The sequence below is a fragment of the Chenopodium album genome, chromosome 26, assembly GCF_948465745.1.
Source record: "Chenopodium album chromosome 26, dcCheAlbu1.1, whole genome shotgun sequence".
Classification (NCBI taxonomy): domain Eukaryota; kingdom Viridiplantae; phylum Streptophyta; class Magnoliopsida; order Caryophyllales; family Amaranthaceae; genus Chenopodium; species Chenopodium album.
Window position 1 is genome coordinate 29039722 of NC_137859.1, and position 62675 is coordinate 29102396.

General features: G+C 36.4%; 4 protein-coding genes across 4 annotated transcripts; 1 reads left to right on the forward strand and 3 right to left on the reverse strand.

The window, feature by feature from the left end:
• Positions 1-16391: 16391 nt before the first annotated feature.
• On the reverse strand, positions 16392-17921 carry LOC145616987 (uncharacterized). The gene has a single exon (XM_081671696.1). It carries the CDS (start codon positions 17919-17921, stop codon positions 16392-16394), a length of 1530 nt encoding a protein of 509 aa, XP_081527822.1.
• A 23419-nt stretch (positions 17922-41340) lies between these two features.
• On the forward strand, positions 41341-43525 carry LOC145618483 (uncharacterized). Its single transcript, XM_081673253.1, has one exon. It carries the CDS (start codon positions 41545-41547, stop codon positions 43372-43374), a length of 1830 nt encoding a protein of 609 aa, XP_081529379.1. The 5' UTR covers positions 41341-41544; the 3' UTR covers positions 43375-43525.
• Positions 43526-44116: 591 nt separating this feature from the next.
• LOC145616632 (RNA polymerase sigma factor sigF, chloroplastic-like) lies at positions 44117-52246 on the reverse strand. The gene is made up of 9 exons (XM_081671389.1): positions 52018-52246; positions 50882-51030; positions 50588-50715; positions 50282-50464; positions 49794-50052; positions 49446-49676; positions 48670-48810; positions 46977-47177; positions 44117-44605 (listed from the first exon to the last, which is right to left on the reverse strand). The coding sequence occupies exons 1-9, from the start codon at positions 52103-52105 to the stop codon at positions 44312-44314; spliced, it is 1674 nt and encodes a 557-aa protein (XP_081527515.1). The 5' UTR covers positions 52106-52246; the 3' UTR covers positions 44117-44311.
• Positions 52247-58541: 6295 nt separating this feature from the next.
• LOC145618146 (transcription factor TCP11-like) lies at positions 58542-59609 on the reverse strand. Its single transcript, XM_081672937.1, has one exon. It carries the CDS (start codon positions 59507-59509, stop codon positions 58865-58867), a length of 645 nt encoding a protein of 214 aa, XP_081529063.1. The 5' UTR covers positions 59510-59609; the 3' UTR covers positions 58542-58864.
• Between the last annotated feature and the right edge of the window lie 3066 nt (positions 59610-62675).

Below are 62675 nucleotides of genomic sequence, written 5' to 3' on the forward strand. Positions count from 1 at the left end.
AAGTTTAATCATCAAAATACAATTTGATACTAATTAAATTAATTTCAAACAATAAAATCAAAACCAATAATCAATAATTATAATTACACAAATTAATAAAACAAAAGAGAAAGAAAATAAGACTAACCGCCTTTTGTGTGGGGAAATTTTGGGGATGTATGGGGTATTTATAGGAGAGAGAGTGGTGTAGGGTTAGTTTTAAGATTGGGCCTCATAAAATTAATGGGCCAATTAAGAAAGGAAAGTGGGTTTGGTTTGTTTGTTGGACATAAATTATTGAAGAAAGGTTCATAAAAAGTTCTTTGTAATAAAATCGTTCATCAAACCCAAAAATAATTTGAATTTTTTAATTAAATTCGAAAACATACAAATAAATATTATGAATAAAATATAATTTCATTAATAATATATTTAAAAATACGAGGGATTACAGTAAATTAAAACTTCCTATTCGTGATTATGCAAAACCATATATATAAAGTGAATAGGCTTGATGACTCAAAGGGTTTTCAAATTAAGAAGCAAGCACTAGTGAATTTCTCCATAGGAAATTACCAAGATGATTTATGGTGTGATGGGATTCCAATGAATGCCTGTCACTTACTTTTGGGAAGACCATGGCAATTTGATCGAAAAGTTAAACATGAGGGCAAAACCAATGTGTATTCCCTGAAGGTTGGGAACAAACAGTTTAGTCTACATCCTTTGTCTCAAAAAGAACATGGTAAGAGCTCAAATACTATTCAAAGTTCAAGTTTGTTTCTAAGGGAAGAAGTGTTCAAGAAGAGATCGATAAAGGACCTATGGCATGTGTTCTTATGAATGAAGAACACTTATGATGATGGTGAGTATAAGAAAGACTTTTCTGTTGATAGTGGTAATGAAGATTCTATATATAACATTGCAAACCTCTTTACTTGTTTTGATGATGTGAATTTGAGGGCAAATTCTTTTGAAGAAGGGGAAAATGATGTGAATTTAGAGGCTAATTCTTTTGAAGGGCCCAAGACACTTTTAGAAGGTCCAAATAGCTTCGTTAAAGGCTTCCCAAACAATGAAATAAACAAGGAAAAGTCCACTAGATCAATAGAGAAAGAAGAAAGCTTGAATTGATCGCCAAGGAAGGAGGTGTGCAGCTGTTCGATTCCGGCGAGGTTGACGGAGGCCACGCGCCGAGATGGGGCCCACGCGCCACCTTCTCGGAACCACCTTGACCCATCTAAAAGCAGAGCCGGCACGTGAGGCAAGAGGCGGCACGTGTGGTGGCAGAACGGCGGCGACATGAAGTGAATAAAATTCTATACTTAGTTTTTTTAGAGTTTTGCTTGCAAGTTTTTACCTTTTAGTTGAAAGGGTTTTTTCTTGGTTTAAGCACTTAGGATTAAGTTTATTTTCTGTTATTTAGTTGCTATAAACTTTCTAAGTATATTAGGAAAGTTTTTAGTTTGTATAGGATTAGTTATCCTATTCTAATTAGAAGTAGTTTCCTAATCCTATTAGGATTGGTTTTCTATTCTAGTTAGGATACTTGGGGGGGGGGGGGCAAGGTTAGGAATTTGTCCTAATCCTTGTAGGGATGGAATTAGCTTATTTTTAGTCAATAAATAAAGGATTTTTGTGGCCTTTAGAGTCATTGAAAATTAGATTAATTCAACACAATTGTTTAGCTTTGTTTAAACACTTTCTTTGCTAGTTTTCAATTCAAGGAGTTGTTTTGATAATTAGAATGTGCAATTCTTAGTTCTAGGAGTAGTCTAAGATTTGTTCATCAAAGTATCTAGTTCTAGGAGTGGTCGTTTTCTTGGTCATATCCGGTTACTTGCATTCGTTTTTGGTTCGAATTTCTTATCAAGAACGAAGCTTTATTCTAATTGTTTGATTTTAGGTCTTTTATTAGGTTAAAGGGCTTTAATCCACATCATATGGTTTTTAGGTTGGCTAATATATTCCTTTTGTTGGCTGATATGTTTTTATTTTTTCTTTTGTTGGCTGATATCAGACATGTTTAGTTGGCTGATATATTTATTTTGTTAGCCGATATGTATTTTCTAATTGTTGGCTTATATGTTTTATTTTGTTAGCTGATATGTTTATTTGGCTTACTTGTTGCTTTTGTTGGTTGATACGCTTCATTTGTTGGCTGATAAACTTTATTTGTTGACTGATACGCTTCATTTGTTGACTGATACGCTTCATTTGTTGGTTGATATGCTTCATTTGTTGGCTTATATGTATCTTTTGTTGGCTGATATACTCCTCTTGTTGGCTTATATGTATCTTTTGTTGGCTAATACACTCCTCTAGTTGGCTTATTGTAGGGAATATTTCAAGCATTATGATAACCCCAAACTTGAACCCCACTGTGATCATACACTTAAGTACAGTGGCGTTCCAAAGGGAAAGACAAAGAGCAAAAAGAGTCGCCAACAAGTTTTAGGAACTTGTAAACCCAAAAGACAATCCAAAAGGACCATCAACTACTCCATAAGGTCTTGAACCAAATAGGGTCCGGGGAAGAGGGTACGAATCCAATCTACAAAAGAAAGGACCCGCCCTATAAAATAGGCCTCTACTTTGTTCTGCTCGTATTCATGCACGCTTTTCGAATAACATACAAACATTATATTGATCCTACCCTGTTTATCTATGTTGGTTGAAATTAATGCACAAATAAGACTATCATTGGCGATCACTTGAGTTAAAATCACATTAGCCTAAACCAAATTATTAATTATCTTATTAAGCGTGATTTCAAGTACAAATTCCCTTTAACAATCATAAAAGGTGTGATCAAGCAATAACAATAATAAATAAATATCAAGCAACATAAATAAACCAAAATAACAATAACGATGATAACAACATGATAAGGCATAATAAAGCTTAAATATAATAGCAAGATCCTAGGCATGATACTAACAAGATTAATAACAAATCCTAGCATGTCACTAAACAATAAAGATCAAAACTTTAAACCTAACATGGTACTAACATGATAACATGATATTAGAAAAGAGCAAGGGCATCCTAAACATGATACTAGAAAGCATAAAATAACATCCTAACATGATACTAGAAAGCATTAAAAGCATCCTAACATGATACTAGGAATATAAAACAATAATAAGCATGCAATCTACATTGTGAAAGAAATAGGAAGTAAGCTAATCTACTTACTTTGAAGCCTCGTACCTCTTTCTAATAACAAAATACACAAGTTAGTAAACTTCAATGAAAATAAATAACAATTAAAGAATCAAATTGAAATTAAAGTAAACAAAGTTTTGACTAGTTTTGGACCAAACCCTTAGAAAATATCAAACCTTTCACGTCTAGGGCGAAGGCAACTTCGAACTTGGCTAAGAGATTCAAGATCTTGTGAATGCGGAATATTGTGTGTAAAAAGCTAGTTTTAGAAAAAGAGGGAGAAAGAAAAAGCTATATCGCTTAGAGGGAGAATAGAGAGAATTAAGGAAGAATTGATGATTCTGAAAACAAGGATTCGGACCCTATTTATAATGAAAATAACCCGGAAAAACATAGAATTTGATAAAGAATAAAACTACACGCTGTTGCCAGGAACCGACTCTGTCACGACGCGACAGGGTCTGTCGGGAGGCGACAGGGTCTGTCGCGCGGCGACAGACTTGTCATTTGGCGACAACCTGTATAAGCGCGTTTTCTTCACGCGGAATCCGATCTTTATTCAACTTGATCTACGGAATCCGTACAGAAGATAAAATACGTATTTTTAAGATAATAAAATAATATTTTACTCCGAATAAAAGTCTATTTTAAAATAATTAATTATTAAATCTAATAATATTAGAATTAAAAAGAATCTTCTAGAAACTTCTAGGAAATTATAATTAATCCTAATGATTTTAGGAATAATAACTAACATTGGGCCCTCCTCTAGATCATTGGGCCGTATGTAAATAATTAACCGGGCCCAATTTAGTATTTTGGCCATAACTTCCTCAATATTCATCGGAATTGGGCTTATAATATATCGTTGGAAAGGTCTTTTCGAGCCCTATCCAACTACACTATTATTGGACCTTAATTATGGACCAAACTAAACGGGTTTGGCTATTTTCAAATAAATAGAGTTATTTTCAAAAACAGAGAGAGGAGATTTTAAATAAAAACTAAACCGCAACACTTGACTTTCAACCACTTTCACCTAATTCGATAATGGTTTGACGTGAAAGACATTCATCACTGGGTTTGGTTTTGGGGAGTCACAAATGGGTGTCTACAGAAGCCCCCACTTTGACTGAGTTTGAAGAAACTTAGGTTTTGAAAAACGAGAGTCAAAGTATCGATAGGGACGGAGAATGATTCAAAATGTTCTGCAATTCCAAATCATTCTTATAACGCCGATACCTGTAAAACAATCATTAGTTAAACAGATAAAAGAGTTAAGAAACGCGTATCTTGCACCGTCGAGCACACGTCTCTGAGCGTAACCGTTTTGCTGTTGCTTTTGTCGTTGTGACAATCTCCACAGTGCCTCGTGAACGCCATCTTTGAAGATAACAGTATGTCGTCGTCCTCAATATTCTTGGTGACAATCCTCCACAGTATTTCGGGAACATCGTCGAAAATAACTGTATGTCGTCATCTTCAGGGTTGTGGTCGTACGTCGCCACGGCAGTGCATCGCCGCTGTAGACAATCTCTTCTTTACCTTGAGGGACTGTCGAAGTTGACCTTGCTTCGCCATCTCCAAAATTTGTGACACTACCTCGCCACGGGCGTGCTTCGCCACTAGACAACTCCTCTCTATGTTGGGACATTGCCAAAGAATCATTCTGCTTATTGACCCTTAATATATTTTATTATTATTTCTATGTTTGTGCCAATACTTTGGTGCTTTTGCCTTTGTAAACCATTATTTCGGTGCATCTATTGAACCAATATTTCGGTGCCTTATTATGAGCCAATACTTAGGCGCTTTAAGCTAAGTGAGAAGATCTTTCACCAAGTCGATCACTTAATGCATCTGCAATCAAGCTGATTAAATCATGTCAATTTTCTTAAAGGGGCTAACTGGCGTACCAAGGAACCCAAATTACTAAAACAGGCTCACAAAGTCATAAGGAGGGGCCCAGTATTCTATCACCGCTCCAGCGCCGGCCAGAGACACCTGTCGCGAAGATTTGTATTTGTCGCCTCGCGACAGAGTCTGTCGTTTGGCGACAGAATCGGGGTTTTAAACCCGTCTTCTTCTTCTTTCTCATTTTGCTGCTCTGCTTCTCATATTTCGCAAAAAACTTCATTTCACTCGTTCTTGCTCGTTTTTCAACCAAATTCGCTCAAACTTGTTGCAAATCGAAGCTTTTCCCATCTATTTTCCCGATCTATGTAAGTTTTTCTCAAACTCTACTCGGTTTTTGATGAATTATGCGTTCTTGTTCGCGAATTTTCGAAAAATTCGAAACTCACTTTGCTTAATTTGCTTTGTTCGTTGAATTTTATGCCTTGAATTTGTTTAATTATGCTTGTATATTACCTTGGGAGTATTTTGAGACTTGTTTGACTCAATTTGGCGAAGAAATGAACGATTCACCATTGTTGGACCTCTTAAGGTCGTGAAGAACAATGTGGGTCGTTTTTTGCATTTTTACTGCTTTTACTTGTACAATTTGTCACAATATTCATCATATGTTTGCAAGAAATTGTTTATTTGCTTAAAAAATGCTTCCATGCTTGATTGTATTTTTTGCTCTGTTTTAGTACTACGTACTCTGTCTTGCGAACATAGTATCCTGCGGCCTAGGCGAACCTTAGATATTGTAGAGCCTTAAATTTAATTACTTTTATATACTTTAGCATGGCTAGACGACGTGGTTCTGGTTCTCGGTCGAGAGACACGCGTCGAGAGGACGAGCCCACCAGTGAGGGCGAGGACGTGCCTTCTACTTCCAGGCTGGGTCTCATGCCGGATTAGGACGAGTGCACCCTGTTTCACGCGCCGGTTCATCATCTGTCGGAGCGAATCCGACGAGGTCTTGCGAGTGGGAGGACCCGTAGCCACGGCTCGGGTAACTCCACCATCATTTCTTTGTACGACAACTTCATCAGCCGCGATGAGGGGCTTCGTCGTCTTCGGGAGTCATGTGGGTTGACTCCGCTTCTGCAGGCCACCCGGGCCATGTTTTCATACGATGGGGGTAACCTCGTCGTTCGAGCTTTGGTGGAGTTCTTTTGGGACACCACCAACACCTTTCACTTTCCCTGGGGTGAGATGACAGTCACTCCAGCTGACTTCAGCCTCATTACGGGGCTAGAGTTCCAGTCTACTCCTCTGCCTTTTGACGCCGGTGTCACCGTCTACTCGCCGGAGGTTCAGGAGTTGTTGGGGCCGGTCGTTGTTTGGGCCCAGGCTGAGGCTCAGTCGGGACAGCTGAGTTCCCGATGTATCTGTCGCTGCACGCTGGCTGTAGCTTTTGAGGATGATGCTACCACCCGAGAGCAGCGGGTGCGCATCTTCGTGCTGATTCTGCTATCAGGGACATTTTCCCCTGATCGAGGTAGTAGGGTACTTCTTTACTACCTGTCCGCTGTTCGCGACCTTCACTTGGTCGGGACATATGACTGGGCCAGTATGGCCTACGCGGACTTTCTACTGGGCTTGCGGCGTTCCTGTCGTCACAAGGCCTTGTTTGGGGAGGTAGCCCTTTCCAGCTTTTGGAGGGTCGTAGAGGTACATCCCCTTTCCTTTTTTGAGGTTTTGACTCTAGATTTAGAAGCATAATCTTTACTGATTTTTGTCTTTTCATATAGATTTGGTTCTACGAGTATTTTCCCTCTCTTGCGCCTGCGAGGCCTTCTCCTCGCGTGCTCCCCATTGCTGCCAGTTGGGGAGGCCGCAGAAGTCCGCCGAAGGTGCTGCGCCTTCGAGAGATGATCCTCTCGGTAGGTTTCTACAACTTATACTTCTTCTTTTATCATCTTTTGGTGTTAGTGCCTTATTTAGTGATTTTTGCAGGAGCCTAGCCCGGTCTATCGACCTTGGGCTACTTTTCCTATCTTTGCGCTGGCGGCGCAGTACACAGCTGAGCGTCGTTACTTTCTGGGGACGTACGACGCAGTGGTCTACCTAGGGGAGAGGGTAGCCATCCAACACTCCTCAGATACCTTTGTCGTTCCTGCTCCTCCACCTCGGCATATGTTCCACGATGCCTTGCAACGGGATCGTGCTGGCGGACCTACTCGGGGTACTCCTTGGAGGTCCTATGTTCTCCTCGAGCAGAGGTATGAGGAGGACCTGCTACCGTTGCTAGCGCCGGCTCCTGTCCTTTCGGAGGAGGCTGCGGTATGCTTTCATTCATTTGGTTTATCTTTCTTTAGGTAGCCCCCAAGTATTTTTCTAACTTTTTATTCTTAGCAGGCTGGCCCTAGGGAGTTCATTCCTTCGAGGATGTCCATACGCTACCAGGGCATGTATGGGCCGATCGAGGAGCTTATTCCGCCAGCTCCAGAGGGGGAGCAGTTTGTGGAGCGGTCTATTCCTCGTCACCAGACTCGAGTAAGTAACTTCTCACATATTATCTTCATATTTGCTTTGTAATTGTTACTGACTTAGTTACTTTGACAGTTTTCTCGCGAGGTGGTGACGGCTATGGCTAGGTGCATAGACGCCTGTTGCAGCCAGCTTGTGAGGCTGCGAAACCGTGCTACCTGTCGTAGCAACGATGCTGAGGAGGTATTACCTTTGCTTTTATCATTTTTGACTTTATTTTTTCATTTGCATTTGCTAACTTTGATTTACTTTTGCAGGGGCAGCCTATTCCTTCTCCACGCACTCGGTCGAGACCTGAGCCTAGGAGGGAGACTACTAGGTCCGACTCGAGGCGTCGCCGGACTACTTCCGGTGGTCGAGGTGGTCGTTCTGAGGCCGCCGCTGTAGAGGACTCGGCGTCATCACCTGAGGATGTTCCTACCGGGCCGACCGTTCGAGGTGGGATGGATGGTGGGACGTACGAGTTTGGCTCGTCGTCGCAGCAGCCTTTGCAGCCCCAGCCTCTTTCTGTCGGGCTTTAGGGTGAGGTTAGGTGGCCTGGCCCTGAGTTGCAGTTTGCGCCGCCTGGTGGTTCAGGGGACGATGATGGACATACTCCACGGAGTAGGACATTTTTTGATACATTTGGCATCCTTCGCGACTTGCGGCCTCCGGCGCCATAGTTGTACCTGTGTTTATTTATTTTGACTTTTGTAGGACTTTGTCTATCTTATTCATATGACTTATGTACTATACACTTGTATATATATACACTTATTATTTATTAACCTTTTATTTACATGACTTATTATTTATTAGTTTTTTATTGTGCATGTGGGTGTGTAAGAAAGTGTAATTTTTGCGCAAAATTTCCGTCATTTTTAATATTAGTGGAGGGTACCGACTCTCTCCCCCAAAAAAAGAAATGAAAAAATGAAGGAAACAAGTATAATTACCAAAAATAAGCCTAAAATTAATTAAGCTTAATAAAATATAATAATAATAATAAAAATAATAATAAGGTGTATGGATAGGAAAGGAAAATAATAAGTCAAGTCAAAGTCGAATTCGAGCAAGTAAAGACACGGATTCCTACGCGTAATAGGTGTCGCTGCGAAGAAATATACTGGCGCCACGTAATTAAACCTGTCGCCACGCGACAGTTTTGTCGCTTGGCGACAGACTCACTTTCCTATTTCCTACAGAAATTGAAATCTGTCGTGAAAAAAAACTTATAAATAGCCCCCGAATCCTCCGTTTACTGCATAATTTAACCAGTTTATTAATTAATTAATTAACTAGTAATCATGCCTTTAGCTAAAAGAACTTGTGGATACATGAATGAGTGGTGTCGTCTTTTAACTGCTAAAGAGAAAAAAGCATTAGATACTTTTCGCATGGGGGGTATGTTTGGAATAAAGGGGGTGAGTCTTGACATGGATTTTATTTACTCTGCCATAGACTATTAGGACATTAATATTCACTGTTTTAGATTTTTCCACGATGAAATATGCCCTTTACCGGAAGAATTTGGAGCCATTATAGGCTATTATTCCACAGATCTTGCGGTAATCCCTAGAGTTAGTGAATATTATTATAAAGATTTTGAATGCTTTTTTGATCTAAGGGGTATGGCCTTAAAAAATATAGTGCATGGTAATGTAGTTGATTTGACAGAATTTGCACATTATTTTTATGACAATTCTTATCTTGATTTTCGCATCCATAAGAGAAGAGCTTTCCTCTTTTGCATGTTTAACCAATTACTTTTAGTTAGTGGTAAGGATAATGAAGGCCAAACAATGATTATATCTGTTATAGAACAAGTTGAATCCGGTAGAAACCCAATGCCGCTAATTGTTGGAGAGACCATGCTATGGTTGGATGCATTAAGAAAGAATCCAAGAGCACCTTTTCGAGGTTCTCCAATTTTATTACAGGTATAAAATAATACTATTCTTAATTTACAAAGAACTAAAAAAATATTTTTACACTGTAATACTAATCAAATGCATATTTTACAGATATGGCTCATGGAGAGGTTGAAATTTATTAATCCTCCTGACGATATACACACATATGTTCCAAATTGCATAGTCCGGCGAAAGAAACGATTTTTGAAGATAGGTCGCCGTGAATGGGGCAAGGTGTTTGCTGCCGGTGATTTTACCATAAGCTGGATTGTCCCTTGGTGGAAGATTGAGGCGATGGTTGGTTGTAATAACCAAGCATACTGTCGTCTCCCGAGCTTGTCAAGATTAACCTTCTATTTTCCTTGTAGAGTTATGAGACAATATGGTCTCGCACAAACCATTCCTACAGGAGATCTCCGCCGTCCTTATGAATTTCCTATGTCACAAGAGGTTGAGCGCTTTGACAAATATTGGAGTGGTAGGCCCTTATGGGAGGTGATTACCCACAAGGATCCACCTTGTTTGTCAAACAAAGTGAAACAATGGCTTGATGGAAGATTCCAGAAATCCCAGGTCAAGATTGAGAAGACCAATGCGAAGAATCGTCTAGGTGACAAAAAGGTCCCTGCTAAGGAACGCCTGAAGAAAGGAGCGAATTCAAAACTCCTATTATGCCAAGGAAGAAAAGTTCTAATAAAGATAAAGGAAAAAGAAAGGTTGACTCTACGAAAAAGGAAGTTTGGTAGAGAAGAAACATGGGGTTTTAGCGGAGGGGGAAACTATATATACTAAAATAGAGTGTAGGTCTTCTAATGGTTGTCTCCTAGCAAAGGTTATGGATCAAGAGGAAGAGAATGGAGACAAAAATTGGAAGAGGATCAAGAAAGAGAAAAAAGAATAGAGCATTGCTTTTCCTTTGATTTATTAGACAAAGTTAATTTGTTTTAGTTAATTTTTCAGCTTTTATTTCATCAATAATGTAATTTCTTTATTAATTAATAAAATTTCAGCTTTTATTTCAATTAACTTTTCAATTAAAGCAATGAAAACAATTACAATATTTATTTTCGGAGAATTAATTCGAGTACGGAAGTTAAATAAATTTCCAGAATATACGAAACTTGCCCAGACACTCGCAGAAACCTGGCGCTGTTATCCAATTTACTGTCGCTGTCAATTTGGCTCTGTCGCCTGGCGAAAAAATTGTCGTCTGGCGACAGAGGCTATCTTCTGGCGCCAGTCTTGAAATTTTGCAGACATGTGCTTTTTACCTCGGGGATACAGAATTTGAAAAAATTAAAGTGGTCGCACCCTGTTTGGGTTGCCTACGTATCCTTGTTTAAGGAATCAGGCCAAACGTAGCTCTCTTGAGTATTTTACTCAAGTACTTATGGGTAGTATTTCTTAAGTTGGTCAAGGTTTGTCATGTTCGAAAATTCATTACCATCCATGTCAGTTAACTTAGCCGCGCCTCCTGACAGGATTGTTTTGACAATATATGGTCCGGACCAATTAGGCCTAAATTTGCCTCTTGGGTCCAAAATATTTTTTCTTAATGCTTTCAATACCAGGTCCCCAACCTTGATATTTCTAGTCTTGACTTTCTTATTGAAATGTCTAGCCATGCGGGTTTGATAACATTGGGTGTGATGTAGAGCCTCTAGTCGTTTTTCATCGAGTAGAATTAGCTCTTCATACCGTGCTCTAGTCCATTCGACTTCATCAAGTTTTTTTTCTAACGCAATGCGTAGCGAAGGTATTTCTAATTCTACAGGTTGTACGACATCCATTCCATATACTAAGTTGAATGGCGTATTTCCTGTTGATGTTCGGATTGACGTGCGATAACCCCACAGTGCGAAGTGAAGTTTGTCAGGCCAATCCTTATAATTTTCAGTCATTTTCTCAATGATTGTTTTTAAATTTTTATTAGCGGCCTCAACTGCTCCATTTGCTTGAGGTCTATAAGGGGAAGAATGGTGATGTTGAATACCATACTTTTGTAGCAATTCTTCACATTCGGCTTGAAAGTGAGTTCCATCACTACTAGAATACCCTATCCTTTTCTACACATTTTCCGTGTTTTCTCAACGCTTCAAAGCGTCGGTAAAGTAACTACCGACACTTTGTAAAGTATCGGAATTTCGCATGTCGGAAATTCCCGACACTTTGTTGTGTCATTAATATCGACGTTTTAAAGCATCTATACTTCACATTCTGACACTTTAAAGTGTCATTATTTTTGAGAGGAATAAATTTATTTTTTTTCCCGCATTACATTTTTGACATTCTAAAGTGTCGGAAATACCTGTTTTTTAGAAAAAGCGGGAAATATTTAGACACTAAAAAGCGTCGAGATTAATTTTAGTGATTTATTACAGGAATTAATGGACACATCAAGGTGTCGAGATTTTCTCATATCTTATATCTATTTCAACTTTTTCAAGCGTCGCCTTATATGAAATAATTTATAGGACCATATGTATCCTACTAGTTGTCAAAAATAAATTCTATTTGCACTCACATAATATGATAAATAAGTAACAGTTAAACAATAAGAAAAGTAGTACTACATATCTCATTCTATAAATAACAAAACCACAATCTCCGAAAATCCATACATAAACTTAAAATTCGTTCATCATCAAAATAACATAATCATAATTACCGACAATGCTAAAAGTCTAAACAAGAAATTAAGTTCACTGTCGATCTCCATAATGTATGTTGTATTGTTTCCCATATTCAATGAGCAAAATATATGTGCTATTTTTCCATGCCCAATCAAGTAGAAAGATCCAAGTCATCTTCATCCTCGTCTTCATCTTCATCATCATCTGCATTTGATTCTTCTATATTCTGTGAAAATTTTTTTGACATCAATTAATATGTTGTGCAATTTATATGAGCCATATAATACAAAAAGTAAATATGAGATTCCTATTCCATAACAAAAAAACCTACAGTTTATTATTTTAAAGGTGCATTTTAATCCATGTACACCTTATCACTGTATATATATAATTTATAAACAAAAAAATGTTACATTTTTTTTCAAAAAGGGATGCTGACCTGAGCATGTATGGAGCGTAATGCTGTTGAAGTAGCATCTAACATTTCATTAGAGACATTACCGCTTCGCACTGCATCCAACATGTTAGTCATCTGTGTTGTCAGTCTCAATAAGAGGTCTGTGGTATGCCTCTTATACCTTGCAAAATCAGCTTTCATAATCTAGTCATTGCTACTGTTATAAGAAGTGCCCCTTTTTTCGCAATAATGCATGAACTCCAAACACGTCATTATGATTCACCTTAAATCCATAACCCAATGGTCTTTGGTTTTTTTTTATCCTTATCATACATCAAATCATTGAAGACTTCGTTCTCTATCACTTCTTGAGGCTTCGGAGTTGATGAATTTGCAGCACTTGAATCAATCCTTTTTTTTGCCATGTCCTGCATGGAAGTATATAGTCACACACATGTAAAGTGTATAATTACAAGGTTGGCAGGTAATTAAAATGAAATATGAAATAAGTTAGGAAATAATACAATGAATTCTCCAGTATTTGTGTTGTTAGGATAGCATCCATTCTTTGGTTGATGAGTTTTATCAAAAAACTCATAAGCACCGGGCTCTCTTCCATGCTCAATCTCCTTCATAAGAGAATTCATCATTCAATTAATATATTTTAAAATCACAAAAACAGATAAATATTTATCAATATAGTGTCAGCAAATGCATCGGTCATACAAATTCGTCTCTTAAATTGGCAAAGCTCGTAGCACCATTAGTATGTAGATGTCCCAAAGAAGCACGTGCTTCTCTTCCGATTTCAGAATAATTCTAGCATTATCATAAAAAAGTACATTTCATTAAATCAACTACCATTCCATTAAATTAACAAAATGACTTTAAATCGGAAAGAAAAATGTAAAACAGAGATTATAACAGAGTACCTTGCTCTTATTTGAAAACCAATATTCGACCAACGGAAGCCAATTCTCACGAACAATTCCTCCTGGCCTATCATTTTCAATTTGTGTTCTGGTTCGTACCGTGGGATTGAAATATTTAGCTTTGAGCTCAAACTTCCACTGCCTACGATGCTTACCCACGTGCTTAAGCATTACATCATCATAGACTTTACCATCTGGAATGATGAATTTTTCCTACAAAAATTCATATATTTTTTGGATATAATGATATTATAAAATATATGTATACGACAAGGAATCAACTAAATGAAAAATATAATTAAAACCACTTACATGAATCAAATTAACAATATCACCTAGTATTGTTTTGTTCACATTTCGCCAATTTACATCTCTTATAGGACAAATATCATCTTTCTTTGCGATACTTGAAATGAATTTCACAAGAATTGATCCACCCTTTCTAATTGGTTGGCAAAATCCGTTGAATGTAACTTCAAATCTGACTCCTTTTTCAAGAAACCACACATCATGTGGCTGTATAGAACCACTCCATAACTGCACATTTCCTTCAGAATCTACAACTCAAGCATATAAGAATAAAACATATATAAATAAGTTGTTTGAATAAAGTATTTATAAACTACTATAATAAAGTTGGTCTTAATGCCATGGTTGTTAGCTTAACTCATATTTCAGCCAAATATACAACACAAACACCACCACAGTTCAGAATAGAGAACTACATGTTACACATACAGAGCAAAGATATCACATACGGTCATTTCCAGAACTAAATTGAATAAGAAATTAAAAGGGGAGAAGTACATGTATTTTTTTTTTTTAAAAAAAAAATCATGCTATGTCTGAAAACAAAGACTCGTGTAAAGTATCTTACCAATAGCACGAACATCCTCTCTTTCATCAAAGTTAACATCATCACTCCAATCATGGGCTTCGTTAGTAGAAGAGTTCCCATTTACAGGAATGGAGCGCTTCTTTCTTTTGGCATTCCTTCTTGAACCTCCACCATTTCTACACGCTTCATTCCCATTGTCATTGGAAGAATTTTCACCAAAATTCATTTGAGATGCATTAGAATTATTAAGCCCATCAGAAGTGACAGTATAAGCAGCACTTGTTCCCTGACCTGTTCCTTGATTTGTTCCCTGTCCTTTTCCTTGACTTGTTCCCTGACCTGTTCTCTGACCTGTTCCCTGGCCTGCTCCTTGACCTGTTCTCTGACCTGCTCTCTGACCTTGATCATTACCATAATTGCTCCTGATTCTTTTGCTACGAAACATATTCAGCTGCTACACATAAACTTGTTAATTTTCATGAAAAAAAAAGTTTCAAGCTACACAAAGCAAATAAACTTGTCTAACAATAAACAAAACTCAAAATAAAATGGTAAATTAAATCTGAAATTTCAGTTCATGCATGTAATACCAACATTCAAAATGGAAACAGAAGTTACACATCAATTATTCATCACCCATTTCAAAAAACTCCCTAGGCTTAGATTCTATAACATGTAACCACCCTTTTTCTATCTCATCTTCAACATAAAAAACCTGTTTCGCTTGAGATGAAAAAATAAAAGGATCATCTTTCATTAATCGTCCACTATGCATCAACTTTGAAAAGTTGATAGAAATACCCCCATTCTTATATTTCTTCAATCCCTTACTAATGTGTGCCCAATCACACCGAAACACCACAACCTTATAAGTCCCATAATAACTTAATTCATATATTTTCCTGACTTTTCCATAGTAAAACTGGCCATCTGCCTCAACCATAACTCCTGAATTTTGTGTCCTGCGGTAGCGTTCATGGTCTACAGTTAGAAACTTGTAGCCATTGATTACAAAGCCTTTATACTCTGTAGTACGATCATATAAACCACTTGCTAAAGCTTTCCTTTGCTTCCCTTGCTCATTACTGCTATCCATGTTATGTACCTGAAATGATAAAATAACTAATAAAGTGAGAAAAAAAATTATTGAATAATGTCTCATTTTAACAGAAGTCTATATATAACAACCTGGGCTCTAAGCCAATCAGAGAAATCTTTTATAATCCAATCATACTCTATTATTGTGTCACTTCGTACTCCTCTAAATCGATTCTCACGTCGCTTCTGGCGTAAGAACTCACTGTAAAATATCATAACACTTGAATTATAGAAACAACAACCATACAAATAAAAGACAGAAAAATATATTAAGAAACTTAACTTAATACTTACTCACGAAATCAGCCATCTCATCAGAATGAAGTAAAACGTAGCGATGTGCTTGCTCTAGACTTTTAGCATCTAAACGAGCAATTTTCTATGCCCCAATGAATCGACCACCAGAATTAAATAAGCACTTGTATCCAGAATATGATTGTCATTTCTCTTCAGCCTAGAAAATAAGGTCTCAATTTCTTCTAAGTATCTTGAACAAAAGTTAATCGTCTCTTCTAAATGGTATCCTTCTGCAATTGACCCTTCTGGTTGCGCTTTGTTACTCACAAATGATTTTAAATGGGCCAAGTACCTACCAAATACAGTTTAAAGAAAAGAAATATAAATATTTAATACATCAAAATATTCAATAGAATAAATATTTAATTTTAAATGCTAACCTTTCAATAGGATACATCCACCTATAATGGACTGGTCCACCAAGTTTGGCTTCCTCCACTAAATGAATGACTAAATGAACCATGATTGTAAAAAATGTCGGTACAAACTCTATCTCCATCTTACAAAGAGTTAAAACAATTTTGGTTTGTATCTCATCCAACATTTTCACATCAAGGGTGGTAGAGCACACGATTTTGAAAAAGGATGACAACTCTGACACCAAATCCACAATTTCTGTAGTTCTTGAAGCTTGTAGAGCTACAGGCAAAAGGTCTTTCATAATGACATGGTTGTCATGGCTCTTAAGATTCTGAAATTTTTTTTGTTTCATATTCACGCATCTTGAGAGGTTAGAACAATATCCATCCGGAACCCTTAATTTCTGAAATACCCTTAAGAATCATGTTTTTCCTCTTTTGACATAGAATATGAAGCAGGAGGCATAATTGATTGCCCATTTGGACTAGTATTAATCCAAAGATGTGGCTTTATTCCTTTTTCTTTCATTGCCTTTCTAACTTTTTCATTATCCCTGGATTTCTTATCTACATCTAGTAAAGTGACTAAGAAATTGTCACACACATTTTTTTCAATGTGCATAACATCTAAATTATGACGAAGAGGATTATGCTCCCAATAAGGCAAATCAAAAAATTTGCTCTTTTTAGTCCACAAAACATCAGAATCATCATTTTCTTCGTCATCATCATCATCATCTTGTCTTGCTCTCTTTTTTATGGAAGGTTTTTTCCCTGTTCCATATGTATATGCAACCCCTTCTTGTTGAGTTTGAACATCAGTCCCTGATTGACGGCTTGGAGCAAGACCATACTCTTGTGTCCCATCAAACAAATGGGCTTGCGATCGATACGGGTGATCAATGGGCAGCCACTTTCGAAACCCTTTGTAACACATTTTACCTGCCAACTTTACAGCAGGATTTTCATGGGCACAAGAAGGGCATGCATGATAGCCTTTCGTACTCCACCCTGATAACATTGCATAAGCTGGAAAATCGTTGATTGTCCACATTAGAGCAGCACATAGTTTAAAATATTGTTTTTTGTAAGCATCAAATGCATCTACTCCCTCCCATAATAACTTCAACTCATCCACTAAAGGTTCCAAATAGATATCAATGTCAATTCCGGGACTTGATTTTCCAGGAATTATAGAGGAAAGAATAAATGAAGAACGTTTCATACATAACCATGGTGGGAGATTATAAATCATTAACACCACTGGCCATGTACTATGCGTGGTATTCATTAAGCGATAAGGATTAAAACCATCACTAGCAAGCCCTAGTCTCACACTTCGGGGATCAGAAGAAAAATCACGATATTTATCATCAAAATCTTTCCATGCTGAAGCATCTGCAGGATGCCTCAATATACCTTCCTGTTTATCGCGATCCTTCTCATGCCATATCATATCTTCTGCTGTCTTAGAAGACATAAAAAGTCTTTTTAACCTTGGGATCAAAGGGAAATATCGAAATACCTTGGCAGGTTCATCTTTCTTTACATCTTTATTTTCCCCACTTGTACTACCGTCTTTAGACTTAGTTGTTTTCCATCTCGAAGCATGGCATACATCACATTCATCCTTGTCCGAATGTTCACCTTGATAGAGAATGCAATTATTAGGGCAAGCATCAATTTTTTCATACCCAAGACCCAAGGTATTAATCATTCTCTTGGACTCATAGTATGAAGATGGGAAATCCATAATTTGAGGAAATGCTTCAAGTAGAAGTTCAAGAATCATTGTAAAGGATTCAGCAGATAAGTGATGCATACACTTTATGTGAAACATTCGAACAAGAAATGAAAGTTTAGAGAATGTCTTACATCCATCATATAATTCCTTATTTGAAGCTTCTAATAGTCTCTCAAAGTTAGCTTTTTCTTTTTCATTCATCACTTGCGTTGCGGATGGAGTAGGCTCATCAATCGAGGAATGGTCAAAAAAGTTGGGCTCACTTTGATCACTAGATCCAGCATGATGTGGATCTACAGGTTCAGGCTAATTCACAGTGGACATATTAACACCAAAAGCATCTCCTAATAAGCCTCTCATATCATCTCGACCTATAACCCCATGTTGAGCCCCTTCACTAGTTCTTCCAGCAACATCCCCAATTGAACCATGCTGATCACTAAACATGCGCTCAAGAACTGGTCCTCTGCCATGAAAAATCCATTTCTTGTATCGCTTGTCAAAACCTTGAAACAAAATATGCTCCTCTATTTCTGGTATTGTCAACCACTCATCCACCCTACATTTCTTACAAGGGCAGAGAGCTTTTCCATCTACAAGCCCTTCTTTAGCCAACTTAATGAATTTGATAGTTCCACTACGACAAGTTGGATGGTTATTGGGTAGTTCAATCCAACTTGTATCGATATCCATGCTTTTCAAATAAGATTATCCTTACAAACAAATTTAAGAAAATAAAAAAAAGCAAGCTTTGAAGTATACTATGAAAAAAATAAGACTCAAAGTCACAATGAAAGGCATCTAACTTTAATTTTATTTATAACAGTATAACCTAACAAGGTCATATAGAAGCAATATGGATATAAATCTCATAGATACTCTAAGCTCTTATAATGGTAAAAAGAAATAAGATGTTATTTCACTATTAACTAAATCTAAATATATTATTAAGGTATATACTATGTTAAGGTATACGACTATGGTGATATACAATAATAGTCTAAGAATTATAATTAGGAACATCCTTAACTCAAATTTGTAATGTTATGACAAAGCCTTTTTTATTTTTTTGTCTTTTTCATTCTTTATGTCAATTAGTATATATGCAGTCATGTATACTAATTGACTCTTTAATTAACTAAATAGTGTAGACCAAGAAGACTATGCTTTTGTCATAAATAAAACTTATAGGAGCAGACCTTCTACGTAATTTAGGGATTAAACTAAGCTAAGACAACTAGTTGATTTGTGTATATTAGAAAATTCCATTAAAATGCGAGCCGTAACTATCCTTTGCTAATCACAATCATATATTGACTGTTATACTTCACACAGTACAACACTAATAACATAGAAGTAATAATTAATACCTAAAAACTCATATTTGAAGTTGCATGTGTAAATATTAAAACTATATTACAGCACTAGTGGGTCATAATCTCAATTCACTATTATAATCAACATAGTATCAAAGTTTCAAATTTTAATCAAAGGAAATTCTAATCTTAGACAGAAAATAAATATCAATAGATTGTTTTTACTTTTATCTAAGTAGGATGATGAAGATATAAGAAAGTTCCGAACAAAAACCCAGAAAATCTTGAAATTCCTAACAAAAACTCGAACAGAAGGAAAGCCCCAATTACATTAGAGAAAATCCCACAAAAAAAATAAGAATACAAAGTTATTGTAGCAATTGTAGTCAAGAAAAACACATGAATTGCAGGTAAAAAATACAAAGAAAAATCAAAATCACATCAAACAACGAACGATTTCAAAAGGATTAAAACAAATTGGAGCCCAGAAAAATCATCAATTATTAAGACGAAAACAAAAGAAATTAGAGTTCTTACCTCTTAATTTACAATTGATTCTTGAGTTTCTGCCAAAGAAATCACCAATAAACCATGAATCAATCTTCAATAGTTAGGTATTTGAGAATTTTAAGTGTGCAAGAATTTTGAAAATTTTTGTTTCAATGGCTTACTGTTTAGACTTTAGAATAGAACCCTATAACTTCCACGCTGCTGTAGCTTAGGTTGATTTGCTTTTCTTCTTTTTTTTTATTTTTTTTTCACTTTTTTAATAGATAGATATGTATGCTGCCTTATTTTTTGGTAAAATTGGAGAGGCGCCAAACAAAAATTTAGAGCCCGCTTTTTATGTTTGGCATGATTTAGTGGGATAATTTAGCGATGCTATAAAGTGTAGAATAAAGTGTCGAAATTATAAGGGAAAAAAAATAACAACAGTGACAGTTCATTAAGTGTCGGAAAAAAAGTGTAGGAATAGTAAGGAATTTGTAGTAGTGCATTGTCACTTATCATTTCATGTGGGACTCCGTATCGACAAATTATGTTTCTTTCGATAAAGAGCGCTACATGTTTGGCAGTGAGTTTGGCATATGATTGTGCTTCCACCCACTTTGTGAAGTAATCTATTGCGACTAAGATATATTCATGACCTCCTGTTCCGGGAGGTGTGATCTTTCCAATTATGTCTATTCCCCATGTAGAGAAAGGCCATGGTGAAGTGTAGGTGTAGAGGAGAGATGGTGGGATATGTTGTAAATTTGCATAAATTTGACATTTGGGGCATCTCTTTACATATTGATGACAATCTTTATTCATGGTAGTCCAATAATATCCTTCTCGCATTATCTTTTGGACTAGCATTTTTCCATTAACATGTGTTCCACATATACCTTTGTGGACTACTCTCATAGCTCTTTGAGCATCCTTTTTGCCTACACATAATAGAGCTCGACCTTTAGGTACCCTTTTGTGTAGTTCATTTCCTATGATTACAAACTGGGCAGCTAAAAGTCTTAGTGCTCTTTTCGCTCTTTTGTCAGCATGAGGAGGATATTCTCCTTTGGTGACATAATTTAGTATATCTATGAACCATGGTTCTTCTTCATGTTCTTCTTCTTGGATCACTTCATCGTCTTCTATAGCTTGAATATATGCTGGTTTATGCCTTTTTTCTATGGTTAAAGGCATTTGCTCAATTTCCTTAGGAATTCTAACCATTGAGGCTAGTCTTGCCAAGGCATCGGCGAATTGGTTTTCCTCTCTAGGTGGGTAAGTGTATTCCACTTTTTCTAACTAATCAGTGAGAGTTTCCAAATATGTTTGGTAGGGAGCTAAGCTTTCACTCCTAACCTTCCATCTCTTTGAGATTTGATTAATGATTAAAGAAGAATCCCCAAATATCCGGAGTTTCTTTACACCTAAGGCTAAAGCGGTTTCGAGGCCTACCACGCATGCTTCATATTCGGCTGCGTTGTTGGTGACGTCGAAATCTAATTCAATGGATATAGGAACATGTTCTTCTTTAGGTGATACTAGTAAGACTCCTACGCCGCATCCCTTTTGGTTTGAGGCTCCATCGAAATATAGAGTCCATGTATCATGCTCTGTCATCATTAAACTTTCATCTGGGAATTCATTCTCTTCCAAGGGTGTCGAATCTTCTATTGGGAAATCTGCTAGAAAATCCGAGACTATTGATCCTTTAATTGCCTTTTGAGGCATAAACCTTATATCGAATTGGGCCAGATTCACTATCCACCTTGAGATACGCCCGTTAAGTGTAGATCTTTCGAATAGGTATTTAAGGGGGTCCATTTGCGAGACTACGTAAACGGTATGCACGAGCATGTAATGTCTTAATTTAGTTGTGGCCCACACCAATGCGAGGCACAACTTTTCCAATGGTGTATAGCGTGTCTCATACTCGAGCATTTTCTTACTTAGGTAGTAAATAGCATTTTCTTTACTTTCTACTTCTTGTGCGAGCATGGCTCCCATTGTTTCCTTTGTGACGGTTAAGTATAACCTTAGGGGTATTCCAGGGAATGCTGGAGCTAATACGGGAGGATTCGAGAGATAGGCTTTGATCTTTTCAAAGGCTTTTTGACACTTATCGTCCCATATATAGGTACATTTTTCTTAAGCTTCTTGAATATTGGTTCGCATATTGTGGTTAGCTTGGATATGAACCTACTTATGTATTGCAACCGGCCAATGAATCCTCGAATTTGCTTTTCGGTTTTGGGCGGCGGCATGGACATGATTGCTTTGATTTTGGTGGGGTCTATCTCTATTCCTCTAGAGCTTATGACATATCCCAAGAATTTTCCTAAGGTAACTCCGAAAGCACATTTGGAGGGGTTCAATCTCATGTTGTATTTTCTTAGCCTTTCAAAGAACTTTTTTAAGGCTATTGGGTGTCCTTGGCGGTCTTTTGATTTTACGATCATGTCATCCACATAAACCTCCACTTCTTTATGCATCATGTCATGGAGTAGGGCAGTTGCTGCTCGTTGGTAAGTAGCACCCGCGTTTTTCAACCCGAATGGCATTACCGTGTAGCAATAAGTACCCCAAGGTGTTATGAACGTTGTCTTTTCCATGTCTTCTTTGGCCATGAGGATTTGATTGTATCCTGCGTACCCATCCATAAACGAGAGAAGCGCATGATTTGCTGTAATATCTACCAAAATATCGATGTGTGGTAAAGGGAAGTCGTCCTTTGGACTTGCCTTATTTAGATCTCAATAGTCGACACACATTCGAACTCTACCATCTTTTTTCGGAACCGGGACGACATTGGCGACCCATTCGGGGTATTTAGATACCCTGATACAACCTGCAGTTATTTGTTTTTGCACTTCTTCTTTTATTTTAAGAGCTACGTCGGGTTTCATTCGACGTAACTTTTGTTTTACAGGTTTCATTCCTGGAATTAATGGTATTGTGTGTTGAGCTATCTCTCTATTAATGCCTGGCATATCTTCATACGACCAAGCGAATACATCAATAAATTCTTTAAGTCGATTAATTAAATCGGTTCTTTCATCTTTACTAAGTGTTAGTCCGATTTTAACTTCTCTTTTAATGGTTGGATCTTTTGAGATATCAACTGTTTCCGTATCCTCAATTATTGGTGTCTTGTTTTCAAGTGTTTCCATTGCTTTAATTATTTCTTTATCATTTTCATCATTAGTTAAGCAATGCTCGTCATCTTTAAATAAAGAAAAACAAGAAGAATACGGGGAAGAAGACATATTATTAAATTCAGAAATCATTACATCAAATAAAGAAATGTCCGCTGGGACTTGATTGTTTACTATCCTAGGAGTAGAAATAGAAGGCGAGGGTGCTACAACTAAAGGTTTGGAAGACTCGATAGGGGAAGACTCTAACTCAGACTCTGACTCAGACGATTCTTCGAACATTGGTCCTTGTCCTGTAGTTACTGAAATCTTCCTTCCATTTGTAGTGGTTATCTTCACTGTCTTGCGCCATCCACGCTCTTGATCTTCTATTGGAGTGATAAATTCCGAGGGATCAAAGCCTTCACTTTGGAGAACTGTTTGGATAAGTGAAGAATCATCTTCCGCGTATCTTGGCTCGTTCTTTTCTCTTCCAAAGAGGAGTCCCATGACATTAAAGTCAAAGCAAGGAGGTGTCTTCTCCTTATAAATTGGAGTTGGGATCTTGTCTAGAAAGTAACAATCCAAAAAGATTTCAAACCCAGGTTGTCTTATGCCATTTACAACAGAAGGTTCAGGAAATTCTTGACAAGGGTAATCCTCTCCTTCTCTTATAAATTGTCCATTTAAGGTGAGAGGATATTGATCCATGGGTATCTCCCTTTTTTGTGCGCGAGCATTCCTTCGTGCTCTTGATTTTTCCTGGGCCCACTTAAGGTCTTCGCGAGTTGGTTCAAAACCAAGTCCGAAAGTATCCAATTTAGGGAGGCCAAGTAGTCCCATATGTTTAGCTATTCCTTTCTTCTTTCCTAGAGTCATTCCAGGAAAATGTCCTTGCTTTCTTAGAATAGCATTAGTCGTCATGTTTGAGTGGAGGTCGTAATGAAGAGGGGTCCTTTCGTCTTCCTCTATTAAGGAGACCTCTTCGCTAAAGCCCCACAAATCCTCATCATTTTCATCGTGTTCCACATTAATTAGTGGATTTTCTACTATTTTGATCCTCATGGATGAAGCATCAATGGTAATTGGAATTCTTCCAACTATGGTCTTTACTTGTTGATGAAGAGATGAAGGGACGGCCTTTAGATCATGAAGCCAAGGGCGTCCCAATAGCAAGTTAAAGGATGCCTTGATATCCACTACTTGAAATGTGGTGGCATGCTCAATTGCACCCGCCGTTATATTCATAGTAATTGTCCCTAGTGCTTGACGACGTGAGTTATCATAAGCTCTTATGCCTTGAGTTGATGGGGATAAATCCTCATCTCTTATTCCTAACATTCTCGCGGTTCTAAGTGGGCACACATTAATTGCTGAACCATTATCCACAAGAGTCAAAGGAACGTTCATCCTATTGCATATGACTGTGAGATTTAGAGCTTTATTGTGTTTGTTACCTTCCGGTGGTAGATCCTTATCCGAAAAAGTGACTAAGTTAATTGGACTTGGGATATCACTCGTGAGGAAGTTAGCAAGTCCCTCAGGAGTAGTGTCCGAATCTATACCTACTTTAGCCAAAGCATCCATAACCGCAACTCTATGCTCTCGAGATGTGGCTAAGAGCTTCCATACGTTCATTTCCACTTTAGTCTTTTTTAGCTGTTTGACAACATCGTTGTCTTCTATAATAAGCACGGGAATTTGCTGGATAGAAGGTATAGGTTGTGTTGAAATGGGAGGTTGTATTCTCCCGGACCTGGTGAGGACATCTATGGGCGAATCTTCTTCGTCCCAAATGTCACCTACTGGGTATATTGTTGATAGAGTAGTCTCTTCAATATCCTTAAGGTAAACGTCCTCATCATCACTGTCCCATACTCCATTAATCGTGGCATCTTGTGGAAGCTGAACCAATTTCTTTTCATCAATCAAACGTTGAACCAAATCTTTGAACTTGAAGCAGTGTTCTATTGTATGTCCCCCTGATTGATGATATGAACAATAGTATTTGTCCATCCTTTTTAGTGACTCAAATGGTCTCGGTTCGAGAGGTTGAATTTTACCATTCTCGGAGAGCATTTCGAACATGTTAGCATACGACGTCCCAATTGGAGTATAACTTCTATTATTTTTCCTGGGAGTGTCAATCACTTAGAGAGAAAAAGGTTTCTTTTGCTTGGGTGGAGGTTTACTTTTAAGTAACTCATTTTTCTCTCTTATAGCCTCAAAGGTTTGTGATAGCAACTTGTACATTTCTGACAATATTGATGTCAACGCCAAAACTTCTTGTTTAGTTGCAGGTTCTTGGCCATGGAATTCGAGAGCATCTTCGAAGATTTCTTCTTCAATGGTCTCGATAGGCTCTATGAGGCTAGATGGATCCACTTGATTTTCTTCGTCGGAAATAGCCAAAGAATCTGACAGCGGTGCGGTGTTGATACTTGGCTTCTTGCTTGCAGGGGGCAATGGGAGCTTGTTACTATCGATCAAGTCTTGAATAGCTTCCTTTAGCCTCCAACGATTTTCCGTAGGATGACCCCTACCTTGGTGATATTTGCAATGTGCATTTGGGTTCCAGCTAGCCGTTCTCCTTTCGACAGGTTGGTCCCCAAATGGTCCAATGGGAGTTATAAGACCTTTTGCATGTAAGCGGTCAAACGCGGTGTCATAACTCATACCAATAGGAGTATAATTCTTCCTAAATGGTTTCTTTTGTCCTTGATTGTTGTTCATTGCCAAAACTTCATTTAGATTAAAGGTGCTAACATTGTTTGAGTGGGTGGATTTGGATGAAGAAGGATTGTCATTCTTCTTATTTTTCCAGCCACTATTTGAGTTATTATTAGCAGCTTTTTGTTTAGCGAGGTCATCTTCAATATTAATTCCAATATCATAGACAGCCTTAAAGGTGTTTAGATTGCTTTGGTACCTAAGGTGTTTAGAATATTTTTCTTGGAGGTTCTTAATAAACATCCTGACAGATTCTTTCTCACTAGGTACTTCAACCATTTTTGCAGTAGTTTCCCTCCATTTATTAAAGAAGGAGGTGAAACCTTCATTTTCTTTTTGCTTTAGCATTTCTAGCTCTCTATGATCGGTTTCAATTTGTATATTGCATTTATACCTTTCAATGAAAGCGCTTACAATAGATTCCCAACTAGAGGTCTTTTCTTTATCAAGTGAAAAGTACCACGGTTGACATACAACTTCTAAAGATAATGAAAATACAGAGTGAAATGCTTTTCTATCTATCCCCTTAATGTTCATTACAGTTTCAAAAGCTCTTAAATGAAAATAAGGGTTATCCATAGCCTTAAATTTATGGATGTCATTGGGATTGAACTTCTGTGGGAGAAGGTCCTTATCCACCGAGACCCCTTGGGAGCTAATCTCTTGGAATCTAAAGTCGTTGGACAGCTTGCCCAAGCTATCCTGGATTAGGTCCATTTGTTTCTGTTTTTCAGGATTACTTATTTGCAGCGATAGGTTTTGTAACATCTCAGCCAAGTTGGCTACCTGTCCCTTGACCTCATTAAGTTCTTCTTGACTAGCCATTGCCTTCTTAGCTTTCCTTTTTCTACCGATTGGTTTGTCAAAAAGTAAGACTTGAACAAAAGTGTTGTCCTTGATTAAACGTCCTTCCTTTCTTGTTAAACCATATTTGTTTTAATACTTGACTCTAATTGACTTGACTTTATGGTTTAAAAAAATTAAAAAGAATAGGCAAAAAATGGGGTATATCTTTTAAGGGAAATTTTAATGAAGTTTTAAAATTGGAGGATTAATATCCGACTTACCCCCCTAAAAAAAATAACGGAAAACACGCATTCAAGACTCTCTAAACATGGTCATAATGTGACAAACATGTTATGTGTGTGCTTTATGTGTGTGTGAGTGACATGCTTTGACTCATAGTGTATGACCATTGGACTTTAAGTGCCTAAACTCAATTAAAGACTTAAACATGGTTTGAACCATTAATAAATTGATAAACCGATTAGTAGACTGTTAATTAGACTCGTCGTGATGACTCGAGCAAGAAAACTGGACTGTCGCTAAAACAACAGGACTGTCGCCACTGTTTAAAGCCTGTCGCCAGACGACAAAATTGTCGCCAGGCGACAGACACTAAACTGCAGCACCACAGTCCAAATTTCTGTGCCATTGCTGGAACATTAATCTGGACTGTTTCCAGTAATTTTACTCTAAATGTACATGCCTAAAGTCGTACTAAGTCGAATTGATTAATTTATTAGCCTTTAATTAATTCAAAATTAATTAATTAGACAAAGTCCTTTTAGTCATTAGTCAATTTTATTTAGTCTTTAACACAAGTCAAACAAACGGTTAACACACATATAATATATACAAGCAAAGGTGCACAAGTAGTTCACATAGTCACAATATGATGAGTTTGCAACCTAACCATGGCTCTAGTTCTCTAAAGTTCGAGGATATGGGTTAAGTCAAAAAGGTCCATGGTTATGAATCCATATGCATTGCACACAAGCCTACCGGGAGGGTTGGAGCGAATGGATAGGATTCCGCGAGTTCGTGATGAAATCGAACTCGACTCCATGGTTTGGTGGATTCACAAACTTTGCACATACCCAAATCTGAACTTTGCACATGATAGTGGGATATTCCATTGGGCAGGTGAAGCAGGAACCCCCAAAGGGTTATTTCCATATGTAGAACACATATGGGTTCAGAAAAGTGAGAAAAGGACTCAATCAATAAGTAAAATCAAGCCAACAATGCTAGAAATGGTCAAAGCAAGAAGGCAGACCCCTGGCTCGGTATTAGAAGAACTTGGCGCCAGACTACAGGGACTGTCGCCGCAAAAAAGCTCCTGTCGCCAGGAGACAGAAACTTTTTACGGGCGACAAGCCCTGTTTTCTAGACGCCAGTTCCTACATGCCTTGGCAAGTTTCTGTGTTCTTCGAATTTTCCAGATTTCGCATCATCTTCTCGATTCTAGTCATGAAAGATATTTCTCAAATTTCCTACGTGTAAAATTCCTATGGATTGACTCATGGGGTGCTCCCATGAGGACCTTTTAATGCATATGACAATAATGTTAATCAAATCACGCAAATGAAATACTTAGAATTTTTCGAGTCTCATCCGCTCATTCAAAATAATTGCCAAAATTAAATAAATTTCAGGAATATAAATAGAAATCCTCTCCAGTGGAGTCGCCAAAAACTGTAGGGAATATTTCAAGCATTATGATAACCCCAAACTTGAACCCCACTGTGATCATACACTTAAGTACGGTGGTGTTTCAAAGGGAAAGACAAAGAGCAAAAAGAGTCGCCAACAAGTTTTAGGAACTTGTAAACCCAAAAGACAATCCAAAAGGACCATCAACTACTCCATAAGGTCTTGAACCAAATAGGGTCCGGGGATGAGGGTACGAATCCAATCTACAAAAGAAAGGACCCGCCCTATAAAATAGGCCTCTACTTTGTTCTGCTCGTATTCATGCGCGCTTTTCGAATAACATACAAACATTATATTGATCCTACCCTGTTTATCTATGTTGGTTGAAATTAATGCACAAATAAGACTATCATTGGCGATCACTTGAGTTAAAATCACATTAGCCTAAACCAAATTATTAATTATCTTATTAAGCGTGATTTTAAGTACAAATTCCCTTTAACAATCATAAAAGGTGTGATCAAGCAATAACAATAATAAATAAATATCAAGCAACATAAATAAACCAAAATAACAATAACGATGATAACAACATGATAAGGCATAATAAAGCTTAAATATGATAGCAAGATCCTAGGCATGATACTAACAAGATTAATAACAAATCCTAGCATGTCACTAAACAATAAAGATCAAAGCTTTAAACCTAACATGGTACTAACATGATAACATGATATTAGAAAAGAGCAAGGGCATCCTAAACATGATACTAGAAAGCATAAAATAACATCTTAACATGATACTATAAAGCATTAAAAGCATCCTAACATGATACTAGGAATATAAAACAATAATAAGCATGCAATCTACATTGTGAAAGAAATAGGAAGTAAGCTAATCTACTTACTTTGAAGCCTTGTACCTCTTTCTAATAACAAAATACACAAGTTAGTAAACTTCAATGAAAATAAATAACAATTAAAGAATCAAATTGAAATTAAAGTAAACAAAGTTTTGACTAGTTTTGGACCAAACCCTCAGAAAATATCAAACCTTTCACGTCTAGGGCGAAGGCAACTTCGAACTTGGCTAAGAGATTCAAGATCTTGTGAATGCGGAATATTGTGTGTAAAAAGCTAGTTTTAGAAAAAGAGGGAGAAAGAATAAGCTATATCACTTAGAAGGAGAATAGAGAGAATTTAAGGAAGAATTGATGATTCTGAAAACAAGGCTTCGGACCCTATTTATAATGAAAATAATCCGAAAAAACATAGAATTTGATAAGGAATAAAACTACACGCTGTCGTCAGGAACCGACTCTGTCGCGACGCGACAAGGTCTGTCGCGCGGCGACAGACTTGTCATTTGGCGACAACCTGTATTAGCGCGTTTTCTTCACGCGGAATCTGATCTTTAATCAACTTGATCTACGGAATCCGTACAGAAGATAAAATACGTATTTTTAAGATAATAAAATAATATTTTACTCCGAATAAAAGTCTATTTTAAAATAATTAATTATTAAATCTAATAATATTAGAATTAAAAAGAATCTTCTAGAAACTTTTAGGAAATTATAATTAATCCTAATGATTTTAGGAATAATAACTAACATTGGGCCCTCCTCTAGATCATTGGGCTGTATGTAAATAATTAACCGGGCCCAGTTTAATATTTTGGCCATAACTTCCTCAATATTCATCGGAATTGGGCTTATAATATATCGTTGGAAAGGTCTTTTCGAGCCCTATCCAACTACACTATTATTGGACCTTAATTATGGACCAAACTAAACGGGTTTGGCTATTTTCAAATAAATAGAGTTATTTTAAAAAACAGAGAGAGGAGATTTTAAATAAAAACTAAACCGCAACACTTGACTTTCAACCACTTTCACCTAATTCGATAATGGTTTGACGTGAAAGGCATTCATCACTGGGTTTGGTTTTGGGGAGACACAAATGGGTGTCTACACTTATATGTATCTTTTGTTGGCTTATATACTCCTCTTGTTGGCTTATATGTATATTTTGTAGGCTTATCTACAAAGTATTGTAAGTATATACAAGTATACAACTAAGACAAGAACAAATTAGGGTGTGTTCTATTCACCTGATTTTCACTAATCTGAACTTACCTGAACTTATATGAATTTATGAGAACTTATTAGACTTTATTTAGACTTATTTAAGTTGTAATTTTTACTTGGGTAACCCATATCAAAACCTATCAAACTTGATCTGAACTTATCTGAACTTATTACACCTGAATAAGTGAAAATAAGGTGAACAGAACATACCCTTATTACTCTCTCTCCTAGCTAGTTCCCCCTCTTCAACTTTTCCCTTGTCCTTCTCCTACTCCTCACGCCACCCACGCCATCCTCACTCCCTCTCCTTCTCCTTCATTCCTCAATTCCCTTTCTCTCTCCACTTCTTGAATCAACTTAATCTCATTCGCATACTCAAATACTCATTAAAGTTATAATTTGTTAGTGATGATATAGAAAGCGGAATTCCCAAATACTCCAAATACTCATTCAAATTATAATTCCCAAATACTCAATTCACTAACCTTACGCTTCTGGACGACATAAAAAGCGGAATTGGGTTCAGCCATGGCGCTATCGAAATCGAATTTGTTAGTGACCACCACATCAACAACCACCGACGCCGACGTCGCCATTAACACCTCTAATTGTAAAGTTTTTTTTTATTTTCGATTTAGGGTTATTTATTTGTTTTAATTTTTGATTATTTTTTCATTTTTATTTAGAGGATTATTATTTGGGGATTTTGGGATGTAGATCTGGATTTTGATTCACTGAGTTTGATTTTGTAGGTGGTGGAAGGATGGAGGTTGTTGCCGCTACCGCTACATTCTCTAGCCGCACAAACTGTTGCCTATGTTGGGTGCGGTTGGACGCACCCAAAAGTTTGTGTTTTGTTTTTTTGCCTTGGCCCGCCCTGTTCAATGATCATCTCTACTCCAACTTATAATAATTACACCTTTCCTTTCTCTCTCTCTCTCTTTCTTACTTTATTATTCACCTTTTCCAGACAAAATCCACTTTTTTGTATACTCTCTCTCTCTCTCTCTCTCTCTCTCTCTCTCTCTCTCTCTCTCTCTCTCTAGCTTACCCGCATTCACATATTTCAATAATTTCTTTAAATTGTGTATCCATAGTAAGTGAATAGAACATAAAAGAACGGAGGTAGTACATCTATCTATAACTAATACAGAGTGCTAAACTAATTACCGCTGACATCACCACTACCATGTGTCAATTTCTTATAAAAAAATTTCCCTCCAAAACTATAAATGACACCATCTTTTTTTTTTCCATTTCAAGATAAAACTAATGTTTGAAAAAGTTAGATTAATTATCCATATTCCTAAAAGCTTTTATGACTAAATTTACTAACTATAAAATTTCCTATGGAGGTAAAAAATTGGTGGTTGGCCTCTTTCGTTTTCCTTCTTTCCTCCCATGTAGATTTTTTTTCTTTACAATTTATCATGGGATGAGTTTGAATTTTCTAATCTTTACTAATTCTTTAAATTTTTTTGATAATGAAACAAAAATCACTAAAATAATACAAAGTATAATGCTAACATTTTAGATTTTATGTTTTAATTATGAAGTTAATTAGAATATTTAACATTTTTTTTGTGTAACTATCATCTAATAAGAGAGATCATTATTTACTATTTTTTTCTTAAATTATTTAAAATAGCTAAGGACACACGAAAATTCGTGTGTGTGAATATATCAGGCTTGATTCTCTGTTTTTTTTTTCTACATGGAATGTTAGTTTTTTTTTTCTTTTTCTTTTCAAATGGTAGTTATTTTAGGTGGTAGTTTTTTTGTTTAGATGGTAGTTATTTTTTTTTTTTAAGAATTGTAGTTTTTTCTTAAATAAAAAAAACAAAAATTGAAAGGGGTATTTTGGGAAAGTTAATTTTATCACCCAAAATCCCCTTTCACTTTATACATAAGATTACACACATAAAAGTAAACATTTTATTGGTAATACCGTGCATCACACGGGAATAACATAGTACAGTATCTAAACAAAAGCAATAACTGCTTATATCATCCTTTCTCTCCCAAAACTTTTACGTATCTTGCCCAAATTCTTTTTATTTTTTTTATTCATCTTAAACAAGTTCTTACCCAGTATAACTTTTTTTTTTAAAGCATGTAGACTAGCGCATATTATTAATCAATGGAAATATTGTCCATAAGAACATACGGAGACACATCTTTGGGACAATGATTAACCCAAATTTGTTCCTACCCAGTATAACTTAAGAAGGGTTTATTGATTTTATTTCAAAAAAAAAGAGAAGGGTTTACTTATTTTATTTTTAATTTCTTATCTCCTCCCCCTAAATGCTAGGAAAATGTTAAGCAGTTAAGCTGTTACAACTTTAATAAGATGGATACAAATCCGTGTTTTATTTGTCATACTCCATTTTGTCTCTTTTTAATCTTTCTATTTGAAATTTTGATACGGAGTACTATATAGGGCTTGTTTGGTTGCCTTTAGTTTCCATGGGCACTCAAAATTTCCATGAATTTCCTTTTGAGTATGTTGTTTGGTTGAGATTAAAAAGCAAAAATGGGGGAAGTCACAATTCATGGGAATTTTCACTTCCCACAAAACATGGAAGTTACTTACCCACCCCTCCTTGGTCATTCACAATTCCCATGATTTACAAATTCTCATATGACAGCCAAACATATTTATGTAGGGCTTGTTTGAAATTGTTTATGTTTTCTATTTTCAGTTTTTTATTTTTTTTTATTTTTTTTTAAACAAAAAACCAAAAACATGAAATTAGAAAAATATGTTTTCACTTTTCTGTTGTCAGTGTTCAAAATTATCATGATTATAATAAGTTTGACTATATTTTTATTCATTATATGACATGTATCATATGACTTTAAAAAACAAAAAACCAAAAAATAGAAAGCCACAGTGATGCCAAACGAACCCGTAATTCCTAAGAATTTAAATAAAGGAAGTAATTTCCCATGAATTAGAATTTCCCATGAAAATTTACTTCCTACGTACATCAACACATCAACCAAACAAGCCCTTATTATATGAGAGAATCTTTTGAATTATTCTCAATATACTACCTCCGGTCCACTTTACTAGCAACTTTGAGGGTAATTGCGGAGGCCGAGGCAAAAGATCATAAGCATGTTATTGAAAGATAAGGGTATATGCTTAAGTTTTAATCCAACCTTTAAAAAAAAAAAAAAAAAAAAAAAAAAAAAAAAAAAAAAAAACAAATTCTACTAAATTTATTTTAATTTACCCACCACCACCGGCACCACCTAGCTGCATAGAAAACACCCACCAGCCGCCGCCACCACCACCTACCACCGAACCCAGCCACGACCACCAACCCATCTAAGACCACCAACCCAGCCACGACCACCAAACCAACGACCAAACCTAGACCACGACCACTAACCTACGACCACACCCAAGCCACGACCACCAACCCAGCACACCGACACAACCAACCCAGTAGACCCGACACACCGACACCGACACCAAAACCCACGAGGCCACCGATCTTAGACCACGCCGCCGCCGATCTTAAACCACTAGGAAGGAGAGGAGAGAGAAACCCACCAACGATCTGAAACCATCCCAAACCCACCGACCAAAAGATCCACAAACCCATGAACCCAAAGATCCACGAACCCACAAACCCAGCAACCGATTTCCTAGCTCGCCACCAGAAGGAAATGCAGTGAACACTCACAAAAGAGTTTGCCGAATTATCGCCGGAAAATTCCTTCGAATTCACGCTCAATTCTTCGCCGTCAAACTCTTGAACTCGCCGGAAATTGTCGCTGAAATCTGATGAAACTCACCGGAAATCGCCGCTGAAATCAAGACAGGTTGAAGGAGGAGAGAAAAAATATGGGGATAAGGAAGAAGAATGTAGAAATTTGATGATGGTGATGAGGAGGAAGATGAAGGAGGATGAAGGTGGTTGAAATTCCCGAAGGTGGCTGTTAGATGGAAAGGGGTGGATTTTGGTGAAAGTAATTAACTTAATTCATGTTAGGGTTTAAGGTAATTAGATAAAATCAGTTTTTTAATTAGGGTGTTTAGAAATAAAAGTAAGGGTAAAATGGTAACTTTACCACTAAACACTAGTAGAAAAATTGAAAAAGGCAACGCTCATTGGCCACCGGTTTTTGAAAACCGGTGGCTTAATTAAGTGGTGGGATGAGGCAAAGAACAATTGCCACCGGTTCAACCAAACCCGTGGCAAAAATTAGAAAGGCCACCGGTTTGAATCCGTGGCAATAATGAGTTAAAAAAAAAAAGCCCCCCTTATAAACCCCAAACCCTACCTCTTTTCCTCTCATCATCAGTCGCGCCTCTCCTCTTCCCTCTCCTCTTTCTCTCTCCTCTCCCCTCTTTCTCTCTCCTCTCCTCTGTTCTCATCGCCTTCTCTTTCTCATCCCCTTCTTCGATCTCCTTCTCCTTCTCATCCCCTATCTTCGATCTCCTTCTCCTTCTCATCCCCTATCTTCGATCCCCGTCTTGTCTCCTTCTCTTTCATTTCCAAGACCACCAAGACCAACACCGCGAAGACATGCACGAGGTTAGGGTTTTAATTCGATTTAATTCTTGGGGTTTTTTTTCCTTTTTTTTTTTTTGAGTTCGTGAAAATCAATCCGTTTTCAACTCTTTTTGTTTTTTTGAGTTCGATTTAATCCTCAATTTGTTTTTAATTCTTGTTTTGAAAATCAATTCGATTTGTTTTTTGAGTTCCATTTAATTCTCGTTTTTAACTGATTTCTGGGATTTTGCTTAATTTTTTTTTCTGAGTTATTTTTCTTTTTTTTCTGGGTTTTTATTATATTTTTGTGTTTTTTCTGGGTTTAAAACTGATTTTAATCGATCTATTTTGGGATTTTCTAGGGTGAAATCGATTTGAAGTCGATTTTTTTTTATTTTAGTCGATTTAAATTCTGGTTTTTTTATTGAGTTCTTGGTCATCAATATCAAGGTTTTTAACTAATTTGTGGGTTGTTTTTCTGGGTCTGATTTTATTCGATTAAAGGGTACATGCATATCGCCCTTTTTTTTTGCAGTTTATTTATTTTAATAGATTTATTTTTTTTGTTTTAATTGGTGCAGGTATGTTGATTTAATTTAAATCGAAGAATCAAGCCGAAGAATCAAGATGCAAGAATTTTGATTTTGATGTTTTTTTTTTTTTTTTTATTTATATTGTAATTTTTTTTTATTTATATGTTGTAATTGTTCGGTTTTTTTTTGTAAGAAATACTTTCGATTTTATTGATCTATATTGTAATTTATTTTTGATTATATATTATAAATTTTCGATTATATTTATCGTTATTGTTTGATTTGGATTTTGATGTTCTTATTTTTTTTTATTTAATTGTTCTATTATATTTCTTTAAGAAAAAAATTTACATAATGTACATTGCCACCGGTTAACCGGTGGCATTTATATTTAATAATTAAAAAAAACCGCCAACTGTTTTTGTCACCGGTTAACCGGTGGCAATACTTAATTTTGCCACCGGTTTTGAACCGGTGGCCTTTTCAACCGAGTATTGCCACCCCCCAAATGACCACCGGTTCAAAACCGGTGGCATAGGGGGGTTTTGAACCGGTGGCTAATTCATTTTTTCGCCTAGTGAAAAAGTTACTTAAAAGGAAATAAATGAGAAAGTTGCAAGTAATGTGGACCGGCCCAAAAAGGAAATAGTTGCAAGTAATGTGGACCTGAGGTAGTATGAAATATTTGTATGGCATAATGATGTTGAGTTTTAATTGATTCAATTTATGTCAAAGAGCAGTTTATTAATATGGAGTAATTGTTTTCAATTGTTATCTTTACAAATACACAACTAAAGATACTTATAGTCAAAGTATTGCACTAACCAACGTACATAGTCAAAATAAAAGAATACATAGTATTTGATAAACGAAGGGGTAACTTGTTTTGAAAATTCAAGTCTTTTATAATTTCAAAATACTCCCTCCGTTTCTTATTTCTTGCAACATTTACCATATTTGGGTGGTTCACATTTCTTGCAATAAGTTTTTCCTCTTTTAGTAAATTTTTAAAGGTAAATTTACATATGTGCCCTTATTATAACATGATAACTCGGCTGATTTCTACTAATCTAAATGCAATTACCTTAGTTATATCTAATCAGGAATTAATGATTCCCACCATAAAAAATCAACCTCCCCCCCCCCCCTAAATCTCCCTTCTTTATATTCATCAGATTGATGAACAAATTTGTTCATCTTCCCAACTACACCATTGAATGCGATCTTCACCTACCTGCATTAACTCCATGGCTACTTCCTCTCTCCCCTCTCTCTCCTCTCTATTTAACAATCTCTCTTTCTCTCTCCTGCTCCTTCGGAACCCTAAATCTTATTCTCTCATTCGCCACTTCCTCCCTCTTCCATTGATTTCACCCATCAGCCCGCCCACCCTAAAAAAATGAGTTCCTCTTCAACCACCGATGCTTCATTGTTTTGCTACAAAAATCTCCCACCAGAAAAACCCATTGATGATCTTCCTCCAGGCACCACTAGATACATCTGTGAGAGGGGATCTGGGAAGATCAAAGCTCTACGCGCTAGGTTGAGGCCATTGTACTTTCGCTGCCGCCGAGGTGCTAAGCTTACTGAGTACATATCCTCAGATGATGAAAGTGAATTTAACACAGATCTAGCTTGTTTCCAAAAACTTTAAAGAAGCTGTTGAGGTGATATATTTAGAAGGGGAGAGTGAAGGCGAAGGATCTGGGAAGGCAAAAGCTGCTGGGTCTTCCAAAAGGGCAGAGACTAAGCCCCGTAACAAAGGGAAAGGGGGGGCTTCTGGATCTAGAATGGGCCATTCTGGTGGTTCTGCTTCCAGATATAAGACTGTGGTTGATGGTGCTCAGTCTGTTAGTGAGAAGCAGCAGAAGAAGGGGTCCTTCTTAGGGATGAAAAAGGTCAGATCTAGTATGCTCCATCTTTCTGATGAGGATTACATGGATTTTCTGAGGGATGTCCACCCTGAATGGTTCACTGGCAACTAATTCTGCAGCGCATAACCTTTCTTCTCCCTTTTTTTACTAGTATTCAGTTTTTTGATATTAAAAAATTGCCCTTGTTGTGTGGTTTGAATCCCTGTATCAATGTTATGGTTTGAGTCCCTGTCACAGTGTTGCTATGGTTGATATTCTGCTGTGTATTCTATCTTGTTGCTATGGTTGATAGTATGCTATGTATGCTATCTTGATGATGTTGATGATAGTATTGCCTAAGGCTATGCTTGATTTAATTGATGTTGTTGGCTTTTAGTTGTTGTTGGAGTATGTTAGCTTGACATGGTCATGGGAATGTTATGTTGATGAATGATGATCATTTTGCACTATGTTTTATGTGGAATATGTTGCCTTATGGTGTTAGGAGTCCTTATTATGTTCTCAATGACATGGTAATGAGAGAACACTATGTTTGTATGTGGGGTATGCCATGTATTTTGAGGGATAATATGTTGCCTTAGGTTTGGTCTGTGAGTTAGTCCCCCCTACTTCATGCCACTATCTGCCTTTTTGTGTCAACCAAATGATGAAGGGACTCATTTGATTCATTGTTGCTTGTGATAGAATTGCTCCATCTATGGTCTTATGGCCTTGATGTTGAGGTAACTTCATTGAGCAGTTTTTTGATATATGCATACCCTTACTGACGGTAATAAGTACTATGTCTATAATACACCAACATTCATCACTGATATTAGTAATCTTTGATAACAAAGTTTACACAAAATGTGAAAATACTGAGCCCCTATATTACATGACTGCCTTACATGTCTTCTATGTGATTCATCAAAATACACATAACCTAAGCATTAAACATTTAACTTAAGCAAAAGCTGGTAAAAGGGTAACTATAACAGAATGTTTGTTACAATAATCTTCAAAATACTATGAAGGTTATGTGTGGCAGTCATTGTGCTGTGTTTGGGTCCTTTTTTTGGTGTCTTCACTTCAATCAGCATCAACTTCCATGTATGCTTCTTCCTCTGTTGCATGTGTTGGGATGAAAACTGTGTCTAGAAATGTGACAGCTTGTTGTATGAGCTCCTTTGGGACATGTAGATTTTTGGGTAAAACCCCTATTCTTTCCAGCTTCTTCTTCTTCATATGTGGTGGTGAGAAGTTGTTGTTCCCTTGCTTTTCTAGTATCTTTATCATGACTGATTGCAGTGCTAGTGTTGTTTCAATGAATACTACAAGAAGGGGGGTTGAATTGTAGTATGAGAGTTTAGCCAAACTTTTTGCGGAATTAAAACTAAGTAAGCTAAAGGAACAGAAAGTTAAACTGAAGGAACAAAAGTGCACGAGAGATTTTTACGTGGAAAACTCCTTGGCCCTAATCAAGGAGAAAAACCACGACCACTTGGGATTTTAGGAAAAGAATCTTCACTAGAATAGGGCAATAAATCCTATTACAAATTAAAGACTCTTACTTCAAGCTCCTCAACAAACTTGAAGCCCCGAGGAACAAGTCACCCAACTTGTTACTCCTTCTCTTCTCTTTCTCTCTTCTCACTTCTCTCTGCTCTTTCTCTTCTCTTTCTCACTTCTCTTTCTCACAATACAGAAGTTCACTCAAACATCCCCATTCCCCAAATTACAACTCAAAAGAAAGAAATTAAACTCTAGTATAAGAACATTAAGAACACTCAAATAGACTTGTATGGAATTGGACTCTTAACTCGATTAAAAGATAAAAACTTATGTGAGCAAGGGTGAAATTTTCCAACTGAAATTATGTGTTATTTATAGAGCATAAAACGCTTTGGAAAATCTTCTTTGTGCAGCAATACCATTATGCCACTACTCCAACCCACTAAGAAGATCATGTCCCTAAAATTAAGGGACCATGAACTCCTCAATGTGCAAGACCATGGTTCAAAGAAGAACATGGGGAGTAGGCCGCAAGTTTTTAGAAAACGTGGAGATTTTATTTTCAGAAGATAATTTCGAAAATCAGAAAAATAAATAAAATCTTTTTGGTTAAGAAAAAGATAAACATTTAACTACTTTAACCAATTTCCTAAAAACTAGCATGCGCACTATCTTCTCTAAGACCAATTCCACACATATTTTTCGAGTGTAACTAACTTTCTTATACTTACATAAATCCTAAAATATATAAAATATTTAGTCTTCATGTTTCTCTAATGAAGCTTCTACTCCGAGGCTTCTATTCCTTGTAAGGAACTTCTCTTCTCTGGTGATGCTTCTTCTCTGAAGCTTCTGTTCCCTGAGGGAACCTTCTCTTCTCAAGTCTTCATTTCTGAAGTGCCAGTTCCTGTGAGGGAACTCTTCTTTTTGGATATCTTTGTTTCTGGCCTTCATGTTCCTCATGGTGTCTTTTGCTCAACACTTAATTCTCTTAGTCTTTGCACTGATCACACACTTAAACAATCAAGCTCTTATTAGAAGGTAAGTAAGTAAGGTTGTGTCATCATCAATATCATTAAGTCCAACAGTTAGCCATATGTACTTGTTGGCCTTAGCTTCAAATGCATTGTATGCATTTATGACCTCTTTTATTAAGTCATCCAAAGTAGTTGGGAAGGCTTGATATTGGAGGGATTGTATCACTTTGAAAAGCCCTAGGTCTAGCACATTCAAGTCAGGAGACTGTGCTGGTTAGTAGACTATTTCTATGTTGAGCCCATTTACATTGCATGCAGCAATGAATTCCTCATCTTTTAGCACTTGATGAGGTCTTGCATTATCCCATTGTATTTTCACATTTTTGGGAACACCCTCTGGCCACTGTTGATGTATTGCTGGGATGATGTGGTCCATAAGCATGTCCCTGATTGCATCTTTGTTGACATTTTGCACAGCCTTTGTCTGCATTGTACCAGCTTCTCTGTTTTACTCTTTTTCTTTACCATCTTTTTTTTGACAAATGGAAAGATACCATACTTTCCATCATGCAATAGAGTCCCATCTCTTGCATACAAGGGTTTCCCAACATTGCCATGAACAAGGCCTTAACCTTAAACCTTTTTGACTGTTGACATCTGTAGGGGTCTTCTTCTTTTGGCAACAGGTAGAATTTTCTTGTTTCTGGGTTCAAGTAGAACCATTTTCATCAATATGAATTGTTTCTTGCATGTCAACAAACTTTGGGTTCCCTTGACTTGGTATTGGGTTAATGTGCCCTAAAACCCACTTCAATCTTGCCACCTTGTGATTGGATGTTAAAGCTGGATGATTTGTGTGTGTGTGAGTTCTGAGTCTTCCTTTCTATCTTAATCTGTGAATTTTTGAATGTGAAACATTTAGTGCTCCTGCATAGCTTCTCTCTGTGGTCCTCTAGTACAATGGGACAGATTGAAGCCACTCATCAAAGTACTCTTTGGGTTTAGGCCCTGTTCTGCCTAATTTCTTTAACCTGACATCAATGACATTCCCCTGTGCCATTTGCTTCTAAATGTCAGCATTTAACCTTGACATTGTTGATCTATGAATGTCGAATTTTCTTGCTAGTTGTGATAGAAAACCTTTTAGAAGTTCCCCCCTTGCATTTTTAGCCGAATGACATCTACAATTTGCCTTTTTTGTTCCATGGTGAGGTCTCTTTCTTCTCTCATTGCTGTGTTTGTTGCTGGTTGTTTAAGATTTGAGAATGTGCCCATTCCGCAGCATATTCATCCTTTGAGTCACTACTTGTCTGTGATGACTCACTTGAGTAGGGTTGATTTTCTTCACCAAGTAACTATTCTAATGAAAAAAATTCTTCATAATCCATTGACAGATACTAATCTTGTTCTTTTCCAGGTCTTGGGATGGTAATGAAGTGGAGGATGCAACTTTTTGGACAACTCGAACTGAACCAGCTTTTGGATGAATTCAAAGTGAAGATGCTGCCCCTAATTTAGCACTAATTAGGTTAGGTAATGTACGTTGTGGGTAATTAAGGTAGGATTAGGTGTAGGTTAGTGCTAACTTTTGAAAATTCAAGCTGAAATGTATTCATTAGGAGGGAGTAGAACTTGTTGATGTATTGATGAAACAGAAATTTATGGTTGCGTATTGAACAATTTATAACCCCATTTGCTTGTGAAAAGTAAGGAAAATTTTGGCTAAAATTTTAGTACATTTTAAATTTTGGTGAAAATTTGGGAGGAAAAAGTACACCCTCCCAAAAATCAGCCCATGTGAAAGGGTTTAAAAAATGTGGTCCCTTTCAATTCCCTCCTTTTTTTATACTTAATCACATGAGATTAAAAACTTGCTTTAGGCCCTTAAAAATTTTGATTTGAAAATGTGCTCACCCCCTTTGTTGCAAGAAATAAGAAACAGGGAGTAATTTGGATAACATACCCGGACGTATATCTAACTAAGAAACCGGGGCCTAGAGGCTAGAGCCGGAGATAGTAACTTCAATTTCCATTCTCCCGCCCTCTCCAGTATTTTTCTGCTCGATAGTTGGTACATATGCTCAGGAGTCTTTCCATATGCAAAATGCTCAATGAACTTTAATTTACAAATTTCAATATAATAAATTCCCTCTTCCTTCTTCGAATTTGATCTAAAAATTAAGCTGAAATCCTCCCAGTTTTCGCCGAGCTCAATCGGATAGTTATAGTTTCTCAACTGGAAAAATGTCCAGGCAAAAATTATCCAGTGTCTTCAAAAATCAATTCCCTAATCTAAAATCTAATCAAGAAATTGCTAAACATATTTCCCAATCTTTAATATCCTCAAACTTCACAAACTTCCAGAAATCACCTATTTTTGGCAATGTCAATTCACAGATAACTCAAATTGTTCTTTCAGACTCACTTGTCCCTGTTACTTCTTGCTTAAGATTCTTTGATTTTCTGCGAAATTTGCCTTCTTCATCTTCCCAGAAACCTGATCTTCGAGCTTACATTACCCTCATTTTTAGATTGTTAGATGCTCGAAAATTCGCTGTTGCGAAAAATCTGTTAAATTCTGTGTCTGTTGATCATAATCTTCGATGCCCAGTTTCAGATATGGTGTCTATTGTGGAAGAATGTGGTAGTAAGAGTGAAAATTTGGCTAAATGTTTTGATCTTTTGATGAGGGTTCATGCAGATAATCAGCAGTTTGATGATGCCTTTAAGGTGTTTGATTATATGACTGAGAGAGGGTTTGAAATTGAGGAGAGGAGTTGTATGGTTTTCTTGGTTTCTCTTAAGAAAACTGGGGAATTTGAGTCATTGTTCAAGTTTTTTACTAAGATGGTTGATTCTGGTGTCGAAATAACTGTGTATTCGATGTCGCTTGTGATCGATTGTCTGTGTAAGAGAGGAGAGATTGATAAGGCTAAACAGTTGATAGATGAAATGGGTAGGAGAGGAATAGAGCTGAATTCATATCCGTATAATTCGTTGATAGTTTATTTTATAAGGAAACAAGATTTTCACGAAGTTGATGAAGTGATTAGGCTAATGAAGAAGGTGAATGTGGAGCCTAATGTCGCCACCTATACACTTGTGATTGATGGATATGCGAATAATGGGAAGATTGTTGAAGCAGAGAAGATGTACCAGAAAATGTGTGAGAGAGGTGTGAAGGCAGATGTGCATTTATATACCGTGATGATCAATTTGTGTTGTATAAAACAAGACATGAAGAAGGCTTGCCATCTTTTCGATGAAATGATAGAGAGAGGCCTTTCTCCGAATACTCATACTTATGGTGCTATGATACATGGATTATGTAAGGCTGGCCAGTTGGACGCTGCAGAGATGCTTGTGAAGGAGATGCAAACTAGAGGACTTGAGATGAATCGTGTGATTTATAATACTTTGTTAGATGGTTATTGCAGAAAAGGGAGAATGGATGAAGCATTGCGGCTGAAGGATTCCATGGAGAAAAAAGGATTAATGCCCGATGCATACATGTATAACATTATGGCAAGTGGGTTGCACAAGTTGAATCGAAATGAGGAAGCAAAGACATTCCTGTACTCAATGTTAGAGAAAGGGTTGTCACTGAATACTATCAATTATACTACTTTGATTGACATACATTGTAAGGAAGGTAAATTTGCCGAAGCCAGGAGGCTCTTTAAAGAAATGGAGAGGAAGGGGGAAGGTCCTAATGTTGTCACTTATAACGCTTTGATTGATGGATACTGCAAGAAAGGTAGGATGAAGGAGGCTCATGAACTCAAAAATGAGATGGAGGAAAGGGGAGTAACGCCTGATGTCTACTCTTACACGTCTATAATACATGGTGAATGTATAAATGGAAAGATGGATTGTGCACTGAAATTGTTCAATGAAATGTCTAATAGGGAGTTAGTTCCAAATGTAGTTACTTATACAGCAGTGATTGCAGGCTTGTCAAAGGCCGGAAAATCAGATGAAGCTTTCAAATTGTATGATCAAATGATAGAAGCAGGCCTTACTCCAGACAGTACAGTATATACTTCACTCGTTGGAAGCCTTCATTCAAGCTGAAGCCGAGGTCATTATTTTCAATCCGTTTATCATACACTTACTGAACTTGGAAACTTTGGTCGAAGCACAAGCCAAACTCGTTCTGTTGTGATTTTAGGAATTTAACTCTTTCATATCTATTGTATTAGTACACCCTCTCCCTATTATGTAAAATGTGTCATTTACATCCTTATTATATCTCTTACAATGGTGTTATATTACTTCTCTTAGTCCAACCTTGTCAATGAAACAAGTTTGGAGGATGTATTCAAACCCTCAAAACTTTTACTATCTATCATTTTCATTCGAAGCACATAAGCCAATTTTCTGCTTTCACATTCTAAGCCATAGATTTGCAAGAAAAAATTGCGAGCAGATCTTGAGTAGTATAGTAAGAGAGGCAGGTCTTTACGAAAAGGGTGTGCTTGGGACAGAATCAAATATCAAGGCAGCTACTCAGCTAGTGAAAGTTGGGCGAATGTCCAATTGGTTAATTGGTTGTGATAAAACTTTCTACTTCAAGAAAGTTGCAGCCTCAAACATAATGGATTTAACCATCTGCTATCCAAGAGGGGTGGGATAATACCCTTTCTGTCAGCAAATTATTCGATCAGCTACGAGATGAAGATGGCTTCAGGCACTAAAAATCTACACGACAATAAATTGAGGTGTATATAGAACACTGCAATAGGAAGCGGAAAGGGAACAAGATGAAGACTTATATTATATGTAAAATTCCAGTAATGTTCAGACAGAAATAAGAATGATTATTAGCTACGAGATATGTACAATCCATGAGAAAGAATTAGATACAGAACTTCCATTTAATTTACAGGAAGACCCATTTACCAAAAGTGGGTAGTAATATAAACAGCAGATTTGAACCATGACATTATATCTAATTTACATGAAAACTAACAAGGGAAACAATTGATATGGTAACGCAATGCATATTGATTTACACGAGTAGATCAGTATACTCCAATAAGCCATGGCTGTTGAGTGATTCCTTAAGCTTGTGCAAAGCTCGACTTTCTATTTGGCGTACCCTTTCCTTAGACAAACCAAACATGGCTCCTATTTCTGATAATGAGTTCCGTTTTTCAGATGCAGATCCTATGCCAAACCTCAGTTTGATTATTTGTCTTTCTCTGGGAGCCAGCGTACAGAGCAGGTTGCGTATATGTTTCCTCATCAATTGTTTTTCCGCACATACATCAGGCTTTTCAATCTTAGTATCTGCAGTGATCTCCTGCAAAAAAAAAAAAAAAAAAAAAAAAAAAAAAAAAAAAAAAAAAAAAAAAAAAATTTGTCCAGCAGATGAGAGAAATAGTAAGGCTAATGATCAAAGTGAACATCAAATGCAGCAGAAGCATATATACTATCAATATTAAAACACTTTTGACGATCCAATTCAGATGCTAGACTCATACACACATACTCCCTCATCCAAAATAAAAGTCATTCGAATATAGAATGCGTGGAAATAAAGGCCATCACATCAAAAAAATTTTTTTTTTTTAAAATACCCTTCCTAATGTTGAATAATGATGAGGGTATGGGGACAGTCCAACTACCAATGTTTAGTAAGGTGTGATAGACTCTTCCAAGTTATATGAGAACTATCACACTGTTCACAAGTGAGGTTGACTGGATACATGCAATGGTTTGATCATAAGGAGCTACAGCCGCAATGGACAGCCTTGACTGTTAGAGGATGTATAATGATGTATAATGATGTAAGTGACTGTTAGAGGATGCTCCTGCAGAACTGACCATGTGATTGGAACGAGTGAATATTTTATTGTTTGGAGAAAAATCATTAAAAAGAGGAGTGGAGACCATGCGAAGAGAGAGAAGGAATATTTATATGTAATGGTTTGCCAAAATGGAATTGTCACACTTTTTATTTTTAAAGGCTGATTAAGGCAATTATAAAACTCACAAGAAACGGAGGGAGTAAGAGAATTATTTAAACTTTTACAGAATATCAATTAGTAATTCCTACAAACTCACATGTAATCTTTCATAGGTGGTTAAGTCATTGGGAGATGGAAAACAGGACCTCAGATTGATACTTGTCTACATCATCATCCATTGCTACCATTTATGGCTCCTTACGAAACAATTATTCTTAAGGATAAGCAGGATAACCACATTTTGTGATACAAAAAATATATGCAAAACTGCTCCTAAATGTAAAAGAATCACCTGCATGTTGGGCAAACAGGCTTACAATACCCTATGAATAGTCGATGGATGATTAAAAATGAGAAATCTAGTACTCCATCGTACATTCTGTCCTAAAGCATAATCATTAGCCAGACAGGTTACCTTGGTTTTAAAAAGCCCTTGGGCCCAGGCTCTAGGAAATGGGCTTTAGCTAGTCGAGGCTCAGACACCTACGGAAGGCGCGCGCCTCGTGCGCCTCAAAGCGCCTTGGGTAAGGCGCGCCTTTGCACCTCAAGGAAAATAACTAAGGTTTAAGTTATAATTTGAAGAATGGTGGACATTTTTTCAAATTCAGATTACCTTAGATTTACATATATCATTATTTAATTTATTATGAATCTTTTTAATTGGTATCAAGTACAATCAAAGTAAAATATAATTTGAAATAAATATATAAATACATGCGCTATGCATACAAAAGGCGCGCGCCTTCGCCTTGCGCCTCGCGCCTAGGCTGCAACTCTGCAAGGACCATTTGCGCCTTGGTGCGCCTTGCGCCTTTTAAAACTAAGCAGGTTACAGGAACTAGTATCATCCTATTACATAAGCAACAGGTTATATCATATTAGTCCAGTCTCCAGCCATCCCTCTTGTTTATTTCTGTGAATCCCAAAGCTTTGTCTCTATTTGGAGCATCAAATACTTCCTCCGGTTTTTTTAGTTGCATCGCTTTCCTTAAATGGAAGTTTCATATTAGTTGCATCACTTTCCTTTTTGACTAATAAATTCTCTCTATCTCTCTCCTATCACATGGGCCCTATTTATTTTTTCTCTCTACCTTTCTCTACTCTAAAATTGCCTAGGAGTCCGTGAAAACTAAAGTGATGCAACTGAATAAAATCGGATGAAGTAAATGTTTGGAAAATATTCCAAGGTTCTCTGTTCATCAGCTTTTCAATATTCATGTTTCTTTATCACATAGTTTATCATTAATTTTAAATCAAAAATATATATAGGCTTGAAATAAACTATCTATATGTAAAGCACTTGAATTATGTAAAATTTCCATTTGAGAAAGTAGAAATTATAACCAAGAAGACGGACATACTATGTCAATGAGCAAGATGGGCTAGATTGAGAAATTCAACTGAATTCTCCCATCAACTCAAAACTTTATAAGCCAATAAAAAATTCAAAAGTCTCAGGTTCATGCCCCCCTCCCAAATTGAATATATTGCATTAACCATTGTGCTTTTATGAACCCAAGAACAAATTGAATTACAAATCAAAACAAAAGAGCCAAGAGAAAAAAAAAAAAACTATCAAATTTTTTTTTTTTTTTTTTTTTTTTTGAAACAATCAAAATTATTTTCTTATGTGTAACTGTCATATTCTAAAACAAATTGCACACATTGCATTTACCGTATTTGAGTTGAGTTCTGTAACATTACCTGAAAAGTGGTATTCTGATCACTCCACACAGGTTGCTGCATTGAAAGTGGATGTCTCATCAAAATTAGCAAATTCTGCAGTTTCTCAACTGTAATTCCTACACGGAATGCCAGCTCTTCTATCGTTGGTTGATGATGCCCTTCTTGGGTGAATAACTTTCTTGCTTCTAAGAACTTGGCATGGAGACTATACATATTTTCCTACAGAACATTTGCCAATATGCTATTATGTCAGTAAGGATGACCTCAACTTGCAGAGAAATCTTTTCATGCTAAAAAAATTGTTGACAAAAATTCTTATATGTTTTCAGCCACACCATTAGTTGGTGGTGTGGCCCGTTGGCCACTTCACATGTATGGCAATTATTTGAGCAATGGGGGTTACAAAGTTACAGCGATGATCAAATGAGGTTACGCTAATGGATGAAGGTTACCCCAATGGAAAAATGGGTTACACTTGAAAACATGTGAACATATTCTTTATTTCTTTTAATATTTTTTTTATTTTTATTTTTTTTTTAAAAAAAAAAAGGAAATGGAGTTAAATATATTAAAATTAAGGAAAATTTCTCAAATAACACCTTTTCTAACTCTTTTATTGTGAAAAAACACCTTATAAATTTTTTTTTTTTTTAAAACACACCTAAAGCCATTTTTTTTTTTTGCGATTACACACCTTACACTGGTTTTCTGGCCATTGACTTGGTTACCAGCGTTGACTCGCCACGTGAGGCTCACGTGCCTAGAATATCCCCTTTTCTCTCTCCTCTAAGCTACCACAACCACAAGCCTAGCAACTGCAAACGCCATCACCACCGCCTAGCCGCCACTATAACCACTTCCACCACCACCAATCAACCTAGCTGCCATCACCGCCCACCCAAATAACAAAAACCAACCCAATAAAATCGCATCTTTCTCTCTCCTCTATTTTTGCTCCTTCCTTCTTCAAATCTTCAATTTTCTGCAACTTTTTCTCAGATCTAATAATGGAGTAAGAATCCCCAACAAAAATATGTTGTTACTATAAATGGAAATCCTTATTTTTCCGACTTTAATCTTGTTCTTGATGGTTGGGGTGGTCATGTTTTGCCGTAGATTGTTGCGCCAGCGTTGAAGGAGCTCAAGATGAAGAGGATGGTAGTTAAAGATGAAGAAAGAAAGGGGGATTTTCTGGGTAGGTTAAGAGTGACTTGGGTGGGCGGTGACGGTGGTTGGGTTGATGGGTGGTGGTGTCGGCGGCTGAGTGGTCGGTAGCTAGGCGGTGGTGTTGCGGCTAGGGTTGGCTAGGTTGTGGTGGCTTGAGGATAGAGAATGAGGGTTTATTCGGAGCACATGACCCTCACGTGAGGGGGCCAACGCCGATAAACCAAGTCAATGGCCTGAAAGCGGGGTTAGGTGTGTTTTTGCAAAAAAAAACTGGTTTTAGGTGTGTTTTAACCAAAAAAAAAAAAATTAGGTTATAAAAGGTGTTATTTGACAAAATCTCCTAAAATTAATTGACGTTACTCACATAATGATTTTCAAAAAAAAAAAATTAAAATAACCTACCAAAAATATAGGAGTTTGAAAGAAAAAATAAGAAATTCAAACAACTGAAACTTATTAATGATTCAGCAAGAATATAAATGGAGAGATTTCAAACTAAGCAAGGACATCAACTCTCGAAAAGAAAACAATATAGAGTTCATACCGGCAGACGGATGATCTTTGAATGTTGAAATATGGCCTTCCTAATTCCTTGCCTTATCCACCAATATGCATAACTAGGAAATCGGCAACCAGCTTGGGGTTTGAACTTTTCCACACTCTTCATTAGCCCCATACTCCCTTCCTTTAACAGAATTACAACAGGGAAAAAAAATCTCAGTCTTTGGCTAGGTGATAATCTCATACAGTCATGCTGCCTAATCCGATTGCACGAGTAAAAAAAAATAAACAAAAATAAAACAATCGAGAATGAGGCATAGACCTTTACAAGCAATAAAAATAACAAGCTAAAAGGCAATGTAATGTTCTTTGGTTTATACAATGGCATATCTAGGATTCTAATACACAATATGCAAATAAAATCATATACTTTTACATGAATTAATTAAGGCTATGACCTAATGGTATAAAAAAGAATGAAATTCTACACTAGTCATTGACAAAATGTTACTTCACTAAATGATTTTAAATGCAAACAATGCTGAGAAAGTGAGAAACCAAACCAAAAATAAAAATAAGACCTAATTCAATAGAGAACACTCACTTGTAAGGGGGAGGGGGGATCTTTCTTAATGAGAAAAGAAAGAAGAATGAAAAAAAGGTAGTATTCATCTAGGCACCTATCATCTGTAAGGTCAGTGAAATACTATACGCTTGCCAGCAATCTAAATAAAATCTAATGATATTTAGCTGCATCAAAACTGTACAGTGTATCAAAGTGCATACACTTGTTGCATGCTAGATCCGCCCATGGTTTACCTGCAATAAGTCCTTAAGACTGAGGCCACGGTTCTGATATTGTTTAGCTATATGTACCACCAAACGTAAGTTAGCATGAATTAATTTTTCCCGGCTTTTCCTCCCAGAGAGCACCTCTGAATGCAATGCCACAATACTCATCCCAACAGCATCAGCCCACTCTGCAAATGTTGGTTCGCGATCAAATTGAGACTCAAGCTTTTGCTTCACATTGACTAGTTTAATGAAGTTCTGAGACAGAAACACACAAAAGTATTATTAGAATTTATTTTAATTTTTTTGGAAAAAATCATTAGTAAAGTTGTACAAGTATCAACAAAACTGTGGGCAGAACAATTTACAATGTACCTGTATTTCAGCAATCAAATCATTCTCTTGTTGTATGGTTAGCAACTGCTTCGTCTCTGGACCCCATAAAAATAGACGAAGAGGATCATTCGGATCATATCCTTCACTTGACCTTTTTGGATCAGCCTCTTTTTCAGGACGACCTACCTCATGAATTATTCTAGGCCTTGAAGACTTCCTTTTCTTATTTCTCCTTTCTAAAAGCCGAGATGACCTAACTGTTTTCGGTGTTACTGTCGGAGTACTACTATTACTTGACCTGAAATACCGAGACATTAGTATCACACACCTAGTTGACGGAGACACTATATAATATTTTATTCAGAAGGAAGGGGGAAAATTCAATTCTTGAAATTATCCCTCAAAAATTACTTGCTTTTGAATGCAGTCAATGAATTAAGAATTTATAAAAAGTTGACTTCCCCTGAACTGCTCATCTTCATTGTGCTATTCCATAAGTCGAATAATAATGCTAAAAAAAAAATCACCTAGAAGAAAAGGGTCCATCTGTCCCAACATCAAGTGCGTCGGAGCTCTCAGCTAATGCCAATGCTAATTTTGAGGCTAAAAGAGCTTCCTCGGCAAGTGAAATCACCTCGCATGATTTCAGATCCTTATGCTCACCCACAGCTTTTGAGGTTGGATGTTCCTCACTTATATGGGATGTTAACCTGCAATAGAAACAAGAGATTGTTTAAATCCTGAAATGAAATTCTTAGAACACAAAATCAAGGAATGAAAATATGTAAAATTTGCTTTTATAATAACAGAAGATGTATCTAGTAGGACCTTACAAGAACGATGAGCCAGACCAATGGCAAAGCTGATGTTCAAGTTCCTCTTGGTGTTGAAGAGAAGTCCCTATTTGTTGTTGGATATATGCAGCATGTTCAATCTTCTTACCCTCCAAGGTGGATAGTAACTGCAGAAGAATGTAATCACATAATTTGTTAGACCACTGAGTGATTTTATTAAAGAAAACCAGTTAGCAAACTTATAAGAAAAAAAAACTATATAAATAGGCAAATAATATGGACCGACAATCATGTAACAAATCCATTCCATGAAATCCCAGCATAGTCACTAACCTGACATGTTTTATCTTCTTTAAGAACCAATGAGGATTGCTTGCACTCATCACGCTGCTCATGTGATAGAACAGAGGCAGGGAATTGTCTCAACAAAGCAGTAGTGGTCGTAGAGTGAACAAAAGATGTTTGTTCATTAACCATGGATACTGCGAATTATTGACAATAATTAGATTGAGGAATAGAAACAGATATCAGAAATTCAGAGCATAGAAAAGAGATCAAATAGCCTCCAGCAGATTTACAATACAGGTAATGTAAGCTTACAGATATAAAACCTTTTCCTTGTAATAAAAGTTAGTTTATTCATTTTGGTTCACAATCACAAATAATCAAAAGAAGATTTCTAGTTCTTCATAATAGAAGCCAATCAATTAACATCATTCCATAGGCTAATAACCTAGCAAGAACAAATACCATAACACCAAAAATCATGATTGCGCTCAAAAGTGAGAGGTCCAAGTAGTAATCCCAGAACAGGAATTCTTTCATCTAAAAATTAACACCCATCATTTGACACGATTTTGTCTACTACTAGCTCCATTTAATTAAGTAAACGTAAATTGAGATTAACTCGGTCTCCTTCTTACTATACTTATGTTTTTCTTGCATGAATCGCGCCCACTTACATTATCCTATTTTATCTTACACTTGTCTATTTCAATATTTTCTTCAAATACATACCTACAGCTACAAGTAGAACATAAAAGAATGGAGGTAGTACACGTACACCCTCAATTATCCTTATAGTCATAGCCATATCCTGACACCGGTATGTATGGAATGTTATTGTGGTTAATTATGCTATTTTGTGATAATTCTCCTTAATGTTTGCCCAAAATGAATCGTGTCGATCTCACATGAGTACCAAGGTAAAATGAAGAGTCCGAGTAACAGAACTACCGAGGAATTCAATCAAATGAGGCGAAAATCATTTCACCAAAACAAAAATTACCAAACTTCCAACAAGTTAATTTCCCAAACTTGAGTGTTACCAAAGATAATTTCTCAAGTTAATTTCCAATAAACAACTCATTCCAATAAACATCAAATATTGACTAAATTACAGAACAAAAGTATACAATGTAAAATGTAGAATAAAGCAAAATATTGGTGGGATAAGATAAAAATAGTACCTGAAAGAGAAGAAGAAGCATTGTTCCTGAATTGGGTTCTTGGAGGAAATGAGGAAGATGAAGAGAGCAGATTAATGGTAGTTTCCATGAATTTTTGAGGAGAGAGAAAATGAACACTTCACTTCAACTTGGTCCCTTCGTTCTAAGCTTTCTTCTCAGGTTTCAGCCTCAAAACCCCATTCTCAAATTGGATGAGGTTTCATTACTTGTGAGTTGTGACCGATTTTTTTTAGATTTTTATGATTTTAAAACTTTTTTTTTTTTTTTTCTCTTGAAGAGGGTGTGTTTGGTTCACAAAATTTTTCTTTTATTTGATACCTAAAAATATGGGAATGATGTCTTCAAAAAAAATAAAAAAGGGAATGAGCTAAACTAGGAAGGTTAATGGGGCGAGGCGGATGTTGGTCTTCCCATCCACATCCCCATTCCCGCGGTGGGTCTAATATTCATTTTATCCCTGCACCAGCGGGTACAACTCCAAAACCGTCCCCGCCCCACCCCCACTTGGATATCCATCCCCACCAAATACCCGCCTAATCCCCACCTAATCTCCGTCTCTCAAATACACAATCCTATATAATTAATATAGATCATAATATAAATAAAAAAACATTCTTAATATTACACACATTTCTATTTATAATATAAGTGTAGTACAAAGTATTATTATTATTATTTTATTTCACGTAATTATTTTATAAAATAGTATAAAATTATATAGATGTGAGTATGAGGTGGCAATGGGGCGGGGCGGGAATGGGGATGGGGGGCACAACTTAAAATCCAACCCCGCCCCATCACCCATAGGTATGGTTTTTTTCCTCATCCCCGCCCCCCGCCAAACCGAGAACCATCCATCGGTCTCCTACTTGACCCGCCCCACTAACATCCCTAAGCCAAATCCACCTTCTCCAAGGTTTCTAAACCCCATATCTTGTGGGTTTGAGATATGAGTTTGAAACTCTTAAAAATTATAAAATAAACTTAAGGTGGGTTTAAACCATTCTAAACCTATACCTTATATCTTAATTAAGTTAACCAAACACCCCTTTAGAGGTATGAGTTTAAACTGATTTACATTATGTTTGATTTATGTTAAATGATTCAAACTCATAGAATACCTTCTGGTTCACAAAGTGACATGGATTTGGAATTAGGAATCAACTAGCATAGTACCTGTTTGATGCACGATTTATAAATCAAATTGTCAGTCATGTAGGAAAAAAAAAACAAAGATAATTCAACTAATAATAAAAGTCTCATTTACACTAACAAATTATTTATAAATTTTTATTTAGTCGCAATAATGGTCGATACAAAATAATAAGAAATGTGGTTTGAATAGAATTGTATGTCATTTGTATTTTTTTAATTTTAATCTGTTTTTTTATTAATTGAAAATAAATGAATAATGATTCACATAACTATATAAGAGAAGTAGTCTAATTCATTTCTTATCTCCCGTAGAGGAAAAACTAAAGATTTTCTTGTCTTACCATCCGATTCAACAACTATATAATCTAATACCTGTTTTACCCGCCGCCTTCATCAAAATCTATAGACCCAATTATAACCTCATATATTACCACTTGTATATATATTGTCTAAGCTAATTATTGTGCCAAAAACTATTACATAATAGTCATACAACCAACAAATGATTGAATCTATAACACAAATATATAGATATAGATATTTTAAAATTTAAATGAATAAAAATTTTATACGAAATATAGATTTGTATAAAAAAAACATATAAAATAAAAATAAGGCTGGTTTGAATTTCAATTTGCAATTTTTCTAGCTCGATTGTCTATTTGTAATTTGGTGTATCAGTTTTTGAAATATTGCTAACATTGCCAATGCCAGTGAGTTCTCCAATAACATCTATATAATAGTTTATACGAAAAATATTAGTTGATAATTTTAAAAAATACAAAATTTATATAAGATGAAATAAATTGATATGTTGTATCATACCTACTAAAATCACATAATTGACCTGTTGTTTAAGCATTTTGTTGAAGGGCACAAAATCAAATCATGTGTGTTGAGGAAGTTATGCGTCTTCACAATCCCTAACAATAGCCATATAATAGAAGTTTACTTTATAGGCATGGTTAGTAGCCAAATGCTTGCAAGTATTATTAATCACTCCAAACTCGAAAGCTAGAGATAATACGAAAGTGCCCTCTTTCACAAGACCCTCGTTCAAGCATTGAATTAGTGATTGTTTGACACTTGCTTGTGTAATACTAATAAGCAATAAAACAGAAATTACTTATCTCTTGATGCGTGAACCAAAACTGATAGTAGTCGTGTCGTGGTGAACCCCTGACCTAAAAGACGATTCTGCGCTACCTCCCGGTGTAGTAGACAAGAAGTGGTCGCCCTCCAGGATAAGCCGGTGCCGGAGTTCATGTGCACTCACAAACCTAACTGGAATTCTGAACACTTAACCAGATTACAAAAGGAAAAGAACCCGTGTTTCGATAATTTTAGAGAAGAGAAAAGATTGGAATTGCTGTGTGTTTTGGCTGAAGAAAGACAAGCTATAAATAGGCAGCAAGGGGAAAACGACTAGAAGGAAAAGAGGGAAGAACTTTGCTAAAAAAAAACTCGTCCAGATTAACTCGGTCAGTCAAGAGCAATAATAAAGGAAGTGAAACGGTTAGCTATAATCAAGGGACTAATGGCTGAATAAATCCCCTAACAGTTAGAAAATCCCAACAGTAAAAAAGGGATTTCAAGGCTAAGGAATGTTCTGTCAACAAAGAAAGGAAATAAAATTCTCCAAAAAGATAAGAAGGACCCACACCCGTGCATCGCATTCCCCAAGACCCCAAGTTCACGAGTCCCGAGGCCGACCTAACCTGCTCGGCTTGGCGCGCGCGCATGTGTGTGTGTGGTATAACACCCACATCCCACTCACTCAACTAAGTAGTGCTAAAGTACTACAATATAAAAACTAGGCAAGACACTCTTCCCCAACCAATTTGGGACTTTTCCCTTTCAATGTTTTTTTTCTCTCTCTTGTTTTTCTTCCAACACTCTTGTTTTATATCAAGAACTTACAATAATCCCCCACAGGTTCAAAGATATGAAAAGAAAGGAATAAAAAATGATTTCTAGGCAAAACAAAACAATTGCATAAGTGTCAATGTCTCGCGAGTTGAATTAACACATAGCGGACATCAAGCTATGATTCCCCCATCTACCAAGTGACCTTCGTTTTGAACTTTTAATTTCAAATTTGATATTTTTTCATTTACCAATTATGTTAGGTTGAAAGGTATATATTCATGATTCTTTTACTATAAATAATCATCATACATTAAAACAAAAGTAATCACTTATATAGGAATTTATATAAAGATATGGTCAGTTTTTTTTTTTTTTTTTTTTTTAAACCAAGCATATGTTCATATATCTAAGTTTGTAAATATAATATTTGACGGGTTTTTTCATAAATTAAAAAAAAAATTGTGTATATTCTCTATCAATCTTTTTAATTTTTTTTATATAAAAATATATGCTAAAGACACACTAGAAGATGACTGTTGTGTCTTTTAGTATATAGTCAGGTTTTTTTAAGCTACGCCCCTAAACTTTTACGATTTCTAAGTTGTGCCCATGCTTTTTCAAACGTCTAAGTTGTGCCCTTAACCTCATTTTTTTTTAATTATTAATAACCTTTGCCGTGAACATTAATTAACGGACGGTAGGGTTCGTTAATTGTAGTTGCTAGTTACTTATTAAAAAATTATAAAAAAATATATAAAATAAAACATTAAAAAAAACCAAAATTCCCCCCACCGCCGAAGCCTAACCCCTCACTTAAACTTGCCGGAAAACCGGCCGACACTCCACCTTAACCACCTAAACTGGCCGACGGTACTATACCTTCCCATTTGACCCACCCTGCCCCTCCCTTCCCCTTAATCCCTGTCGCATCCACCTTCTTTCTCGAAACACCAACCAATCGACCATCCTCATTCCTCCGTTAAACCACCACGAAACAACCCCCAACTCCCCTTCCCCACTACAAGAAAAATGTCTTTTGGTAGCGGTTATTTCGTAACGATTGTACATTCGCTACAATATGCATGTATGTTTGTGAAATCATTAAGGAAGTCGTATCATTTTACAATCGCCATGGTTTTCCCATATAAAATCGATATGGAAAACATAATAATACATATCCACACTATTTTTACACATTTATATAATTTTGAGAAATCGTATCATTTACAATTGCCACTAAATCCCAAAAATCGATACGAAAAGCCTTTTCAACACTAGATATATAAATATTGTTTGACAAAGAATACAAAAATATGTCATAGCTTATTGGTGAAACATTTACTATAAAAGTTTGAGGTTGCATGTTCGAATCATATAAAGATCATATGCATACTTTTTTTTTGTTATCGATTATTGAGGCCAACCCCAGCGATATTAAAAACCACTACTAAAGGATAAGGCAATGGGGGATATTGTATCGAATGACCATTCGTTGGGAAAGTTTTTTGTTCCAATTACAATCGATACTAAAGGTTAAAATAATCGCTACGAAAAGGTTATTTTCTTGTAGTGCCCGTACACCGAAATAGTGAGGTAGGGTTATTTCAAGGTGGGGGAAAGGGATTGTTGGCTGTTTCGTGGTGGTTTAACGGAGGAATGAAGATGGTCGGGTTTTCTTGGCTAGGTTGTGTCATGTGGCTATATTCGTGGAGTGTTAAGGAAGGAATGAGGGTGGAGGGAAAAAGGTGAGGGCTCGCCAGCGGGAGGAATTGTCTGGGCAAGGGAGGACAGCCCGTTACCGGCGGCGACAACGTGGGCTAATGGGCTGGGTTGTGACACAGTAAATCGTCCTTCGCCGGAGCTACCTCTTCCTTTGTCGAAGATCCCTCCCCCGAAAAAACCCTAAAATCTCATCCCCTTCCTCGCAAAACAGTTGACTGGCCCTCCTCCCACCCTGGAAAACTTAGTTGATGGGTTTCAAGGGTGGGAGGAGGGCAGGCTGACTATTTTGCGGGGAAAGGGATGAGATTTTAGGGGGGGGGGGAATTTCGAGGGAGGGAGTCTCCGGCGAGGGACGGGGTTGCTCTGACGATGGGCGGCGAGTGGTGGGGAGGGGCAACGAATGGTATGGTGGCTAGAGAATGTAGGAAATAGGTCTTGTGTGGTGGTGGTGTGGTGGTGGAAGTGGTAGCTTGTTTTTCTTTCTTATCCCAAACAAACAACATACTCCCTCCGTTCCCTTTTGATAGCCCCTTATGGGCAAATTTTAGTCCCAAAATGTTCATCTCATTTGCTTTTTCCAACAACCATTAATATTAATTTGTTATCAAAATTTCCTCTAATTCACAACAATATTTGTGCAAATTTAAATTTCCCATGTAAATTTTGTTTTCCTGTGTACTTTTATTACTTCTCTCTATACTTTTTTACATACCCAATGTTAATTTACTTTTTTAATGTAGTTTTACTATTCTTATTTGTGTTTATTAATTCCCGTGAAAAATGCCCATAAGGAACTATCAAAAGGGGACAGAGGGAGTAACAAATTTGAGGGGTTTTTCATTGAATTCCTTTTCTTTTCCTTTGTTCATTCCATTGCGATTATCCCGTGCGAACCAAACAGCCCCTTAGTGTTTTGGTGTACAAAAGGAATTATCTTTGAAATACTAATTTTTTTTTCTTAATTTCTCTAAAAAGTACTTCCTTCGTTTCTTTTTACTTGCAACACAGCCTTGTGGCACGTGTTTTGAGGTTGGGTTTATGTAATGTAAACGAATAAATTATTCATTATAATTTTTACAAATGATACTTAACCCTATTCTAATCTTCGTGTAAAAATTATATTGATAAAATCACTTGTTTACCCTCACTAATCATCTCCTAAAACTGCGTGCCTAAAAGGTGTGTTGCAAGTAAAAGAAAATGGAGGAATTATTTAAATAAAAAAAATGAAAGAAAAAAACAAAGCTAAGTACAAGTATATTATTATAACTCGTACTCCCTCCGTCCCCAAATGATAGTCCCTTATGGTCTATTTTTAGTCCCAAATTGATAGTCCCATTTGCTTTTTTCAAGTACTATTAATATCATTTTTTTTATCAAAATTTCCTCCAATTACAACAGTATTTGTGCAAATTTAAGTTTCCCATGTAAATTTTGTTTTTCAATGTACTTTTATTACTTTCTCTCTCTACTATTTTACATACCCAATGTAAATTTATCTTTTCAATGTAATTTTACTATTTTTATTTAACTTTCTTAATTCCCGTTATTTTTGCCCATAAGGGACTATCATTTGGGGACGGAGGGAGTATTATTTTTCAATCCGAGGCCTAATTTTTGGCCCACTTTACGCCTAATGCACATTTTAAATGGTCAACTGAGCTCTCAAATCATCTCACTGCTATAGCCTATATCATCATCATCTACACACCTTTAGTAGTTTGGTATTCAAAATTCAAGTGCTCAACATAAATTAGTAAAATTAGCCCAAAAACATATGCCAAAATATGATTTTATACTTCCCCAAAAATTTACATCACATACCGCATTTCAAATGTCCTAAAAAAACCCCGGAAAATTCAACAAAAATAGGGCTTCACAGTAATATTTCACAGCACACGGATGAATATATCATCCCAGCACCCTCAGCCCATTCTAAATTTGAAAAAAAAAAAAGAAAAAAATTACCATATTTAATCTAAAACCTAATCTAGTCCGATAACCTAATTCAAACCCTAACCCCCCCTAAAAATTACAAATTTAAACTCAAATTACATTACTTACTAGTACTAATACTTACTAATTAATAATTAATCACCCCTTAATTCTGAACCTCTTGTTTAGCAACACCATTCACTTCCCCTTGTTCTTCTCCTTGCTCTTGCTCTTGCTGCCTCATTCGCATCTCGCCGTCATCGGGTTGCAGTAACAACGCCGTAAACGACGGAATATGCCGATACCCAAACTCCAACCCCACCGTTTGCGACGGAAAATGCCACCCATTATCCATCGAAAGCGGCAAAGCAGCAATTGCATTCGTCGAAGATGATTTCGCCGGAGAACTAAAATCAGCGACAGCAGGAACAGTACCAGTACCAGTAGCAGCAATGATCGACGGCTCCGCTTGTCGGAGAAGCCACTCGATTGTCTGGCCGTCGGTGCGGTGGCCGAGCTCGCGCGTTAGCTGGAAGATTCGCGCAGCGCAAAGCGGCGGCATGCGGACGCGCCGACCTCGGCCGTTAACTTTGGTGTGTCGGTCTTTGGTGGAAGAGTTTTTGCGACGGGTGACGGCGAGTTTAGCGGCGGTTGTTGAAGTAGTGTTGGTGGTTGATTTAGATGAGCAAGAAGTGATTGACATCGGAGGAAAAGGGAGAGAGAATGAAAGAGGTTGCGACTGTTGTTGCGACTGATGTGATGTGAATTGAGGTTGGTCGGAGTTTTGGAAGACGGTTGTTTCGGAACCCATTGCGGTGGTTTCCGGCGGAGGAATTAGGGTTTTTACGAAAATTAAAATTTGGGGGATTTTGACGACCCCACTGTAGATTAGGAGGAGAGAGAAAATTGGGTAAATTTTATAAATACTGATAAAGAATAAAAGGGGTTTTTTTTTTTTTTTTTTTATATATATGGGCCCACTTTTGAAAGGGTTGGGTCCACTTGATTATATCATGTCATGTTTGTGTAATTTTTGGATATGCATACCTTTCAAAGTTTCAAACAGCTGGGATGCAAATTCAGTAAAAGGGTACTTTAGGAAAGTTGTGGTATAAAGATGATTTTATAATTGAATAATTTCAGGATTGTTGACTACTGTTGGATATTTGACTATATTCGTAAGGTCTTGTTTCCCATTTTTTTATTTTTTGGGTTTTGGCTACTTTCTATTTCTATTTCTATTTAGACCATCTTCAATGGTTAGATTCAAGTTTGAGTATTGACATACAAAATAAGTTTTTTTTAATTTCAATGGTGATACCTGATGAGGAATTCTTGGTCTCAAGTAGGTAGAGACCATAGTAAGGTCATTTTCGTAATTTAATAATAATAAAAGAGTACCTTATCTGTAAGCACCAACGATCTATATAGACAATACCATCCTGAGTAGTATCAAAATACCATCCTATAACTTGTTGGTATCATCATAGTACTACGGTTGGTATCATATTAAACAAATATTATTGTTGGTATAATTAGCTTTATAGTTGGGATCCTAATTAAAACTTTGTTGGTATCTAACTGCGCTCGATTGGTATCAGAGCCATACTATTAAAAGCTAAAATAAGGTAGTAATTAATTAGGTAAAACTGGAGAATACTAGACCATCTACTGAGTGTAAAAAGCCTGATTTTAAGCATTACTATCATATTCCTGAAAATTCTAATAATCTTGGCCCAGTCCTTAATTATATTGTAGATCAAATTGGTGAGCTTAAAGTAGAAGTTGGTAGTGTACATTGTCGTTGCATGAGTAGTGAGCATAAGCTATCAGCAGAAATAACAGAGATTAATAAAAATCTTAGTGAGCTAAAAGAACAAGTTAAACAAGTACAACTTGCTTTAACAAACGAGGTTAGACATCAGTTTAACAAAGAAGTATCACCTAGTAAGGAAAAGATTGTTCCATATAAATATAAATATCCTTTTCAAAATCTAGATAAAAATAAGAAGTTTACTGTATCACTTCCTAAAAGACCTATTAGTAATCAAGAGACTAAAAATGAGCCATCATCTTCAGGAGAAAACACTTGAAGAATTACAAGTCTTATTCGATAAGGAAGAAGACCCTAATAAGCTTAACGAAATCATGAATTTAATTTCTAAAAAAGGGATTTCTTCTATAGAAGAAAATAATTATGTTACTTTAGAAGAAGACCTATATCAAGAAATGGGATTAATGAAGTTAAATGATCTGGATTTTCTACCCATAGAAGTAGTCCAACAAAAGATTGAAAATAAACTAGGAAAAAGAGTAATGGATAATAATGATGTGGGAGAAGAAATTATTGATGAAAACATTAATGTAAATAATGTTATCCAAAGACCTAGATATCAAGGAGAAGGAAGTTGCACACGACCAAGATACATACCAGGGAAAACTACCCGGTTTAGTGTGAAGGTTATGCCAAACCAAATTCCTAAACAAGAAGAAGTAACTCTTGAACCCATAAGTCAAACTGGATATAAGCTTAAGTTAGATGGAGTAAGAGATAGACAAAATGTATTAGATCAATGGAAGAAGAGCATGAGTAGTGTACTCAACCTAAACACTGACTGGACTTCTGAAAATTTCTTAAATTATATCGAACATAGTTTTTATGGTTGTGTAGAAGATTGGTACGATGGAATAGATGAAGAAGTCAAAGCTACATTAAGAACTAGTGAATCTCCTACTAGAATGTTTAGGCAGTTATGTCAATTCATTGAGTTAGAATTCATTGGTCTAAGAGCTGATCCTAATGAAAAACGAACAGAATATCAAAGAAAGTTAAGTAATTTGTCCATCTGTAATATGAAATATGTTGAGAGTTACATTATGGAGTTTGAAACATATTATTATAAAATTGGAGAAAATGAGACAAATCTTGGAATGTTCTATGATAAATTACCAAGTCCCCTTAATGAAGAAATTAGTGAAAAATATCAAGAATGGAAAGAAAAATTCTTAGCTAGGGATGCCCTAAGAAACAGAATTGCCTTTCTAAGAAAATGGATTGAAAAGAAATGTAGAGAGGTTGCAGGAACTCAACAAATGAAGAGACAATTTTTCGCTTGTTGGGATTTCCCAAATAACTATGGATGTGAAAGAAAAAACTATAATAAGAAAAGGAATTATAAGAAAAATAAATTTGACAGATCAAGAGGAGAAACCTATAAAAAGAAGTACTATAAACATAAATATAGAAAACCAAGTAGGTTTTTCAGAAAAGCAACATATTGTCCTGAGAAAAAGAAAACATGCAAGTGTTGGTCTTGTGGAGAATTAGGACATTATGCTAATGAATGTAAGAAAGCTAATCATAAATTAATGGAAGCCTTAGGTAGTTGGGATTACATAGAAATACCAGAAGACGAGGCTTTAGAATTGGCTTTAGGTAATAATAAAGGAATAGTAGAAATAATAGAAGAAGAAAATGAGTATAATGAAGAACCTGAAGACAGTGAGTTTGAAGATGAAAATTATGAAGAAATAAATAATATGATGGAAGGAGAAGAAGTAGAAAACTCAGAATCAGATGACAATGATGAGGATAAAAGTAAAATGACTATAGGTCAACTAAAAAGAGCTGAGTATTCTATTGATGATAAAGACCTAGACCAAATGAACAAAAAAAGTTGGAACTTTCCCCAGATTACTAAAGATAAAATATTTAAAACTTCTCTCTTCACAATTAAAACTAAATATGTATGTGAAGAAATGGAAGGAAGTATAGTAATTGAGAATTGGGAAAAGAAAGCAGCAGAAATTAATATCATAAACTGGAAAAGCATCAAAAACCATAAAGAAAAAGGAAAATATAGTTATATTTGTATTGGTGCAGTACATGTATACATAACTCCTTTACAAGATTTTGGTAAAAATGTTAAATGTTTAAGCTTTGTCTGTGATGTTAGACATAAAGAGTTTTATGATCA

Excerpts from the sequence above, each read along its gene's own strand:
- LOC145616987 (XM_081671696.1), bottom strand. The coding sequence starts at position 17,921 with ATGAATGAAAAAGAAAAAGCTAACTTTGAGAGACTATTAGAAGCTTCA.
- LOC145616632 (XM_081671389.1), bottom strand. The coding sequence starts at position 52,105 with ATGGAAACTACCATTAATCTGCTCTCTTCATCTTCCTCATTTCCTCCA. Across the intron at positions 50,716-50,881 it reads AAGAAGATAAAACATGTCAG|TTACTATCCACCTTGGAGGG; the intron begins GTTAGTGACTAT and ends ATTCTTCTGCAG. Across the intron at positions 44,606-46,976 it reads ATCAGAATACCACTTTTCAG|GAGATCACTGCAGATACTAA; the intron begins GTAATGTTACAG and ends TTTTTTTTGCAG.
- LOC145618146 (XM_081672937.1), bottom strand. The coding sequence starts at position 59,509 with ATGGGTTCCGAAACAACCGTCTTCCAAAACTCCGACCAACCTCAATTC.
- LOC145618483 (XM_081673253.1), top strand. The coding sequence starts at position 41,545 with ATGTCCAGGCAAAAATTATCCAGTGTCTTCAAAAATCAATTCCCTAAT.